Source organism: Carlito syrichta, unplaced genomic scaffold (assembly GCF_000164805.1).
Source record: "Carlito syrichta isolate Samal-C Ts95f unplaced genomic scaffold, Tarsius_syrichta-2.0.1 Scaffold314712, whole genome shotgun sequence".
NCBI lineage: Eukaryota > Metazoa > Chordata > Mammalia > Primates > Tarsiidae > Carlito > Carlito syrichta.
The window spans coordinates 138628-210716 of NW_007258808.1; the positions used below are offsets into that span (position 1 = coordinate 138628).

The following is a 72089-nucleotide window of genomic DNA, read 5'->3' on the forward strand; positions in this document are numbered from 1 at the left end:
ATTTAAATAACTATTTAGCATTATATCAATAGTATTATAGTAGTATAATATTATGTTATATAAATAGTATTGCATTATAATATTTAGTAGCAGGAAATAATACCATCATGTATTAAATACTGAATAAAACAGCAGTAATCTGCATCCTGCATGCTTCACACTATTTTGGCAAAGGGTATATTTCTTTTTCACCTGCCTGACACTCTACACTTGCAACACTTTCCTATGTTGGGTACAGAAGCCGATTTTGAGTATGATCATTAAAGCAAAGTATCATGGACCCTACCTTTCTATGGGATGAGGAGGAAACGGTATACCCCCAGAGAGATTTTTAGTTGTTTTCTCTTTTTGGCTTATAATTACAGGTTCAGGTGCTGCAAATCTTTATGATTTATTTGACTGAAGAAATATTACTCATCAAAATAAAACCCAATCATTATATTCCATGCCTTTAGACACCATTGACTAACACTGTTTTATCTGTTTATTTTTAAGAGCTTCGAGGAGGGGATTAGGAAGGGAGCAGAGGCTTCTTCAATATCAGCTGGGGGACAATATGATGGCAAACTATAAAAAGCCAGTTTATCTAATATAGGTAGGGTTAAGTGATGGATCAGCTGGAGTGTGGAAGGTGGGACACAGTCCAGTCAGAGGTTCAAGAATATCTAGACAGAATTCTGAAGCAGCTTTTAGCCAGTTGATAATTTATTAGCATCTCTTCAGCTTTTCATACACTATAAGGGAAGAAAACACTGTTGGGGACTCAGCCTCTTTGTCTATTCTCAATTTATGATTCCCTTTCCTTATCCCTCATTAATCTGAGAACTCAGAAGACATAAAGAAATGGGTGTGGGCATGCCTCTGGCACTGGGTCTTGGACATTCAAGCTCTCAGAATGGTGCTGGTATTTAAACTTAATCCGCAGCAGACTAGAAAGTAGAAAAGGTTTGTGAAACTCTATCAGGTCTACTATTTTGAAGATGAATGAGATTTTCAGCCCTACCCATTTAGTATAAATCTGTTTTCTGTACTTCTGTAACTCAAGTTATATGCTTTGCTTTTTTTCCCCCTTAAACCCCTTTGTTTTGTTTTTCTGGTTCCAGATACAATGACAATAAAAATGAGGGGTGGGAAGCGTTAAATTGGCTTGCTCTAGGTGAAAGGAGAAGGTTTAGTAGATACTTTATTCTCCAACACCTAAGATCAGCCAGCTATGCCCTTGCTTTTGCCTTTGGAAGAAGTACATTTGGTGTCTGGACAGGATATGTCATCTCTTTTGCTCAGTAAAACTCCCTCAATTTCAGGTATGTTTCTATGAGTTGTCTATAGCCAATATTTTTGTAAATGTTGTGCTCAAGTGAAAAAAATTTGACATAAAGAATAACAGCTCTGATGTTATGATAGTCCCCAGAGTAATAAGAATGCTGTGGTTTGCACAGAAAAGATAAGACATGCAAATTATTGATTTCTAAAATTTCAAGTCTGATTCAGCATGTCATTTTCATCTACTGAGCTAACTTCTTTTTCTTGTACTAAACTCACTCAGCAACCCAAGTAAGGAAATTTCCCTAAGCAAAAAATGAATGGGATGAAATGTGGGGCAAATCTCTGCTTAAAAAAAAAATAAAGATCAACAGCTTTATGAGGACTAGCATTTTTATAAGATGTTTTAGTCTTTAGGACTCCATGAGAGCAAGGACTATACACTCAATAAATGGTTGTTATTAGATAGATGGGAAAAACAGTCAATATTGATGATGGTCTTCAGTGAACTGAGAAATATCCACAGAGTTATTTTCATGGATTGATGAATATTTTAAACTTAATTATCTTGGGGTCATAAAGATGGACTCATAGGTTTTATATAACTATCATAAATGGTTTATAGACTACTAATCAGTAAGAGTCAACCAGAAGTGTATACTAAAATTGGGAGCAAGAGAACCAAGAGGTCAAAAGGACAGAAAGGCATGGCTTCTTCACAAGTCAGAGAAGATAAACATTTTAGACAAGACATCATAGTTGAAAACTCGAGAAGTAAAGTCCTCATGCAAATACAAAGGAGATATGAAAGGATCATTGGCCTTACAAGGCTGGGTGCAGTGGCTCACGCCTGTAATTCCAGCACTTTGGGAGATGGAGGTGAGATGATTGCTGGAGCCCAGGAGTTCAGCCTGAACAACAGGGCAAGACCTCATCTCTACAAGAAAAAAAAATTAGCTGGGCATGGTGGTATGAACCAGTTGTTCTAGCTATTTGGAAGACTGAGGCAGAAGGATCTCCTGAGCCCAGCAGGCCAAGGCTGCAATAGCTAGAATCATGCCACTGCACTCCAGCCTAGGCAACAGAATGAGACTCTGATTCTCAAAAAAAAAAAAAAGAAAGAAAAGGTAGTAAAGATCATTGTCCTACAGACTCCTGGGAATGAATGAGAGAATCACTTCATAGTATAATGAAAATATCATCTGAGGTATTACACCAGCATGTTGACTGAGTACTTCCTAACTGCAAAGCATGGAGCTCAGCACTTTACACTGTCTCATTTAATTCTTAGTGCAAATCCATTGCATGCATACTGTTATTGTTCCAATATTAAATATAAAGAAACCAAGCCTAGGGCATAATCATAGCACTAGTAAATAGTAGATTTTAAATTCAAACCCAGGTCTGTAAAAACTTTTTTTTGTTTTTGAGTCAGGGTCTCACTCCCATACTGGAGTGCAGTGGTACTATCACAGGTCACCGCAGCCTCAACCTCCTGGGCTCAGACAACCCTTCTGCCTCAGTCTTCTGAGTAGCTGGGACTGCAGGCCCACACAACTACGTCCAGCTAATGTTTTGATCATGTTTTTAAGCTCTAAAAATACAACGACTCCCTACATCATACTGGTTTCTGATAAATACATCAGGAGCAGATCTGTCAAGACAGGACAATAACAAAATTATGGTCAGTAGAATGGTTTGTTTCATATGTCTTACCTTTGGACAAATTGTCTTTCCTTCCTCTCCTTGCCTCCCATCCCCCAAGTTAGGTAAAATCTATAAGAGTAGGGCCTGAAATGCCCTGCTAAATATGTCAGATTTTGGGGAAAAGTTAAAATATTTGTTAAATCCCTCCTATGTCTTACACATCTTCTTTTCTCAAGAAGTTCATATCTGACAGGAGAATATAGACCTCAACTATAATTTTGTGAGCTGAGTACTAGGCCAGTGCTAAGCAAAGTGAATTATGGGAGTTTACAGAAAGAACACAGATTTTAATGTATCTGTGCTTAGAAAATTAAAAAAACTCAAATTCTTCTTGTCCATTTTAGTTTTATATATGCTTCAAGGTTATAAATTATTCTGACTAACAATGAAATAGACAGGGGGGAAGGTTTTATGCAATCTTAATTTTAAAAATGTTAAGCGCCAGTACATACTATTTTCTAAATACTTTCAAGGGCATTTTCCTAGAATCAGGTAAATGAGAGCAAGCAAGTGACCTACTTAGAGCAAAAATTGCTCTGGGTTATAAAGGATGGGAAGCCAAGTGCATCCTGGAAACCACAGCATCTGGTCTTATTTTATGCCTCATCTATCAATCTGTTGTTACAGGAATTGAGAATTAACATTTCAACTACTGTTTCTTCTATTTTAGCTAATGAATTTATATCTTTGTTCTGCTTACCCAGTCCTTCCCATTTCTTCCCCAATTTAAAAAAACATATGGAGGGGCTTTTATGAAGGTCCCAAATTAATTCTAGGAAGATCACTGTTTCATCTATGTCTTAAAACTTTTGCTAATGAGACTGTAGTAAAGTTAGACATCTTTTGGAGCAATTCTCTGTTTTTGCTCAATTCTCTGACTTTTCACAGATAGTATCATTTGAACAGTGCTGTAACAAAGCTAAAAAACAAAATATTGTTGATTTTAAGTAAATATCTAAGCCCTAGAAAATATTTTTGGTAGATGCTTAAAAAAACATACAATTGGTAGTACTGCTTAAGAAAGAGGGTTATGTAGAAATGCAAGATTATCGATTAGTGCTACCCTGATGGCATGATAAATTACATATAACTCATTTTATATACACTCATTTTAAATTATGTGTAAAGTTTAAAAATATAAAAGCATGGAAAATAGATTTACAACAATATGTTATTTGAACTTTGCTGTTGTATTTCTTTTAGCTTTTTTTTTTTTTTTTTTAAAGAAAGACAGGGTCTTGTTGTGTTGCCCAGGCTCGTCTCAAACTTCTGGCCTCAAGCTACCCTCCCACCTCAGCTTCCCAAAATGCTGGGATTGTAGGCATGAACCACCACACCTGGCCAGCTCTCTGCTTTTTATAGAATGGAGCTATCAATTCATCTTTCCACTTCTTCCAATCTGTTAACATTTTATATTTCTATTATTTTTTCTTAATTATATCTTATTCTTCTGTTGGAGTTTTTTTTTTTTTTTTTTTCCTGAGTCGGAGTCTCACTCTATTGCCCAAGCTGGAGTTCAGTGGCATGGTCACCACCACCACAGCTTCAACCTGCCGGGCTTAGGCTATCCTTCCACCTTAGTCTTCCAAGTAGCTGGAACCACAGGTGTGGGCCACCACACCCAGCTAACTTTTTGATTTATTGTAGAGACGAGGTCTCACCATGTTGCCCAGGCTGATCTCGAACCTATGGACTCAGGTAATCCTCTCGCCTCCGCCCCCAAAATGCTGGAATTACAGGCACGAGCCACCACGCCTGGCTCTGCTGGAGTTTCAAGCACTAATCCTGATCTTTCTCAGTGCTCTCATGGCTTCAGGTACAGCTTTACATTCTTGCTTTACTTTTCTTTCTCCATCTCTTCTATTTAATTTACCTTGTCAAAATAATAATTATATGATTTTAAAAATTAAAAAAATAATTAAAATGATTCTTTTCCAATGAAATGTCTTTAAAAATAACCAAAGTTACCATGTGACTATCATATTGGCATAATTATTGCTATATAATGTTATCTATTTTTTGAAGTTCTGCTCTTTCTAAATCACTGCCAAGTGAATTATTTCTAATGAGTAATGAATAAGGTCAGGTGTTCCCATGTTTACTTAACCAAAGACTTCAGATTTGTTTTTCCTTCCAAAGGGATTTTATTCTTAATCTCATCATGAGGCTTTCTTGCCTTGATTTCTGGGTGTATCCAGCTGGCTTAATGGTTCAGCTAACCAGATAGGCCTTTGGGCTGTGATGGTAAAGACTTTTTGCAAAAATACATAGCGTCTTCACTAACTAGAGCAGAGTTTCTCAAAATGTGGCCCAAAACTACCTATAGCCAAATCAACTCAGATGTGTTTATTGATTGATTTATATGCTTAAAAAACAGAAACTATTTCTCATAGTTTTGGAGGTTGGGAAGTTCAAAATCAGCATGCTGGCAAATTCTGTGCCTGGTGAGGTCACTCTTCCTGGCTTGTAGACAGATATCTTCTACAAGCATCCTCATGTAGCAAAAAGTTCAGATGCTTATTTTAAAATGCAGATTCTTAGGCCAAAACCTAGAGCAGTTCAATAGGAGCCTCCAAGGCTGGGAGCCAGGAATCTGCATTTTTCAAAGTTGTTCAATCTAAGCTATACACAATAAAATTTGAGAACACCAAATCTAAAAAATCCCTTCCTCCCATCAGGTATCCAGTGCATTAACCTGGGCTGCAGAGCAAACTAACCACACCTCAACCAATAACAAAAATGGAAAACTTTGTTACCACGAGGAAGAACTAATATGACTATTCTAAGATGTATTGATACAAAATACACACACACACACACACAAAACCCCAAAACTTTCTACAATAAACATGATCATTATTTTTAATGTCCCAACTCTAACAAAGAGGGAAGGCCCAGAAAGTCTACAAAAATGTTGCTATAATTTTCTGATTAATATTACACATAATGAATTATTTATTGAGCCCCTACTGTGGGTCAAATATGGTATTTTGTGTTGCCAGGGATTATATAAAGCTATCCTGGGATGAAAAGCATATGTTCACTCTGCTCTATTCTGGAAGAACATACTTGATTTAGTGATTGTTGAAAATGAACATGCATGGTATGTGGGAAGGCAATAATTTGATGTCTTAGGGCCCAGACACAGAAGTTTCTTAAGGATTTCCTAAGTGAAACATTAGATACTAAAGGTGTAAGTATAGCCACACAGCTGGAAAGAGAATGTGGAGGTGAACTTATTGTGGAGCTTATACAACTCTTTATGGTCAGCCTTGATGATGTTATCCAAGTTTCCTTTCCTGTGCAATCATACCTCAGGTATTAGACAGATGAATTAAGATTAGACATGACGAATTAGGAACTCCACTTCATTGTAGGATTCATTTAGAATGTCCTTAGTAAGTGAACGATTCCTCATGATTCTCCTAAGACTTTCTCTGTTTCAGCATTGACAGTTCTACATCCCAGAAGACCACTTAGTCTCATGCAAACTGGGTAGGCTGGTCACCCTGATCCTTGGAATAAGGCAGGTGAGGTTCTTAGTTGAATCAGTTTCACTCAGTAAATAAATGGAAATTCATTATCATCTTGAATTTCTCAGCTCATTTTCCTAACCAGTGGGTATGATTACCCTAGTGGGTCACAATACCTGTTTGTTTCTTTCAGTGATCCTTTTACCCCTGTTAGTCCCCATGAGCATCCCAAGCAATGCCTCAGCTTGAGATCATCCCAGGGACCCACTGGAGAACCTCTGCAAAGACTGCTGAGCACAAATGGCCTGGTTTTTTTTGTGAACATTGTCCTAGTCTTATAATCCTATTCTTCTAAAATTTGTGTCTCTATCTCTAATCAGTCTTGTACTTCCAAACCTATTTTGACATCATTAAAAAAATTATATTATGAATGTAGGCACACACATATATTAAGTCTTAAAGACAGAAAGGTATAAGGTGTAAAACATGAACCATTTACAGTACTAAATTCCATTCTGATTCTTGTCAATGAACTTAAACATAGTTTTTCAAAATTCATACATCCCTTTCATCACATCTTTACACTTTAAAGTCTTGTGATTTTGGCATTTCATGGTCTTACTTCTTTCAATTAGTTTTAAAATTTCAACTGGTATTAAATCACTGTCTTAAAGAGTACCTGTAAAGTGCAGGGTTTGAATGAGACATACCTAAGTTCCGATGAAATGTTGCCTCTTATTAGGTGCATGAACTTAGGAAAGTTCCTCTCTCTAAGCTTTAAACTTTAAACTGTGCTCCTTTATAAAAATGGAGAAAATAATGCCTATTTTAGAGGATGAGGGGAAACATTTAGATTATGAATGTAAAGCACATAGCATCTTCCCTGACCCCTAATAGACACTCACTAGACTGTACTATCTTCATGACAATATTACAAGTTTGTAACTAGCAGCGTACGCTAATTGAACGATCAGGCTGCAGAATTCTTTAGCCATCAAAGAGGATGCCTCGAGTAGAGAGGCACAAGTTGCCATGCGGGAAAGACAGGGAGGTGAACTGTCACATTACTTCACAGTTTCATCGCCTCTATCTGAAGGAAGTGATGCTTCTTATATCTGGGGACAGTATTTAATATCACCTGACCATCACACACTACATTCAGGAGGCGCCGGCTTTCATGTTTCCTCCCTTGGGATCTCTGGTGTCACGGCGCTCATTATGGAAAGGGGAAGTGTTAAGAGAAAAAGGGAAGTCACCAAAATGCAAAACCTGTCACCAGATGCCCGATTCCGTCCCAAATACCGGGCCGGCCTGCGTGAGCTGCTAAGTCGTTTCGCCGAAGGATTTTCAGGCACCACCCCCAGGTGTTTGTCAGTACAGAGATGGGGGAGGAGGGTGAGCTCACCCTAGAAACCGAACGGCAGATGGTGAGGGTGGGGGGTGGCCACGCGCGTCTGCGCTTTGGCTATAGTACAGACAGAGCCGCAGCGTGAGGGTTTGCACAGAGGGGTGGGAGAGAGGGTCAAACTGAAGACAGGTAAGAATTTCTTTGCCGGGGACGCAGAGCATTTCTGCACTCTCGAGAAGGCTCCCCGATGTGTCAAGGTTGCGCCTGGAGCCCGCGGGCATGGCTGGGGCTTTTTGGGATAAGCGCTACCCAAATCCAACCGCTGAGACTCAGCAGCCTAAACTCAGAGCCTTGGTGAGTGCTGCTTGCAGACACGCCGGCTTCACGGAAAGCCTCAGCCCAGCAGGTGTAAGGTGCAGTATCAGGTGCGCAAACTCATTCCTACCCTACCCCCCCGCCATTTCTTAACCTGGAAACGCGCCGCCTCCGTGCCGACGGTCGCAGGTCGCGCATGCTCCGTGCGGGGGGGGCGGGCCGCGTATCCCGCCGGAAGTGCTCTCTCCCAGGCTGCATTTCCTTCCTGTGCGAGGCCGGCTGAGGGCTTCTGCTCCCGCTGTTTCTGCCCCGGGGTGAGTAGCGGGTTCCCGCGGGCCTCGTGGGACCAGTGCAGGGTCCCGCTGAACTTCTTTAGGGAACAGCTCGGATCTGGGAAGCCCAGCCGGAAAGGTCACCTCCCCTCCTCCCTCGCCCCACCTCAGTGCCTCCCCTCCTCCCCCGCAGCGTCCCACAGCCCTTAGTTCCGAGAGGATTAACCTCCAAGGGCGTCCCGGGCCTCGCCTTGGCTTCCGGCCTGGCCTGGGCCCTTAGGTCTCCGTTGGCGCTGCCCCCCAAGACTTGTGCCAGTCCCGGTCACTGTGGGGGTTTGGGGTCGTCCCGGGAGACCTCAGAATCAGGCTCCTTGGTGGAGGCGGCTGAAATGAATCAGGTCTGACCGTCGCACGGCGCTGCTACCGCCTTATGCAAAAGCGATGGTGGTTCTTCAGGGCTGGGCACGCTTTCGCGGAGGATGAGGATGTTAATAATAACCTGCCCTCTGTGTGAAGGTCGGCAGGCCTTCATTGTCATAGGCTGTCTTCGTAGGGCCTTGATGTCTTCGAAACTGGGACTCTTAGAGTTTAAGAAACCGTTTGTAAAGCACTGCAGCGAACGAGGAGAGAAATAACTACAGTAGGAACGCAGTACTTGTCAATAAATTGATTATAGGGCGAGCTAGTACGATTTCAAAGTTTTCCACCCTGAATTGGAGAACTCCTTAAAATGAAACTATCTGATATACCTGCCTGACAAATAACTCTTAAATTGCAGTATGCTGCGACATTTTAGTTGCCCGTAACAGTCTTTTTTTACTTATTCATGTTGTTGAACCTAAGGCTTACACAAGATTGAGATACACGTTCTCCTGTTGTAGGCCCATACACCTTTTATTGTCTATTCGGTTGTAATGGTCTTGTTACTGTAGCGACCTTACATGGCAGGTATATCGATGCCACATGAGTGACAAATGAGTGGACGATCAAGTTTAGTACAGTTACAATCTGCGGAACAAGAAGTTTCAGTTTCAGTTCAGAATTTTGAAGTTATTTAAAAAGATGGACTACCCTTTTAGAAGTGGCCACAGTAAGTTTTTACTGTACTACCGTTAATTTCAGAATTGGAGAATAGAGAAACCGGAGTTTTGTGTCTCGGCATCTTTCATAGGATTTTTATAGAATTTATAATCTCGATGACTTTGGGATGTGCTGATAACAGCCCTAATTTGCTCAGCTAGTTCACTAATTATCCAGTAGGTGGCAGCTTTATCACTATCAACTCTAAATAAATGAAAATGTTTTACTGGAATGCCACTACCTTTCCCAAATTGAGTTAATAAAACCCTCATCTTGTCTAAATTAGACTATTTCCATTTATGCATGTGCCCCATTATGATGATGCCACACATTCTAACTGCATTTTCAACTTTACCCTGCGGAATAAAGACAAGAAAAGTCAGATTTCCGTTTCCTACGAGAAGTAAAATATTGTTTAATCCACTTTTTGGTGTCCATGCTGATGGAAGAAAACACACTTTGATTTGTTATATGAGAGATTTTAGTTAGGTAGCTTCTCCTTTCTGGCTTCTTTTTTTCCCTTTGTAGTTAATATAACTGGGCAGTAATTGTAACTTAGTCATTATTGCACGTTCAGTATGTACATTAGTAGGTGTGATATATGGATATTCAATAAGTGCTTGTGGAATGAATTAAATTATTTAACATCCCTAGGCCATAGTTTCTTCATCCAAAATGGAGATTTTCAATTACTTAGTTAAGTTTAAATTAAATAACATAATTATTATGAAGTGAGTGGTTCCTAGTAGTAGAGAAGTGGGGAACCTTGACTTTTGGAAATCTTCAGAAGTCTGGCAGTGACTCTTGGAATGATTGAATGGGAGGTTTTTCTTCGGTTGCAATTTGTCTGTTGAATAGATGCCTTTTGAATAGCCTCTGTTTTGTGTGATAATTATGAGGATTCAAAATCTAGTTGAATCGAGCTCAGTAATGATTAAAAACAAGACATTTCTTAAGATAGTGTAATAGGGCCAAATGAATAACAGAGAGGATTCATGTGATCTGAAAGGCTTTGTGGGTTCTTGATGTTTGGAATAGTATTTTACTAATCCTAAATGAGTGGGTGGAAATGACCCAACTAGAGTAGCCCTCAAATAATACTGAAGGGAAAATACAGGTGGCATCTTCAGATGCTAGTGGCTCTAGCTATTGAGAGTTTCTTTGAGTAGTGTATGAGGTAAAATACTTAAAATTGACTCTGAAGCTAGGTTAGAATAGTTTTGAATGCTTGGGAATCCTGTAAAGAGAAAGTGTGAGTCTTGATAAGGGAGAAGGAATATATAGTATTAAATGGAGGGGAGGGGTAGAAGGAATTTAAACATTATTAAAGCTATTCTGGAGGGAGAGAGGTGAAGAGGATCTTTAGTAGTAGTGAGAAGAGAAACAGTAATTTTAGAGCTAACAGGACTGTGGATATTATTCTATATAGTACCTAATTTTTACCTTTTGCTGATGCTAATGTACAAATTGTGTCTTATTCGTTGTCATGTGAATGCAAATTATATATTCTCTTTGGAGGGCAGGTCCCTTGTAGTACAGGCTTCCCCCGCTAGGTAAGTGTTCTAGGAACCCATTGGCATTCAGTGTACCACCTAGTGTTGTGAGAGGCAGTGTTTGGCTTCAGTGAAGTTTTCTTGGGAATTCTTTCCGGTTTTCATGATGGGTTATTTACAAGTGTACCTGCTCACAATGTGCTGAGTGTTAGTAGTTTTTGACCAAAAAATGCCTTGGCCCCTGTGCACTACTCTTCCTGTTCACTCGATCTTGCTCCAAACAACTTGCAGATGAAAAAAGTCCTCAAAGGGAAACATTTTGACAATGTGGAAGAGGTGAAACAAAAAACAGCAGTGCATTAAAAGGCCTCAAAATTGGCTAGTTCAAAAACTTTTGAGCAGTAGAAAAAGTGTCTTGATAGGCGAATTGCATCAAACGGAGAGTACTTTGAAAGTGACTGAGGTATAAACATGTAAGAGTAAATACGTAATTTTTATAACTAAATTCTGGGTTTTTTTGTGTCCCCACTTGTATATTCCATAGCACTCAGCACACTACTGTGCTGACAGTATAATTGCATTATTTGAAGCTGTGTTCCTATTTCCCAAAATGTCATGGTCACGTCATTCCTAACAAGCTTATTCTTCTGGGTAGTTACTGCCTTTGACAAGGGAGTGCCTGTAAACCTAGGTTTGATTAATGTAGTTGCTCAGGGATACATGTAAAAGTAGGCATATCACCTCCTTTTTTTCTCTATAAGTTGGGTGAGTACTGTATTCTTTTTTTAAACAATTAATTTATTTCAAGATGTGGGGTACAATTCAGGGTTAGGTGTACAAACATTGATCATGCAGGTACTCTTGTTGATGAGGTATGCCCCTCCCTCCCCTAGCAGTTTCCCTCAGCTGCCAGTCCCACCCTCCCCAACCCCCAGTACTGTATTCTTGTGATAGTTTTCTTGGTTCAAAATTTTTGAAAGTTCTGTTGCTTCATACTTAGCTAGGTTGTCGGGAGCAGTAGGGGGTTTCAAAAAACTTAATGTCACTTATAAATTGGGAAAATGGCATGCTTAGGCTTAAGCAGGCCTTAAAAACCTTTAAAAGTAGGTGTGAGGAAAAAGTGTCAGTTCACAGTGTGAATTTCACTTTCGAAAGTTATCTGGTATATGTTACATTTAATAGAAGTCCTTACCATCATATTAGTAAAGCATTGTTAGGTTGCCTTTCTTCAGTTGGATTAGTGTAATAGTCAATCCCTGTCTAGATTCTTTGGCATAGTTACTTATAAGTTGTTTGAAAGAGTAAATACCTTAAGATATTTATTGTATTTTTCAAATGGAATTATTCATTCTACGACTAATTAAACCTCGGTTTCTAAGCTACTTCAGAGGAGCTTGAACCCTTTGCACTTGGATATCCCCTCTGAGGGGACGTCGTAAATCTAGCAAACCACTCAGATGTCACCTCTTGGAATATAAAGAGATTGCTGGTGATTATACAGGATAAACTTATGCTAGTGCAAATTTTTCAAAAATGTATGTTTCCTTGAAGTTTTCCATTGAAATTGTTCAAAAAAGCAAATAAAAAGATGGAATATATACTGAGATAATACGTTTAAAAAAATCAGCGGACTTTATCTAGAAAGAGAATGTCCTTCCACATCATTTTTGAACAACAGACTGGACAATAAATGATATATTGTTAATGTGGGAGGAAGAAAATGAGACTGCAGTGTCTACTGGAAAAGAAAAAACCAGGTGGAAGATGGTAAACAAATTACTATGCACAACATGTGTCTGTCAGTGAACCTGCGATGTATGTTGGTGACTGTTTCACATGTTACCACAGGTTAGAGAAATATAAGATACACAATTTTGATTTCTTTCGTCATAAATATGTTCCTCAATGTCCAAAATTCCAGTATAAGTCAAATCATTCCAATAAAATAATTGATTCCAAAGCTATACTATTTAATATGAAGTGATTCATTTTTCACTATTTTGTAAAAAAAAAGTGTGGTTGAGTTGCTGGTAGGTGATCCACGAGATGTCTCCGTGTACAAAGGGTTAAATATATCTGTTTACCTAACATTTAAAAGTCTGTTTCTTCTTAACATAAAACACATTTTTTAAGGTGCGTAATGTTTGAATTTGACTAGAAATTAGTTTTCTTGCTTAGTTTAAGCTACTTTACTTGTCTCCCATTTTAATAGTTACTACCTGTTGACATTTCTGTTTGTTTTTTAAGGTTAACAATCAAGATGGTACATGCAGAAGCCTTTTCTCGTCCCTTGAGTCGGAATGAAGTTGTTGGCTTAATTTTCCGTTTGACAATATTTGGTGCAGTAACGTACTTTACCATCAAATGGATGGTAGATGCAATTGATCCAACCAGAAAGCAAAAAGTAGAAGCTCAGAAACAGGTATGATTGAAATGTTTGAAGATCATTTTTCTTGTGGCTAGCAAATATTTTTTCCTAAAACTTAAGAGTATAGTTGAATTATAGATTAATGAGAAATTCTATAAGACCCACATGAAAATGTGGTGATACACATATTTAGTTTCATTATTCCTGAAAAAAGTATTAGTTTATCAAGTCATTTTTTACTGTATAAGCAACTTATCAGAAGAACAGAAATGATTAATAAAAATACAGTATTGTGAACATCCTCACTAGAATATTTTTGTCAGCTTTTAAATGCAGGAATCTAAGTAAAAATTTTTCCACAGACTAAACAAAAATATTTATCTTCAATAATAGGCATTTTGCTTTGTATGACATTTGAAATGTGGTTAATACTGACAAGATATCATTGTTAGACTAATGAACTATACTAAAATCTAATTAAGAAATCGCTTTAAAAGGTAATTGATTGTTAATATAAGTTGTAGTTTTTAATTTTTCAGCTGATACCTTTTGTGATCATTTATTAGGATGGTGTATTTGGTTTTTGTTCGTCCTCAAAAAAATAAAATCCTTAAAGAAGGACTGTTGCAAATTTTTGTTAGTTTGCTGGTTTCTCTTGTCTGGCTTCTTTTTTTTTCTTTATAATTAATATAATGACGGAATAAGATACGTCTAATTGAATATCTTATACTAACTTACAATTTATCTTAAAATAACTGAATAAGATATTCATGAATTTTTAGATTTGTCCTGTGAGTTTTGACTCTGATTTAGTCAATAAACATTTATGGAGTTCCTAGCAAATGCTTAGTACAAAGGAAAAAGGATGAATAAATATTGTTCTTCCAAAATGTTGTTGGTTAATGTGGAAAATAAGGATGTAAATAGATGTCTGCTTTAAGGTGTTATACATAGCTCTTAAACCAGTAAAAAGTGGCAGTGAGTATATTCACTTTCAAATATATGTACTAGCCCCTCAAGCCCACCTTCTCTGGGGCTCGGCTGGCCAACCCATTGAGCTGACACTCTCAAGGCCCAGGCTGACCTGAAAAGTCTGTATCACTCCCTCATATGGGGGATTGCTGGGGTTCGATACTAAACCTTGCAGAACTATTTGACTTTCGAGTGTAAATAAACTTTAATAAAAAGATAAAGTCTGCCAGGCTTGGTGGCTCAGCCTGTAATCCCGCGCTTTGGGAGGCTGAGGTGAGTGGATTGCCTGAGCCTGTGGGTTCGAGACCCGCCTGGGCAACTTGGCGAGACCTCATCTCTACAATAAATCAAAACATCTGCCAGGCGTGGTAGTGCGTGCCTGTAGTTCCGGCTACTTGGAAGGCTGAGGCGGAAGGATCGCCGGAGCCCAGCAGGTCGAGGCTGCAGTGGCTGGGAGTGGCTACTGCACTCCAGTCTGGGTGACAGAATGAGACTCCAACTCAAAAAAAAACAAACAACAACAACAATATATATATATATTTGAGTGGATGGGTGAGATACAAAGCAATGTTTAAAGGATAATTAGTCTAATAGTAGTATATAGAAGGGATAGGACTCAGAAGAGACTAGAAGCAAGATCTGTTGGTTGTAAACTGTAACAATCCTGGCAAAGACCTAGAATAAGGAAGTGACAAAACAAATCGGAATGAGTGAAATAGACTCCAAAGAATGAAGGCAGGAAGTTGTGATGATGTGGAAAAAGAAAAAGGGCATCTTACAAGTAAAGATTTGTCTGGATTCCTCAAAGACTCATATCTTTTGTAGAGGTTTGGAAACTAGTAGATAGGGGAAGTTTATGGAAATATGCCATTTGAGTTTGTGCTGGTAGTGGGAATTTAGGGGGAAATTTCCATATATCAATTGAAGATATAGGTCTGAATCTCAGAGAAATGGTCAAGTCCTAGAGGTATGTTTCCTTATCAGATGACCATAAGTAGTTGGAGTCATTAGAGCAGTGAGCCTCACTCCCAAACCACTACTTCATCTTTCCTCTGTAACACCATCAAGACTTACACATTCAAATATTGAGAGCTCCTAATGTAATTGTCACTATGATAAATGCATATGACTGTGTTGAGAGTGATGAGTTCTCCAAAGGAGATGTTGTAAAGCAACATAAACAGTAAGCTGAAAAGTAAGCCTTGGTACATTCCCTTCATTTAGGGGGTGGAAAGATGACGTGAAGCCAGTGGAGAATGAATAGGTCAGCATGGATAACAGAGTACCGGGACTGACTCTACTGCTGAAAACAACTAAACAAGCTTGATAATTTTTTTAAGTGTTCTTAAAAGATTCTTCAAGAAAGTAAGGAATGAAGGTAAAAAACTTAACAAGAATTCAGAAAGTTAGGGTGAGCTTGATGACCAGCTTTCACTTTGAAGCAATTTGCTGAATCTACTGAACTTTAGTGTCTGTTTTATGATTCAGAGCTACTTGGGATACAAAGTACAGGGCCAAGCCAAGGTAGGAAGTCTCATAGATGATACCCCTATAAATCTAGGTCCCCAAAAAACTATATACTCTGTAGCATTTCAACTAAAGACAAAGGTGTAATGTTTTAAAGAGGAATGGTTTAATTACAGAAATTTAAGCCATGTGCTAGGTGAGGTGACTCATCTAAAATGTAGATACAGAAGGTTTGAAAGTAAGAAGATGGAAGAAACATCACACAAATAACAAGAAGAAAGCTAGCTGGGCAAAAAGAAACTGTAAGGCAAAGATATTATTAAAGGAAATGAATTTTACTGTGTAATGGTGAAAGATTGAATTCACCAAAAATATAATATTTCTGTATTTGTGTGTACCTATTAAGGTAGACTCAAAATATATAAAGCAAAATATGATAGAGCTACAAGGAGAAATAGGCATCTCCCTCATCATGGTGAGATTTTTAACATATCCTTCAATAATTGATGGATCAAACAGATTTTTTAAAATTCAGCAAGGATTTAGAAGATTTAAAAAAATGAAAAGCTTTATCTAGTAGATGTTTACAGTATATTGTATTCAAATGCAGAGTACATATCTCAAGCACACATGTAAGATTTGTGAAAATAAACCAAATACTAGATTATAAAGCAAATCTCAAGTTTCATAGTACTGGTAGCATATTCTTGGTTATAGTATAGTAGATTAAAGATGACCATAAAAATCAAATAAGTTTGGAAAGTGAGAGATACTTCTTAATAATTCATGGGTAAAATAAACAGTGATAATGAAATGAATAGAAATAATAAAATAAATAATGAATAGGGAAAATCAATAAAATCAAAAATTGTGTTTTGAAAAGAATAATAAAATTGAGACTTGAAATCTCAATTTCAGACCAACCAAGAAAAAAATGGGATCACCAGTAATATTACTGAGGACAATAAAGGAGACCTAATGACAGATGCTGTAGACATTAAAAATAGGTACTATTAATAACTATAGTTGGCCGGGTGCAATGGCTCACCCCTGTAAAACTAGTGCTTTGGGAAGCCAAGGCAAGAGGATTGCTTGACCCCAGGAGTTCGAGACCAGCCTAGACAACATAACGACCTCGTCTCTAAATCAAAATAAAACATTAGCCGGGCGTGATGGCATATGCTTGTAGTTCCAGCTGCTAGGTGAGACTGAGGTACAAGGATGCCTAAGCTCCAGAGGGCAAGGCTTCAGTGAGGCATGATTGTGCCACTGTCTCCAGCCTGGGCAACATAGTGAGACCCTAACTCAAAAATAAATAAATAAAAAATGCTATAGTTGACCCTTGAACAACATATTTGAACTGCACAGGTCCACGCATACACAGATTCTTTTCAGTAAGAGTTATACTTGTCCTTCCTGCCACGCTTTCCACTTCCACCTCTTTCACCTCTGCTTCTGAGACAATAAGACCAACCCCTCCTCTTCCTCCTCCTCTGTGTACTCAATATGAAGACAGTAAGTTGAAGACTTTTGTGACGATTCAATTTTAGTTAATAGTACATTTTCTCTAAGATTTTCTTAAATTTTTTTTTTGGTGTATTATAAGCATACAGCACGTACTACATATAACATACAAAATAGGTGTTATTGGCTACGTTATTGGCTTCTGGACAACGGAGGCTATTAATTAAGTTTTTTGGAAGTCAGAAGTTCTTGGATTTTCGACTGAGTGTGTTCAGGGCCCCTAATCCCGCTATTTTTTAAGGGTCAACTGTCAATAAGTTTGAAAACTTAAGATAATGGACAGAGTCTTAGAAAAACATGAATTACCAAAACTGGTTTAAAAAGAAATAGAATACATGAATAGTTTGTCCCATAACTATTGGAGATATTTTTTAATAACGAAAACTCCAGTCCCATAGGACTTCACAAGCAAGTTCTACCAACATTTAAGGAAAACTGTAATCATAACAAATTTATACAAACTCTTCTAGAGCATAGAAAAAGAGGAAACACTCACCAAATCTTTTTATGAGGCTAGTATAACCACAATTACAAAGTCTATAGTAGCCAGTAGTCTCTTATTTCACTTCTAAACAGATACAAAAATCTTTTTTTTTTTTGAGTCGGAGTCTCACTCTGTTGCCCAGACTGGAGTGCAGGGGCCGCTCCCGGCCACCGCAGCCTCGACGTGCTGGGCTCCGGCGGTCCTTCTGCCTCAGCCTTCCAAGTAGCCGGAATTACAGGCATGCGCTACCACGCCCGGCTGATTTTTTGATTTATTGTAGAGATGAGGTCTCGCTGTCCAGGCGGGTCTCCAACCCGCAGGCTCAGGCAATCCACTCACCTCAGCCTCCCAAAGGCGCGGGATTACAGGCTGAGCCACCGAGCCCAGCATGATACAAAAATCTTAAATAAAATATCAGCAAGTTGAATTCAGTAATGTATGAAAAATGTCATATGACCATTTGGATTTATCCCAGGAGTTTGACTGGCTTCATTTGAGAGGGGAGAAAAAAAATCAATGTAATTTGCAAACTAACACTAACAGATTAAAAACTGTATGATTAATATCAATTCATGAAGATGAGGTCTTTGTTAAAATTAAACATTCATTCATAATTTGTTGAAAAGCTCTTAGTAAAATAAGAACAGAAGATAATGTCATTAACTTGATAAAATGAGCTACTACAGGAAACATACTTTATGGTGAAAAATTGAAAACATTTCCTTTATGATTAGGAACACATCAAGGAAGCCTGTTGTTATCAATTCTGCTTAACATTTTATTGAGCTATTAGCCAATTCTTAAGTCAAGAAAGAAGATAAAAGAAAGATTGGAAAAGAAGAAACAAAACAGTCATTCACAAATATTATGATTATCTGCATAGAAAATCAAATAATTCTACAGATAAACTATCAGGATTAATGAGAGTTTAATAGGGTTGCTGGATACAAAATCAGTATATAAAAACTGTTTCGTATACCTGCCACTTTTGAAAATGTAATTTTAAAAAAGAAGCTGTTGATAGTAGCATCAAAAATACAAAACAAGTGACAAATGTAAGATGCACAACATATGAATAGGGAAAATTATACAACTGTTAAAGACTTAAGGTAAATGTAACACTAGTTTAAAAAACACTGGCAAGTTGTTTTGTTGTATTTTTTTCTAAAATTTATATGGCAGAAAAAAGTCTATAAATAGAGAAGACACTTGAAAAGCAAAGGTTTATTTCTCTGTGCTTTGGGTTTTCCTATCTATAAAATAATAATCATAATAGCACCTACCTTGTTGGGTTGCTATTGGAATTAAATGTATATTATAAAGTACTTATAATAGTGCTATATGAGTATTTTTCTCATGTTTTTATAACTTAAAAGATTTGTACTAAGCGTATATAAATAATGCATATGACTCAGTAAGAAAAAAGATCCAAAAGAAAAATGGTCAAACAACTTTAGCATCTTAAAAAAAGAAGACTCTCTAATGGTCAGTAAACATGAAACGATGCACAGCCTTTAGGACAGAGAGCTTTTCTTATATTATTTTCTTTGGAATTGCCCCTAGCTCAAAATAATCCTTATCTCAAATTGGCATATTTTGGGGTAGCAAATTATGATCTCCTTCACATGCTGGAGCATAATATTTAGCAGAAAAAAGCAGATGAATTACAGCTGCTTAACCACATGGTTGACTCGAAGAAACACAATGTTGAGGTGGGTACAGTGTCTCTTGCCTGAAATCCTTAGGCAAGGAGAATCACTTGAAGCCAGGCATTCAAGACCAACCTGGGCAAAACGGTAAGACCCATCTCTACCAAAAAAAAAAAGACTTGGCGTGATTACTTGTACCTGTAGTCCCAACTGCTCAGAAAGCTGAAATGGGATGATCCCTGGAGCTCAGGAGTCAAGGCTGTTGTGAGCCCTGATTATGCCACTGCATTCCAGCCTGGGCACGAAAGCTAGGCCCCAAATAAAAATTAAAAAAAAAAAGAAAGAAATGCGATAATATGATGTCGAATGAGAAGAAAAAGTCACAGAAGATTACATAAAGTGAGGTCTCATATATTTAAAGAAACATGTAAAATTAAACCTTAGAAAATCAAACATAAAAGGAGTGATTTAAATTTAGAGTTTTGACTACATCTGAGAGACAAGAGAAGATCTGTATTTGGAGAAGATCTTACAGAGGTACTTGTAAGATAATGACATTGTTTTTGCACTTAAACTTGGATGAGTATTGGTTATTGTGGTTCTTTATGCTTCATCTAAATATTCTAAAGATATCCTTTAATCTATGCAATAATTAATAAAAGCACTTTAAAGAGTAAAAAAAAAAAATAACAGGCATAGGAGTAAAACCAAGATAATGTACTGGTAATAGTCTTTTCCACCCGAATGCACCTGAAGTATTCAAAACACTGCAGATTCATAGCGGTTCACTGTGACAGTGATTCTCAACTGAAACATCCATGTTCTGGAAAGAAGTAATTAGAATTTGGAGAAGTTGGTGGATAGTAAATATAATTTTTAAAAGCCCCAGAAATGATTTGGCTATACCCCCTTTTCAGGTCTCTCTCACTGTCTGGGAAATCACTTGAATAAAGTCACCAAAGGAGCCAAAGGAGAAGTTTGCAAAAGATAACTGTTATGTTATATAGTGGTCAAGAAGAAAAGGAAGTCATGACTTATTTCTTTATGATATAAGAAAGCGATCAGTCAATTTAACGAAATCAGTAAGCTTGTAGAGAGTAATTTCCATTCAGTGGCAGCAGCAATAACAGTTTGCGGTAAAAGAACATCATCATTCAAGCTTTTGGAGAAAAGGGGAAAAGTTAGTGGAGCTCTAGGAGGAAGAGAAGCTACTTAAGAGGATGTGTAATGGATGGAGGTAGGTCCCAGAAGAACCAGGAGGGGTTGGGGAGGTATACATACAATAACATTTTAAGCTGGAGTTGTTTTGTATTCCATAACACAAAGACGAGAGATTGTGACTAAAAGTCAGTGGGAGTGGAAGAGGTTGGGAGCCTTCTGAGGTAAATGGTGACTAGTGTTTAATGAGAGTAAATCATAATGGATTATGCAACGTTAGAGGATGATTGAAGAAAGCAAGAGTTGATTGGGAACTCAATTGTTTTGTTTTTGTGCTTAAGCATTACTCAGCAGTTTGGCAGCAGATAGTGCATGGCAGTGCGAACCGGCATCGAAGATGGGCTAATCAATATAGTAAGAAGTGTCAGGAGTTTTGAATGAAATAATGACCCTGTGGTCCAGACCATTTAGGAAGTCAACTGATGTCAGATAAGGGATAATTTCATTGGAGAATAGAAAGAAATTAAGTGCACATGAAGAGCAAGAGCCAGGTATAAATGTGGGAAGAGTAGGGTATGACTTGTGTGGTCAGAGAGAGAGCACTAACTCTAGAAACTTAGATACTGAATTTACTAGGTTCCTGGAATCAGTGGTCCTCATGTGATTTTAAAGGCCATCAGTTTTGAGATGAAAGGTGAAAGATGACATTGCATTCAAATAAGAAACAGTATCCTGGAAGTAGTTTTATGTTAGATTAAATAGGATATTTGTAAATTTCTAGCCTGAACCCAGGGAAACCTTCAGCTTATGAGAGGTATTTATTAATGAAAGATTCAGTACACAGGGTTCTTCACACACTTGAAAGTTATATACTGTGACTGTAGCTATTTAACTTAACATCTCCCCATTTTTAGTCCTGTCATTACACTGTAGTTTTCAAAACTTTATTTCTGTTATTTTGAGAGAAATAATAGCTGAAATATTTTGTGAAAGGTGGTACATATACTGAAACCTTAAAAAAAATAACTTTTAGTTGCTGGGTATTTTTAAGAGTAGCCATCACAGAATGCCAGTTTGGAAGAGCTAACATTTGTTAGCTCAGAAAGCCACTGGGAGCTGCAGTGCAAGTAAAGTAACTTTTAAAGCTATGGTTTACTGGAGCTGAATCTTAGAAAACTGAGAAGCTAAAATAAATAAGAAAACTGAGATGGGAAGTCAGGAACAGTTAGCATTGTCTGGGTGAACAAGGGAGTAGATAGAAGTGATGGGGAAAGGAAAGCAATAGGAGAGGGAAACTAGAGGAGAAAAAATTCAGTGCATTATTGAGTTTTATCACTCACATAGTAGAAGAGCACCATAGTACAAGTCATCTTGCCCAAGAACTTTCAGAATACATACGATAAAATCAGAAAAAATGAAGTTATATTAATCCTAAAAGATAAGATTGCTGTCTCCAGGTGTCTAAAAAAAAGACGTTTACAAAGTTTTAATGCAGATTTGTGATAAACTATTATATCTAATATATAGTGATAATTCCCACTCAAATTCTTTGCTAGTTCTTGTTGAAATGCAGTTTTAAAAAGCTTTGTATCAGTGATTTCCTCTACCTACACTTAAATTGGAGCACTTCAGCTGTGACCTCAGTAAAAGAATCAGAGGTTGTCCTTGTTTCTGTCTTAAATTTAATTAATTCATTTCTGTTTTTTTCACTCCCGTTAATGACATATCTAACTTTGTACAATGATTCTTCCAAAACCATTTTTATGAATATTTTAGAAAATAAATGAAATTAGTGTTAGCTTATAGTATTTTCTGCTGCTCTCCTTCCCTTATTTCTTTCTTCCCCATTCCAGGCAAAAATATTAGTTTACTATTTCCTTCCCCTCTTGTTAATTAAAATAATAATAACAATTATAATACTTTAAATGGAGGAAAAATGAAATAGCATGAAAGAGTAAAAAAAAAATAGTATGAAAGGGTAGGAAATAGTATAAAACAGTTAAAAACATGAGTATACAGTGAAAAGTTGCCCTGCACTCAACATATTTTCGCTCCACAGACTGCACCAATTGGAGCGACTCACTTTAAATAATCAGCAAATCTTGGAGACTAGAAAATATAATTGTCATCAAGCTGCAAACAATAAAGGATATATAAATGCAGGCCATTTTTTAGAGGAGTCCAATCATAATTTAGTTTTTTGGTTAAAACATTTTAGAAATAGTGGCTAACTTGAAGGTTGCAAAACTGGGCAGTTGACAACTTGCTCCTGGGACACAGTTTGGTGTTAGTTAAGGTGTGTTTTTTGATGCTTTTTTCCCATTTATTTGTCAGCCATGTTCTGCTCTCCCAAATGAGGACTATTAGTGGAATCAGGGCTTTGCAATTAGACACATCAGGATTTGAGCTCTCATAATGCCACTTCCTAGCTGTTTAACTTTGGCAGTTCTTTTAATTTCTCTGACCTGTAAGTGCCTCATCTGAAAAATAAGTATAATAATATCTACTTCTCAGGTTAGTTTTAAGGGTGATTATCAAGTACCAGCACACTGCCAGCCATGTGGTAGGTGCTTAGTAAAACGTTAATTCCTTTTCCCTTTTCTGTCAGTGTCATATGATGAATACAGCTTGTAGGCATTGTTAATGTAGGACTGCTGTTGCAGAAGAGATCCTGCATAAACCCGACGACAATATGGCATTTTCTGTTTCTGTATAAGCTAAACAATTTCATTGGTCTTTTTTTTTTTTTTTTTTTTAGGAAAGTCCAGGTACAAATAAGGGCTATTGTTTAAGTCAAGAGACAATTGTGGCATAGAGTAAAATTTTTAGTGCAACTAGCTAAGAGGGGAAAAGGCAAGTTTCTCAACTCAGGCATTGTTGACATTTGGGGCCTGATAATTCTTTGGGTTGGGATTCAAGAGCTGTCTTATTCCTTGTAGAATGTTTAGCAGCATCCCTGCCTCTAATGACAAGATGCTCAGATCACGCTGCCCCTAAGTGTGACAACCAAAAGTATTTCTAGACTTTGCCACATGTCTTCTGAGGGGCAAAATGAGCCTCAGTTGAAAACCAGTGTTTTAGAACATTGCCTAAAAGGAACACATGTGGGACGACTTCACACTTACTGTAACATAATGAAAACAGTAAATTAATGTCATTCAGATGCTAAAAATACGATACCTTTTGTAGTCAACTTGTAAAAGATGTAAAGGCTGTGAAAGAGAAAGTACTCACGAGAGTTAAATAAACCTGCAAAAGACTACTTTATCCATTTATTGTTATTTTATTTTATTTTATTTTTTTTTTTTATTTTTTTTGAGTTGGTGTATCACTCCATTGCCCAGGTTGGAGTGCAGTGGCACGCTCACGGCATCCCAGTGTCAACCTGCTGGGCTCTGGCGATCCTTCCAAGTAGCTGGAACTATAGGCGTGCGCTACATGCCTGGCTACTTTTTTTTTTTTTTTTTAATTGTAGAGATGAGGTCTCACCAAGTTGCCTGGGCTGGTCTCGAACCCACAGGCTTAGGCAGTCCTCTCACCTCAGCCTCCCAAAGTGCTGGGATTATAGACTGAGCCCCTGAGCCTGGCCTATTCAGTGATTTTATAGGGGTTGGATAATGAGATTTATCCTAGGTGGTTATCTGATGTGTTTCATAGCACTTTACATGTGTCCTTATCTCCTAACCAGTCTATAACAGCAATGCTGTGTGATATGAATTTCCTTTTAGAGCTGCCATTCCCTTGACAAATAACAGGATTCTATATAGTCAAAAGTAATTTAAGAAATCGTAATAACAAAAATTTAGATAAATGTGTTTTACTGAAGTACCTTTTTTTCTAAAATGTTCACTTAATTGAAATGTAAATATGTTATGCATAGGTTTTTAAAGACTCTAGTTGTCACAAGCCCTCCCCTTTTAAAATTGAAGAAGCCAAGGCACATCCGTGTGGTGGCTGGAGTGTGGACTCTAGAGTTGTACTCCTTGGGTTCATATCTGGCCTCTTCCGTTTGCTGACTTTTTACCTAAAGCAAATTATTTCATCTTGCTAATAAGCTTTAGTTTCTGGGATAGAGAAAAAAATTGTACTTATCTCATAGAATTGGCTCTGAGGATTCAGTGAATTTATCCTTTTGCCATATTTTGGCATAAAACTTGGTACAGTCAGTAAATATTTACCTTTTTTATTTCAACTCAAATCCTTGTTGTAATGCTAGAACTCATAGGTGAAATGCCTGTTTTGCTCCACTTTGAGAATATATGCAAATATACTACTAAGTTTTGTTATCTCTGGTTGCCTGGCCCCAAGAATTGACTTAAAGTGAGAGGGACAGCATCTCAGAGAACAACTTAAAATTGAATGTGAGTGGGCACCTATTGTAGATACCCAGGTAATTTGAAGGAAGTTGGACATCTGCTTCAGATACTTTGTTAATTTAAGGAAAGAAACTCTAGTTGTACATTTCTTGGTATCCTTAACTCCTATGTGGTTCGTCTTGAGATTTTACCTGTATCTGTGACGATAATCCTGCTAGGGAAGAGAAACCATGCTGTATTCTGGAGTTTCTTTGAAGCAATGGGAGGCCCTATTGGGAAGTACGTGATCTCTTCACTCATGTACCCTATGTTCTCATTTTCCCTCATTTCCTAAGAAGTGGTTAAGTTGTCCTAGTTTCTGGTGGAGAGAGCCCCAAATCTTTTCTTTTACTTGAGGACTCAATGGGGAAGGATAAGGTCAAGGGGCCTAGAATATTCTTGGAAAATTTTTATATTTCTGTTCATTGCTTTTTAGTCCTCACATATGTATCTATTTTGAAGTGTCAGTATCTAAATATCAAACCAAAGAAGATTGCTTATTCTTTTCTCTCTAGGCAGAAAAACTAATGAAGCAAATTGGTGTGAAAAATGTGAAGCTCTCAGAATATGAAATGAGTATTGCTGCTCATCTAGTAGACCCTCTTAACATGCATGTACGTATTGTTAACCTTATTTAAAATTTTTTTTGTCTAGTGTTATATTCCAAGGATATTGGAGACCATGTCCAGGTTTAATGATTCTCTAGGAGAAATCCTGGGACTCAGCATATAGTTGTACTCATATATATAATGGATTACATTGAAAGGATTCAAGACAAAATGAGCAAAGGATAAAGGGTATTAGGTGAAGTCTGGAGGAGGCCAGGCAGAAGCTTCCAAGAGTCCTGTCCAAGTGGAGTCACACAGCATGTGTTTATTGTATCAACAAGTTGTGACAATACATGCTTGATGTCTACCAGGGAAGCTTACTAGAGACTCAATTTCCAGGGCTTGTGTTGGAGACTGCTTATATAGAGTCCCCTTTCCTTAAGTGTACCAAAATTTTGGATTCCCAGAAGGAAAACAAGTATTCACTATAAACCATATTGTTTGCACAAACAGTTTAAGTATGGTGATCTGTTCTTGTCAGGGAATGGTAAGAATCTAGAAATCTAAGTTCCCAAATGCCAGCCAAGGGCCAGTTGTGTAAGTAGGCCTAAGGATAGCAGTCTCAGGCCTGCTTTGTCAACGCTTTTCTGTCCACATTTGTTTAGTAAAACTTGTACTTTTATTTATTTACCTTTGTGGTATATAAAATGTATTGCTTTACGCCATGTGGATGTTTATTTCATGGGGTTTAAATCTAGATTTTCATGGTATGGTATGGTATGGTATGGTAGACAACAGGATTCTAATACCAGTTTTTCCATTTGTAGCACTGGCAAATTATTTCCTCTTTGAGTCTCAGGTTTCTTATGTATAATCCAGAGATATATAATAATACCTACTCTACCTACTTCATAAGGATTATTTTGAGGATCAGATTAATGTAATGTATAAAATTGTCTGAATATTTTGTAACAAGTATAAATATGCTAGTGTATACTTAATTACACTAATGTTATACTGATGTAAATAAGTAGAATAAAATATTACCCCATCTTCAAATCTAGAAAATAAAAATCTATAATGTCTTCAGTATTTATGTATACAGAGACATATACATACCCTATAATTGAGCCGCCATTTGAACTTGATTTACAGCGGAACCTTCTAGGGTCCCTACCTGTATTCAGCAGCACCTTCTAGGTTCCCTACCTGTATTAATCTCTGAACAAGTCTGTACTAAGAGACTCAGTTTTTTGTTGCAACTGTAATGACAGTTACAATTTTTTTTCCTTCATATTAGGCTGCTGGTTTGCACCTTGCCTTTTTATCATTTTTTTAAAAAGTTATTAAAAAAAATAAATCTGTTGTGAAGTATTGCTTCTGACTGCCCCCCGCCTTCAGTTCTGTTACCATGCCAGCATAGAGCCAGGCAGATTCTTTTAAATTTCAGTTAGTTTCTCCTTCCCAAAGTTTCCTTAAATTGAATTACAGGGTTTTCTTTGTCTATTTTGAAAATATGTATACCCTGTTTACTGTTTATAAGGATACCTCATTACGTTTTGACACCATTTTACTTTTGATAAATAAAATTCAGAAGTCCAGTGTGGTGGGTATAGACTTTATTTCTCAAATTAATTCCTGTGATGTTTGACAACATCCTATATGAAATAGATACTTTCCTGGTGAACTCTTTCCCAGCAGCCAGTACTAAATTACCTGTCTGACCTGGTTCTCTCAGTCTTGTATGGAAGAGTGTTTTCTCCTCATCAATGAAATAAATTCAACTTATTAGACTCCTACAGATTTTTGAGTACCTGACTTAGTATTTTTTCTTAGTAGTAGGTAATTGACTGTTAAATTCCTTTTTCTAGTTTTATAGTAGTTTATTTCATTATTGCCGTGAAGTTTTTACTCATGTGAACGTATCTTTTTAACCTCTTAATATTTATGTATACTTAACAGATTAAGCTTTGCCATTTGGGGGGAATTCTTTTTACTTTAGTGAGTGTACTTTTGTAGTAAAATTCGTGTTGATTTTAACTTTTACCAGGTTACTTGGAGTGATATAGCAGGGTTAGATGATGTCATTACAGATCTGAAAGACACAGTCATCTTACCTATCAAAAAGAAGCATTTGTTTGAGAATTCCCGGCTTCTGCAGCCTCCAAAAGGTGTGGTAAGAGCATAAATTTGTCTAAAGCATTAAAAACTTAAGAAACATTGAAATTTTATACCATTATAGAACTATTTTTCTTGTAAAATCAGATTCTAATGAGAATCCAGTACACTATTTTTTGAAATAATTCTCGTCCTTCTGCTTCTGAAATTTGGATAAATTTTTACCCTGTATTTACATGTCACAATTATCTTATTTTAAACTCATTTTTATTACTTCCTTGTAAATTAAGATTTAGAAAATTAAGGCTTGAAAAAAATCCAAAGCTGCAGTATAGGTTTTGTTTGTTTGTTTTGCAAACTAAGAGATCTTTTTGTTGTTTCACAACTTTTAGATTGAGTGATTCTGTACAGGAAAAATTGAGCTGCATATAAACTAGAAATTAAATGCTACTTTACTTTACATAATCACTTTTAAACATCTTTAACTCAAGAATCAAGAGTGCTTACATCTGCATCCTCAAGTATAATTTTTTTATCCTTGTTCATGCATGAACAAGATTTGTTCAAGGTGATTCAGGTGGAACATACATAACTTACAGTGAGATATACATGTGTGTCTGTTACCATGGCTTTTAGATACAATCTCTATAGGAGGTTAACTTACTTATTTCCACCTAGCAGAAGCTTCTGTTTAGTGTATTGACAAAACTAAATGGGTTTGATTTGTGTTATTAGTCAAGAATGAACTCAAAAATTATTAGTCATATTTATTTTTCAAAAATGTAGATCTTTAGTAATATTAAAATAGAACCGTGAATGTTTAAGTTGTTATTGTTTATAATCTTACTTATTTTGCAGCTATATCAGAAAGGTGTATTAATCTATATGTCAAAGGTAATTGAAACCTATTTTGTACATTTTTATGAAGTAGATAATTTTAGTTTCTGGTAAGTAGAGGATGACAATTACCAGCAAATATGACATATTCTTTTTATTACTGAAAGAACAAAACTGTTATGTATTTCTTTTTGTTTTCTGAAACAACACAGCTGCTTGTATTTTTTCCTAACAAGACACATTTAGTTTATTGTGGTTTTTTTTTCCCTAAAGAAATTTTTTGATGATCATCTGACTCCAGGTCAAAAGAGTAAGGTAAAAGTTGGATTATTTAGTTAAGTTCTTTATTACCTTCTTCCAGATTATTTGTAGTCTGAACTGAAAATAACTTTTCTACATTTCAGTTCTCAATTTCATGATGCTAGTGAATTTAGAAAAGCAAAAAATTTTTTTTATGCTATTAGAGAAAGCTCCTTTTTTCATCAGCGATGCTTTGTCCAGGTAATTGAGTGACTTTCCCAATTGGACTTGGTTTAAAGCCCGTTAGCCTAGTGCGTCCCAAATCATGGAGAGAATTCTTCAAAAGTTATGTGTAAACCTGCTTCTTATTTGAAAGCATTGTCTAAATTTAAAGTTACATGACTATTTTCTGATTATGTAATTTAAAGTTTTGCTATTTGAACTTTTTCAGCCTTGCATTTTGGAAAATTTTTAATCAAAGCAACAGTTTGAAAATCACTGATTTGCTTTTTGACTATTTACTGACTCTAATATAAAATTTGGCCAAATGGTACAAACATAAATATCTATAGAAATTAACCTTACTCAATATAAACGTTTTGAATTTAGGATTTGTTATTGTGGCACATAAGTTTTATTATATTTGTGAAGTGTATCATATCCCATGTTTCATTGCATTCTTTCAAATGTGGGTAGCCTAGGAAAGATATATTTTGGAAAGTTGATTTTCTGAGACCTACATTCATCTTAAGTACTTTATATTGAATAAGGTTAATTTCTGTAGATATTTATGTTTGTACCATTTGGTCAAATTTTATATTAGAGTCAGTAAATAGTGGTCCAAAAAATAAAAAATTGGTCACTGATAAGGTGATATATTTGTCACTACTGAGGATTATCTCAAATTTGGATCAGTTTGTCCCTGTACTTCTTTGCTTCCCTATCCTAAATATTTTATTTGCATGCAGCACCTTTTTTTTTTTTTGAGTCAGGGTCTCACTCTGTTGCCCAGGCTGGAGTACAGTTTCATGATCATGACTCACTACAGCCATGATCTCCTGGTCTCAGATGATCCTTCCACTTCAGCGTCCCAAGTAGCTGGGACTACAAGTGTGTACTACCAGACTCAGCTAATTTTTTATTTTTTTAAAGAGATCTTGCTCTGTTGCCTAGGTGTGCATCCACTAAGTAAAGCCCTTGCCGAAAACATCCATCTTAAAAGGAGGTTTGGACTTTGAAGCCTCTACAAACACAAAATAATAAACACATTTTTTATTTGTTGAAATTGGTTATAAAAGTATCAAATTCAGCTCAAGAAACTAGTTAAAAAGTTGCAAAACTAATAATTACAGTCAAATGTCTCATATTAATTTCCAGGCAGAATCATTTGCCACTGTTCATAAGTATTAACACTGTGGAAATTATTTTAGAAAAGTATATAGAAACGGTCTACTTTAATATTATTGCTAGACTCATTGATAATGTGTCAGATGAGACAAAATGAAGTTTAGCAAAACTTAATATACATACACAAATGGGGGTAAAACAGTTTACCAAATAATTGCAAAGCTAACAATCATGCAGCTACCACTCAGGTCAAGAAGAGAACATTGACAGCGCCTTGTGTGTGTACCATAATTATCACAGCTTTTTTCTCTCAAAAGTTATGACAGTCAAAAGCTTTCTTTACATATTAAGTCTTCAGACACATGTGCTCAGTTAATAACATTAATCATAATCCATGAAGAGAATTATTTGGAAAAACGAAATCCTGCTAGGAAGTTCCAAAACTAAACTACTAGAAATAAAATATTTAAAGTGATAAATGAATAATTTGAAGCAAATATGACATTCTACAAGCACTACATGAATTTTTTAAACAATAGGATAGCCGCAGAGTCATCAAAACATGGAGGCTTTTGTATTAATACTTCGTTCTGCAAACCCTGATACTTAAGTAGTATACATATAAAAGTTTGCTAGCAGTTGTCTGTACATTGCATATTATGGGATCAACATGCTGTTATGGAATAATAATTCCAAGCATCTGCAGTCATATCGCCTATATTTTTGCTTTAAATTAAATAGTTTTAGATTACCATTCTTTATTATTTTATATGAGCCATCCAAAAGAAAAGTGTCAGTACAAGGTTTATATTATAACTGATGTAACCACATCTTAAGCACCGAAATGGACTTAATTGCAAAGACTGCTTAAAAATACAGTTAACATGTACTGCCAAAACTTTAGAAAAGTTTTTTAAAAATGATTAAATTTGGGTGACTCAGCCTGTAATCCCAGCACTTTGCGAGGCTGAGGCAAGTGGATTGCCTGAGCCTGCGGGTTCGAAACCACCCCGGGCAACTTGGCGTGACCTCGTCTCTACCATAAATAAAAATTAGCTGGACGCAGTAGCACGTGCCTGTAGTTCCAGCTACTTGGAGGGCTGAGGCGGAAGGATTGCCAGAGCCAAGCAAGTCAACGATGCTGGGGTGGCCATGAGCATGCCACTGCACTCCAGCCTGGGTGACAGAGTGAGACTCCAACTCAAAAAAAAAAAAAAAAAGATTAAATTTGGGTCAGTTGGTTGTTAGAACTTGAATCTTAAAAAGTTAAAAAGACTAGCTGGGCTCGGTGGCTCAGCCTGTAATCCTGCGCCTTTGGGAGGCTGAGGTGAGTGAATTGCCTGAGCCCGCGGGTTCGAGACCCGCCTGGGCAGCGAGATCTCATCTCTACAATAAATAGAAAAAACAAAACCAGCTGGGCGTGGTAGCACATGCCTGTAATTCCGGCTACTTGGAAGGCTGAAGTGGAAGGATCGCTGGAGCCCAGCAGGTCGAGGCTGCGGTGGCCGGGAGCGGCCACTGCACTCCAGTCTGGGCGACCGAGTGAGACGCCAACTCAAAAAAAAAAAAAAAAAATCACAAAGACCAGTAGAACAATCTTTGTATGCTTGAGGGAAAGTTTGAACATTATTTTGAGGTTCCTTATGTAAAAAAAATTGCTAGGGTTATGGAATCAAGCTCAAGACTATATTTATTAAAAGAAATTGAAAAGGTATTTTTGGGAAATTTTATTCAAAGTATTTATTTTTCTTATATTTTTGAATTTTATTTTTATTATATATTAAATGTTGGACACTTCAACTCCCCTCCAGTTTATTTTAGCATGCCATCTATTTAGATGGCCATTTTTAAAGTTATTTCATGAGAAAAGTTGAGCTCTGAATTAAGCAAATATTTTGAGAAGTCTGCAGATTATAATTTTCATGAGGCCTATCTGTAGATTATGTTAGTAATCATCTGAGTAATAAATTTAGTAATTTAGTAAAATGATAAATTTAGTATTATTAATACAGTATTACTATTATATGTTTAGTATTATAAAATTTAGAAATTACTATCTCATTTTAGTTGAGAAACAGTTGTTGATTCCCAAAACGTTGAAGATCCTAACCTGTTTAGATTCCATATATGTTAGGAGTGGTACTTTAAGGCTGGGTGCAATGTCTCAAGCCTATAATTCTAGCACTTTGGGAGGAGGAGGCGAGAGAATTGCCTGAGAATGGGAGTTCGAGACCAGCCTGAGCAACATGGCAAGATCTCATCTCTACAATAAACCAAAAAAATATTAGCCGAGTGTGGTGGCACATGCCTGTAGTTCCAGCTACTTGGAAGTATCACCTGAACCCAGGTGGTCAAGGCTGTGGTGGCCATGAGCATGCCATGGCACTTCAGCCTGGGCAACAGAGTGAGACACTGACTCACACACACAAAAAAAGAGTGGTACTTTAAATTGTATTTAGCAGCAAATTGCTGTCAGTGGAAACTGTAGCAACCTAATAATAAGGTTTTATACTTTGGAAATTATAGCAAGAGTAATTGATAATTTCACATTCTTTTAAGAAAAGATCATGCCAGGCTTGGTGGCTCAGCCTGTAATCCCACACCTTTGGGAGGCTGAGGTGAGTGGATTGCCTGAGCCCGCGGGTTCGAGACCCGCCTGGGCAGCGAGACCTCATCTCTACAATAAATCAAAAAATCAGCCGGACATGGTAGCGCATGCCTGTAATTCCAGCTACTTGGAAGGCTGAGGCGGAAAGATCGCCGGAGCCCAGCAGGTCAAGGCTGCGGTGGCCGGGAGCGGCCACTGCACTCCAGTCTGGGCGACGGAGTGAGACTCCAACTCAAAAAAAAAAAAGAAAAGATCATTATCTGTTAGGGAAAAGGCACAGAGTTTTTTGGCTCAAACTTAAGTCTCTGAACAACAAGAAAGCAGTGTTTGCCACAGTCTGTTTTGAAGTTGTTTACCTTCTTTGGATAATATCAACGTTCTATAGTGCTCTGTTATCATGTGAAGGTGGAAGGTGTTAGATTATCTTATTTATCAACTGTTGATAAAGTGGTGTGTTTGGTTGTTGAGGATAGTCTTTAGTATTCTGAACTAGACCTTTTCATGAAGAGAAGGGGCACAAGGATGTCATTAATCCCCAAATATATGTTCTCACTGACACTGAACTAAGAACACGGCACCTTCCTTTTTACTGCTTTATCTACTATAAACAAGATTAATACAAGCAGAATGGAATACTGGGTAAACTTGTGTGAGCAGAATTAATATTTTACTCATTATTGCATAAACTAAAGCAAATACCTCATTTTCTTAAAGATGATAATAAAATAACATTAATTTCCAGGTGTTCTTCTCTATGGGCCTCCAGGCTGTGGTAAAACATTGATTGCCAAGGCCACAGCCAAAGAAGCAGGCTGTCGATTTATTAACCTTCAGCCTTCTACACTGACTGATAAGTGGTATGGAGAGTCTCAAAAGTTGGCTGCTGCTGTTTTCTCCCTTGCCATAAAACTCCAGCCTTCCATCATCTTTATAGATGAAATAGGTATGCTATATTTTCTATGTATTTTTGAAAGCCATTTTTAAAGGTGGTAGTTAGATAACTGGATTGAGCTTTAACATTTATTAGTCCATATTAATAAAACCAAAATATAACCAGCATCCTAATATACTATATATAATTTCTGTGTTATAGAATGAACTGTAGTCTACAAATTCCCCTGCCTGCTAGATAGGTTTTTCTGTCTTTTCTCTATTACAAGCAGTGTGCAGTGGACATCCATGTGTATGCTTTTTCATGTATATGTGTTTGTTTAGGATAGATACCTGGATGTGTTTATCTTCAGCTTTGTGTGGATTACCAGTTCTTTAGAGAGGTTTATATCTCTTTCCACTTTCACCGGTGTATGCTTTCCCATTTCCTATATACCCTTTAAGGTTTATTTTTTCAGATATTATCATTAAGTTTTGCCTGATTGCTAGTAAATTTGAGCATCTTTTAACATGTAGATTAGCCATTGAGTTTTCTTGCCTATAGATTGCAAGTTTTTCTTTGGAGTTATTTGCATTTTGGGGTTAATTCTTTGTAGGTGTTATGATTGCAAATATTTTCTAGATTGCTTATCTTTTTGATAGTTTTTTGCAGTGATAGAAGTTTGAATGTAGTCACCTTTATCAATATTTTTTCTTTATGATTTATACCTTTTATATATTTTATAAATACCTTCACTAACCCTATGAAAATTTCTTTTTAAAGATTATCTATATCATGAGGTAGGAATCTAACTTCATTATTTTCCAGAAGAACAACAAACTTATAAATTGATGCTATCCTCCCTTATGTATCATGACTTTTTTATTAGTGGACTCTTCTATATTTTATGGATCAATATTTCTATTATTTCTGATATAATTAATTATAAATATAGCAACATATATAGCTCTGTTGTATTACTATAGCTATATATCTTTATTACTATAGCTTTGAATTATATATTATATAATTATTACATGTAGTTTATGTAGTATAATAGGCACATTATTCGTAGTATAATAGGCTATGTGAAAATATATAGGTATGGTTTTGGTTATAACAGATACTCAGATTTATTTTACTGTATTATTTTGTGCTTTTTATTTACCAATCTGGTGGACTTTTTTTCTCTTTATTTATTCCCTTTTCCCTGCTTCAGGTTTAGAAGTTATGCATTCTTTATCTTTGTCTTAAAAGTCAAAGATAATGATCTCTGTCCTTCTCCCAAATAATACAGGGACCTTAGAACTCTTAGCTACTAATAATATTTCATCTCTTACATGTTGTTATTGTCCAGCATTTTATTTTTATTTTTCTATACCTTCCATGTTAGTTGTTACTTTATACTGGCATTTGGCATTGCTTGTTCTGACACCATGTTTGCCAGGTTTTTTCTCACCACTGCTTCTTGGATCCTGTCTTCTCTGGATTTAATTTTCTTCTGAAGTCTTTCAAAGTTCTTTCAGCAAAGGTTGTAAAGAGTGAACTCTTTCTGTGAAAGGGTGTTAATTCTTCCTCTCATCTTAAGTGATGTAGAGTCTTGTCCCTTGGCATCTCAAAGCTACAGTTCCATTGTCTTCCATTTATTCAATCTTTCTTGTTGCTTTTGAGAATTCTGCTTATTGCCTTATAATTCTTTCCAAGTAATCTTTATCATTAATTGCTGTTAGATTTTTATGTCATTCTGCTGTTTGACTATGGTTTTTCTAGGTCTGCATTTATTGTCATTTATCTTGCTAAGCCTTACTAATAATTTACCAAGTTTATGATGTCAGAATAATGTCTGAAAAAGCATAGTTAGCCACATTTTTTGTAATCTGTGATGAAGTTGTCAAATTTTTAAAGACTTTTTTCTTTTTTAAATTTTTTAAAATAAGCACACAATAATTGTACATTTCTGTGGAATAGATAGTGATGTTTTGATAACACTGGGGGTGCCAAAAACGTGTACACATATTAAGAGTTGTTATGTATGTATTACTTTTTGAAGTTGAGTTGAATTATGGTAGCAATGTGTAGTATGACGTTTGCTCAAAAGATGGAGTTAATCAATTGAATGCCAGCGTCACCATGCGGCAGGCAATACAGTTTAAGACAATGGCAGAAGCACAATTGTTTGAGGAGTACAAGACCATTTTGAAGCGGTATTTGAAATTCAAGAACGTTTTGGAAGTATAACAGTTGAGGCGTGAGTATGCAACAGAACCTTCAACATGCCTGTCAATTGCACACATTCTTGATAAGTTTGAGACACATGGGTACTATGTGTGACGTGCACAAGGGAAGATCTGGGAGGCCTCACACAGCAACAAGTCCTGCAGTAGTTCTCCGTAATCAGAAGTGTCTGGACGCTGATGGTAACCACTTTGAGTACCTCTTGTAATTGCAGAAGTCAAGTGTGACTTGTATTCATCTTCTATTGATATATATTGAGTATTACAATTTTCATAGTTTTTTCCTTTCTTAAAATGTATATTCTTATTTTGACACCCTCTATATAGCAATCAGATCAGAGTAAAGTAGCATATCCCTCGTCTCAAACATTTATCATTTATTTGTGTTAGAAACCTTTGAAATTCTATAAATAGTAAATAATTTATTATTGATATCTAAAGTTAAGGATCTTTGCCTTTTAGATTCCTTTCTACGAAACCGTTCAAGTTCTGACCATGAAGCTACAGCCATGATGAAAGCTCAGTTTATGAGTCTCTGGGATGGATTGGATACTGATCATAGCTGCCAGGTATTTGAGTGAAATCTGCACTCAACTTGTGCTTTGTTGTTCTTAATAGAACTTGGTGGGCTACATTTTACGCTTTTGCATAAACTCTGAATGAAATCTGTATAAACTTTTTTTCAGAATTATTAACACTTATATTGGGTGATGAAAATCTGAAAGAATATGGTTTATATACATTCATCCATTTTGAGTACTTCATCATATTAAACAAAACTTTAGTAGATTGCCTAAGTACCTGAAACAGATACAGTGTAAGAGAAAAAAACCCAGAGTAAAGCTACTCTTTGGAATTTTCAGAGCCTACAGTGCCAAAGAAGAGGAAGTAACTAGTGGCTGTGGGTATTGTGTCTATGTTTCTTTTCATTATTCTCTTTTCCTTGATTCTTACTTTTGACTCTTACCATAATTTCTTGTAGTCTTTAATCTCAGCTCTAATGTCACTTACTTTATTTTCATTTGCTAAGTTTACTAGTTGCTGAACACACGCTTTCTCACTTCCTGTCACATATGCCTATCTTTAGGATCCCAGTTTTATACAAGACAGTCTTCTGTCCTGGGCTTTGTCTCTTCCACCTGGATGGCTTTGAAAACCACAGCTATGTTCCCTTGTTATGTGAAAAAAGAGAAAGACAGCTTTATTTTTCAGTTTGCCTCTTTGGGGGTCTCAGTTTCACTTAGTTTTTGGCCTCTGAATATTCCATACTGTCTTGTCAGCTCAGTGGTATATTTTGAAAGAAAGTTTTTAAAAAACTCAGACTTGTTTGCTTTTTCAGCCATGTTGCTGGAAATGGACATCCTAGAATTATCTTTCCATTTTTTTCCTTTTGAATCACTTATATCTTATGGAAAAAACAATATTCCTTTGTTGTTTTTACTCTTATTTTTCTATTTTGCGATCTGTTTTTGCTTTTTAAAAAGACAATGTATTTAAAAAGACAATATCTTTCATTACTTCTTAAAAATGTAGTCATTGTTTCTTCAATTATTGTTTTCCATTCTCCACGTTTTATCTCCTGGAATGCCAATTGAATGTTTGTAGGACCTTATTTATATTTCTTGTCTTTTAACTTCTCTTTCATATTTTCTGTCTCTTTGTGCTCCATCTGGGTAGTTTTTTTACCTATCCAGTTTGATAATTCTAGGTTCATTTGGAGCTCTTCTGCTATCTAAACCTCTCATTGTGCTTAATTTCAATTATTATATTTTTCAGTTCTAGAAATTCTTCTAGATTTTTTTCCAAATCTATCAGTTTTGATAGACTCTTGTTGGCCAGGAACAGTGGCTCACACCTTTAATCCCAGCACTTTGGGAGGCCAAGGCAGAAAGACTGCTTTAGGCCAGGAGTTCAAGACCAGCCTGGACAACATAGTGAGACTCTGTCTATAAAAAGTAAAATAACAAAATAAAATATCTTGCCTATAACTCATATTTCCAATTGAATTAGAAAACCAGAGCCCTGGCTGGGTACAGTGGTTCATGCCTGTAATCCCAGCACTTTGGAAGGTCAAGGCATGAGGATTGCTTGAGCCTAGGAGTTTGAGACCAGCCTAGGAAACATAGTGAGATATCATCTGTACAAAAATAAAAAACCAACTCAGCATGGTGGTGCATACTTGTAGTCCCAGTTACTTGAGAAGCTGACACGGAAGATCACCTGAGCCCAGGAGGTCGAGGCTGCTATGAGCCATGATCATGCCACTGCACTCTAGCCTGAGTGACGGAGCAAGGTCCTGTCTCAAAAATAAAAAGAGACCCCTGATTCAAAAAAAAAAAAAAAAGAGAGAAGAAAGAAAAAGAAAACCAGAACCCTGGCATCAACTACCTGTGTGACCTTGGCCAAATTTTATAGTCATTCTTGGTCTTTATAGAGAGAATAATATCTATAAAAAGTAAAGAATAGTATCCACCTCAGAATTGTTGTGAGTAAAGTAGTCTTATAAGTGCCTGGCATCACCTGGTGTGGTAGTTCACACTTGTAATCCTAGCATTTTGGGAGACTGGGGTAGGAGTATTGCTTGAGGTTAGGTGTTGCAGACCAGCCTGGGCAACATAACAAGACCCCATCTCTGTAAAAAATAAAATAAAATTAGCCAGTACGGTGGTGTGCCTGTAGACCCAGCTGCTGAAGAAGCTGAGGCAGGAAGTTTGCTTGAGCCCAGGAATTCGAGGCTGCAGTGAGTTATGATTACACCACTGCACTCTGGCCTAAGTGACAGAACAAGACCCTGTCTCCAAAAAAAAAAAATGCCTGGTATATGTTTACTTCATAAGGATTTGCTATGTGTATGTGTTTTTTGTTTTGTTTTGTTTTGTTTTTGAGTTGGAGTCTCACTCGGTCGCCCAGACTGGAGTGCAGTGGCCACTCCCGGCCACCGCAGCCTCGCCTGCTGGCCTCCGGCGATCCTTCCGCCTCCACCTTCCAAGTAGCCAGAATTACAGGCATGCGCTACCACACCCGGCTGATTTTTTGATTTAATTGTAGAGATGAGGTCTCGCTGCCCAGGCGGGTCTCGAACCCGCAGGCTCAGGCAATTCACTCACCTCAGCCTCCCAAAGGCGCAGGATTACAGGCTGAGCCTGTAATCCTTGTCTATCCCTTTAAATCTGTTTGCATGCTAACTTTATAGTCTATATTCAATAAGATCTGGTTCTGTTGCTTGAATTTATAGTGATTTAGTGGGAAACTCATCTTGGGAAACTTTATATATGAATTCTTCAGAACCTAATTGAAGGTTTGTTGATCTAAGGAGATTATTCCCCTCAACACAAATAGGTAATTCAGGTCTAAGATCTATATTAGCTGGTCATGAACCATGCTGTGTGTCCATGTGAGCATGCGTCTCGACTGAAGAGCCAAAGCCTACCTCTGCTTCAGGGATTGTCTAACATTTCACCACTTTTCTCAGTATAGAGCTTCTTGAGTCCTGGCTTTGTGTAGAGTAGTCTCGCAACAGGCTCAGTGACCTGTAAGGTGTACGCATCCCACTCTAGCATCTGTGCTTGTCCAGGTGGTATGTGGTCAGCTTCTGTGCTTATCTCCCTCATACAGAAGCTCTGCTGGCTTTAGCTTAATTCCTTTGCTTCTTTGCAGATTAATTTATTTGTCTTTACTACTTTATGTATATAAAATATAATAAAATATATTTTACATATAATACATATATTTATATATGTTTTGTGGCCAGAGGGCTTAAGAATCTCTTTTTTTTTTTGGAGTTGGAGTCTTACTCTGTCGCCCAGACTGGAGTGCAGTGGCACGCTCCTGGCCACTGCAGCCTCGATCTGCTGGGCTCCGGCGATCCTTCTGCCTTAGCCTTCCAAGTAGCTGGAACTACAGGCATGCGCTACTACGCGCGGCTAATTTTTTGATTTATTGTAGAGATGAGGCCTCGCCAAGTTGCCCAGGTGGGTCATGAACCCGCAGGTTCAGGCAATCCATTCACCTCAGCCTCCTAAAGCATGGAATTACAGGCTGAGCCACAGAGCCCGACTTTAAGGACCTCTTAAATTTACCACATTCCCCATAAGTTAAAAGTCTGAACTACATCATTCTCAAGAAGAAAATTAAGCCGAAAATTAAGCCACGTGGCCTCCTTCGACATTACCTTATGAATGTTTGGTTTTATCATGATGGAAACAGCCTTTAGCTTTTGTTGACTGGTTAGAGGAGAAAGCGCAATATAGATAAATTTAGGTGACATTAATGGAAAGGTTTTTTTATTAATAATTGGTTTTGGTAATCCCACAGGGAATTTATCAATGGGAGTCATTGACAGGTTGCCAAAACTAATTATTTTCTCTTTGAAATGGTATTTAAAGCATTGAAAAAATTGGTTAGCTCATGTAAGAGAAGATATCTTCATGTAGTATACCATATCAGAGTGTTCAGTGGTTGAGAGCCGAGGATCTAGAGGCAGCTGGATGAAATATACTTCATGGCCACTTCATCCAGAGCTTGATTCTGGTGCAGCACAACTTATAAACTAGGTTTTCAGACCATAATTCCTTATTACACTAATAGCAGTTACTGTTTTCACGATGATGAGTTTTGATTTGAAGGAGCAAATAAAGATATTGCTTTTTTTAAATTAAACTCTACATCATTTTTTAACTTTTATTTTGTGATGGAAGGCTTCGATTGATACTATTAGTTTTGAGTAATAGTTTTAGACATATTCTACTTATATATGAACCAGTTAGCTTTTTTCTAGAATTATCTTTTATATGATTATGGATGGAGCTCTGTACTCTAGCTAGCTTTCTTTAAATATCATATGGTCACAAAGGAAACAAAAATGTAGACTGCCCCAGTGAAACCCATTGCTGTTGTTGGAAACCATAGTAACGGATGACATGTTCTTCACCTTGAGAGATAGGAGACATAGAAGACAGTGTTACTAAAGTATTTATTGATGAAGTTTTATGTTTTGATACATGAATTTAAATTTGATTTTTTAAAATGTGAAATGATAAAAAATTATCTTAATGTTTTATTTTAAAGGTTTGAAAATATTTTAAATATTAATAGCTAAAAGGAACATTGATTGTGTTGCTTAAGTACTAAAAAATTACTGTTGCTTTCTATTTTGAGTTTTAGCTCATTTGTTAAATAGAATTAATACGGATCTAAAGGTTCTATTTTTGACCCTTAAAATAACTCTTTGAAATTTGCTTCTTGGCTGGGCTCAGTGGCTTAGCCTGTAATCCCGCGCTTTGGGAGGCCAAGGTGAGTGGATTGCCTGAGCCTGCGGGTTCGAGACCCGCCTGGGCAACATGGCGAGACCTCATCTCTACAATAAATCAAAAAATTAGCCTGGCACAGTAGTGCGTGCCTGTAGTTCTAGCTACTTGGAAGGCTAAGCGGAAGGATCGCCAGAGCCCAGCGGGTCAAGGCTGTGGTGGCCAGGAGCGTGCCACTGCACTCCAGTCTGAGCAACAGAGTGAGATTTTCAAATCAAAAAAAAAAAAAATTTGCCTCTTGATGTGAAATTACAAGTGGTTTTGGTCACTCCTGATTTTTCATCATGAATGTTATTATCTTATACATATTCATTAGATCATATTGTACTAGATTTATTTGGATTCCTTGATTCTGTTTTCTAGCATTCCATGTTTTTTATACTGGGTTTTTTGTTTTAAGCTGCTTGTTTACCTATATTGTTTCTCAAATTTTTTTCTTCAAATATTGCCTCAACCACAATGTATTTTGTGATTCTTTACAGTCATATGTAGTCATATTTCTCTTTTAATGGTTAATATATTCTGCATCAAAATATTCTTACTCATTCATCCACTGTCCTAAGCATTTACTTCATATGATCATGTTTAAGATTTGTGTTAAATTTGGAAGAATTTCTTTATTTTTTTTATTGAATTAGAAAGTCAAAGGAAAATAGGTGTGAACATTAATAATTCGATCTTAGGACCGATTAACACAAGTACAAAATTGCATTATGCAGTTCTCAAATTTATGTTTGTATTATATTTTCTTCCTCTAGGTGGCAGACTCTTATAGTTAATTGAAAGTAATTTGTCTGAGGCTCCTGAGTGTTTTTCAGTGTAAAGAGTAGAAGTAGAATGTAAAAGTTGGTGAATATTTTAACATGTTCTGGAGTTGAATTTTGGATTATTTTGGAAATCTAAAACCTCTTAGACAGACAAAAGATAATGTTAGAGAAATATGTTTCCATAGAAAACCACTCAGTTTTATTTTGGGTAGCAGATGTGTGATATTAATGGGTTATACTGAAGTATCAACAGTAATAGTAATATTGACATCTTTCAGAAATTAATTTGTCTTGTATCTCTTCATTTTTATTTGGGGGTTTTTGGCTTTGTTTGTTTTGAGTCTGAATCTCACTCTGTCGCTTAGGCTGAAGTGCAGTGGCATGCTCATGACCACCACAACTTCGACCTGCTGGGCTCAGGTGATCATTCCACCTCAGCCTTCCAAGTAGCTGAAACTTCAGGCGTGCACCACCACACCCGGCTAATTTTTTGGTTTATTGCCGAGATGAGGTCTCGCCATGTTGCTCAGGCTGTTCTCGGACCCCTGAGCTCAGGCAATTCTCTTGCCTCGACCTCCCACCAAAGTGCTGGGATTACAGGCGTGAGCCACTGTGCCCAGCCCTGTGCTGATTTTTTAAAAAAATTCTACATCTTTTATATATAAGTGACATAGACCCAGAGAGTTGACAGGGCCACCAGTAGTTTTTTTTTAACATTCTACTCAGCATTTTCATGTTTTTTTACTCTCTTGCTTTTGTTTAAAGTTGGATTGCTTGAGAATTTTCTTTAGCATTGAGGAGATAATCATATGCAGTGCTGATAGTGCCATGAGATAATGATGTGAAATCTAGAGGAAAAGCACTTGATATCTGTTACACTTACTAGAATCTTCAGACTTAAGGGGAAATTATTACCTCTATAATATTGTTATTAAAGGACTTGAATCATCTCCCCCATACTCCCAAACTGTATCCCCATAATATAATGGCTTTCAGTCATTCATCATGTATTAATTGAGTAACCATATTTTGCAAAATACAATAGTTTTTTTTTTAAGCCAATCCTTATGATTTTTTGTTAGGTACTTGCAACTGAACATATTCTAGACTAGGAAGAAATCCAGTGAAATGTGTTAGTTTTCCAGTTTGGCTATTATTTGATCTATTTAGGATTAATCTCAATTTGTATATATAAATATTTCAGAAATACTGTATTAAAATCTATTTCTTATAAAAGATTTAGTTTGGACACCACTTAAATTTTTTTGTCTTCTAAGCCCTAGTAATAATAACCTCAAAGGAGTATAATTGGTAGGTTTAATCCTTTCTATTTTCTTTATATATTTAGGTCATAGTAATGGGAGCAACGAATCGTCCTCAAGACCTTGACTCAGCTATAATGAGAAGAATGCCTACAAGGTTTCATATCAACCAGCCGGTAGGTGGTCTTGATTGATATTATGAAGAGCTAAATATTTCACCTTATAAAAGTCTTTACCTATGAGTTTAAGGAGCGTTTTGCCTAGAACTTATTTGTCACAGGCAGGGAAGGAAGGATCTCCCACTTCTTTGAGGCCTGTAATCCTACTTCTTGAAGTCCCTTCTACTCTCTTCCTTGGTTTTTGAATTATTTTTATCCAAGGTTAGTGTTATTTGCTTCTCTTCAACATATGTAATTACCTCAAGTTTTGCCTGGCCAGATTACTGGCTTACTTGAGCATGTAGAAAGTTGTCTGTAGAGGAAGATACATAAGAGAGTTTAAGTTGTAGTTTTGGTTTAGCTTAGAATAAAATGGTGGGCATTAGGGTTAACAAATTGTTTATTCTAAATACCTGGCATGAAGGACAATGAGGATTTATTTGATTATTTGCGGATATTATTCAGTGCTTCCCTCTGAAAGGATTAATGATTCTAGTAGACATTACACTTTAACTTAAGAATACAAATATGTGTGTGAGCCAATTCTGCCTTCTTTCTAGCATTTCCTGTTAAGAAATACCCTTTAGTAGATGATTATGACTTACCGATACCCTATACTTTTTGCACAGAATCCTCAAATCTTGAAATTTGCTTGCCTTCTGATTGAAGAAGAGTGAAAAAACAGTAGAAAATATATTACATGCACTCAGCATGTTATATGTTGCCATTTACAAGAACTTATTTGTAAATGTAATTCTGTTTATAATCTTTTCTAAAAATAACTTGTCCCATTTATATGCTGTAACTTACCATATCATTTTGTGGCAGTAAACATCATCTCCTAAAGATTGATGGTTGTAGCCTCTATAAAATTAACTCTTGACCAACTATTTACTACAGCTGCAAGCTCCTGAAGATATAAACCTGCTTAACCACTTTATTACAAAATGTACTTGATAAATCAATAGAATCTTTTTTAAGTTATTGTAGGAGACTATAAAACCTATTTAGTATGACTAATATTCATTGAGCATTAATATGTGTCAGACACCTGCAAGTCTCTGGTGAGTAGGACCTGTCCCCAGTCCTCAAAAAACTCTGTTGCATGGAGGCAGACATAAATAAATAATGTAAAATGTGCTTTACAAAGGTATGTTAAAGAACTGTGAGGAACCAAGATGACGTTGGAAACTAATAACTGTGTCTGCGGAGTCAGTGGGAATTATAGAATCCAACTGGTCCTTGAAGGATGTTAGGACTTTGACAGGCAGATGAGACAAGGAAGGGCTCTCGTGCCAGAATGAACAAAGGAGAAGGTGTGGAAGCACGGGTAATGGGATATTCTAGGGTGGTTCAGTTAGCTCACAAGGAATACAGATGGAGATGAGCCTAGAAAGGTAGGCTCCTGCCAGGTTTAAATGAACTTTGCCTGCTTTGCACAAGAATTTTGATTTTATTTTATAAGCAAGACATCAGAACATTTTAAAGGAAAATTTGCTTATCTCAGTGGTTCTGAAGATGGAGATTACTGATAGAATCTCTATCAGCGATCCAATTGTAGTATAATAGATAACCATAGTTTTTGATATACAGTAGAACAGAACTTTGAATACAACATGGAAAATAGCCTTTATTAAAGTTATAAATTTAATATATCGTGTGAGCTATCAAAATGAGTTGTAACAGTTTTTACCAAATTTGTTGAAATAAAAACGAAAACTTTGTAACCCCCTTTTTCCCCATCATTAGTGAATATATACACATTATAATTTTTTTGCATATAGTTACAGTGTCAAAGTATATGACGATAACATAGCAAGTTAACCTTCCTACTTAACACACATGTATTACAGAAACAGGGATTGATTTGGTTTGATTATTTAGGTAATTTGATTTGATACTCATTGTAAGCAGTTCTGTTTTGTTGATGTTTGTGGGAATAGGGATAAGTTCAGCCATGAAAATTTTTTTAAGTGAAAAATTAAATATAATTATTAATAATTTGCTAATTTAGCATAATTCCAAAAAATTGAGTAAATAAGTATAACAACTGGATAACAAATTTCTTGCAATTTGGGTTGCTTCTAATAAAATTGAAGGGAGGGCCTGAGTTGTCAAGTGATGTATTATTATTAAAACTAGTAAAACAATTTTTGTGACATAACACTATGGGTGTGTTGGCATTAACTATAATATGAAGGAATTAAAACTAACATAATAAACCTCCTTCCCTCACCACTTATTTTATGTGAAGTTTTTACATATATCTATAAAAATGATAGGAATAGAATTGATACCACACCCTGTCTTTTTTAAGCAATAAGTAATAATCATTCTTGAGTACAAGACCTATTTGCTAAATACCCAGTCATATCATTTAGGAGATATAGTTCCAAAACTGTTTTTACATTTTATGACTAATGTCAAAATTAGACTGTTATTACGATGTTATGAGCAATAGGATACTAATAGCATATTTGTGTATTACTAATAATTATAACAGTAACTCAATCAAACGAAATTCTTAATACTTAGAGTTTATGAATACAGAATATTTAAAAATTCGATTTTAATCAGTGCATTTTTGTTTTAGAAGAACATGCTGATGCAATCAATACAGCCATGATAATTTTAAGAAGCTCCTATATTTACTGTATATGTATGGGATTCTGTAAATGGAGTTAAATGTAGTCTCTGTTGTCTGAAGTAACAATATAGGCACCACTGGGAGAAAAAAGAATGCAAATATATCATTAACACAAAATAAGTAAACAAGTGTATCATTAACACAGAATAAAAATTCACTAATATAAGCTAGTGGACATGGAAGTTATATATTGAAATGGAGAAACTGAGGGGTTACTGTGGCCATCTCTTTGAATTATCAATACATTTTATGGCAGTGGTGAGTTTTTGTGTTTCCTAAATGAAGAAAAAAATGAAGATTGCAGAGCTGTAGAGGAGAGAGATTGTGACCAAAGGAATTCACTTAATCACTCAGTAAGCATGAAAGACATGTCATTTCCCAAACATTGTGCTAGGTACTGGGGACACAGCGTAAGAAGGTACAGTTCGGTTAACAGCCACAGGTGATTACTTTAGAGTCTTGATTTTAGACCTTGTTTGACCTCATCAGAGTTTCTGATAAGTATTGACAGTTTAGAAGGGAAGAAGTATTAGGAAAAGTAATTTATCCTGATTTAAAAAAAAAAAATACTGACTGATAATTATCCTGCTTTTAGGCTTTAAAACAAAGAGAAGCAATCCTGAAACTCATCTTGAAAAATGAAAATGTAAGTAGAAAATCACAACTTTTCCTTATCCTACAAATATGATTATGTTCACAAAGTCTTTTTAGAGAAAAATGAAGACTGAGAATAATGCGCCTTTGAACTTGATCTAAATCACTACTTACCTCAGTGGTTCTGAAGGCGGAAATTACTGATAGAATCTTTATCAGTTATCCAACTGGAGTATAATAAACAGCTAAGGTTTTGATTTTTTTTTTTATAGAGGCAAGGTCTCGCTATGTTGCCTAGACTGGTCTCAAATTCCTGATCTCAGGTGATTCTTCCACCTTGACCTCCCAGAGTGCTGGGATTATAGACGTGAGCCACTGTGCCTGGCCTGTACAAAAGTTTTTTTGTTTTGCTTTTTGTTTTTTATATAATTGCAATATTTTTTGAGGTTGAAATTTAAATTTGAGAATGAATCTTTAATAACTTTTGTGTTTTAAGCTTTTTTAAATGGGCAATATAGTCACATGTTTCAAAATTAAAATATATATATTAAATGGTATACAGAGAAATGTCTTCATATTTTTCTGAATTTTTCAAGTTATCATTATGCCTATACAAACAAGTTAGAATATAATGTTCTTTCTCTCTTTTTATTATATAAATTGTATTAATAAACCTTGCATGCTGTTCTGTGCATTGCTTTTTTCACTTATCTTTGAGCTCTTGCCATATTAGCATGTAGTTTCCTTATTTTGTTCTATCCCCTCCCTCCCTCTCTCTCTTTCTCTTTCTCTTTGTCTCACTCTCTGTGTGGAATTTCATTGTATGGATATTTTATAATTTAGTTAATGCCACATTAAATGACATTGGGTTGGTTCTGGTCTTTTACTTTTATAAAAATGTTACATTTAATAACCTTGTATATACATCATTTCATACTTGTGCAGGGATATTAGTAGGGCAGATTTTCCAGAAGAGGAATTGCTAGATCAGAGGATAGAGCATTTATAATTTTGGTAGCTATTGCCTGTGCCAGTTTACTTTTACTCCAGCAATATTAGAGTCCCTCTTTTATGAATGTTAGGGAATTTTGTGCCAACATGATAGGTAGAAAATGATTATGTCATTCAAGTTTTAATTTTCATTCTTTAGGGATGCAATGCATGTTTTTAAGAACCATTTGAATTTTTTGTGTGAAATGTGTGTTCATATATTTTGCACATTTTCTGTTACAATGTTCTTTTTCTTAATAGATTTCTAGCTATCTTGGAACTCTATATGTATTTTGGAGACTTGCCCTTTGTATGATTTGAAAATATTTTTTACCAGTTTGTCTTTTGATTTTATTGGTTATCTTTTTTCTTTTTTAACCCTTTTTATGGCTTGTGGGTTTTGAATATAAATTTAGAAGGCCTTTTCCACTCCCATGTTTATAAAAGAATTTTTCAAACTGTTGCTATTTGTTTTTTCAAAACTCTATAATAATATATTTGAATAACATGGTATTCATCTCTATTCCAAATTTTATATCTAAACTCACTAAGAAATCACGGAGTCACACAGTAAGGAGAAATACTTGCATTTTGATGGTTTCCCTCATTCCTTGAACCACCATCAATCTCATGGCTAATTCTGCTCCATCCTTACCCTACTTTCACGCTTCCCATGTTTTTCTATTATACCTCATCTGTTAATATTTTAGTATCTCTACAATAGTTTTTTTTTTTTTTAACCTAGCCTTATTGCCATATTAAACCTACCAAAATATTGACAGTAATTCCTTATTTTCATTATCTGGGCTGTGTCCACATTTCTGATTATTTCATAAATGAATGGGTGTGTGTGTTTAACAATTTGTTTGACTCAGGATACATATAAATTTCATAATTTACAATTATTTATTAGCTTCTTTTTTCTTCCCTTGAATATTGAATACAATTATTTGATAGTTTTTAACTGTCTTTTAATCTAGAAGCTTTGAACTCTCTTTTAATCTATAGGCTTTGTGTTGTCCTTCATTTGTTTGCCTTTTTTTCTCCCTCCCTTTTAAATTATTGAAGAGGGCCAGGTACAATGGTTCATACCTGTAATTTCAGCACTTTGGAAGGCCCAGGTAGGAGGATTGATTGAGACCAGGAGTTTTTGAGACCAGCCTGGGTAATATAGCTAGACCACATTGCTACAAAAAAATTTTAAAAATTAACCAGGCATGGTAGCTCATGCATAGTGCTAGCTACTCAGGGAGATTCTTTGAGCCCCGAAGTTTGCGGTTATAGTGAGCTGTGATCACTCCACTTACTCCACCTGAGTGACAGAATGAGACCCTGTCTCTCGGGGAGGGGAAAAGTGTGTGTGTGTGTGTGTGTGTGTGTGTGTGTGTGTGTGTGTGAAAGAAAGTTGGGTTTGTCCAGATTTTTCCACAGTGTGAATTTTACTGATTGCACAAGGAGTGCAGATTCCTCCAAAATTGATAGTTGGATCAAGAGACTAGATGAGATTCAGACTAGTGGAGAAAAAAGGGCACGCAGCACGGGGCAAGGTAGAATTATATATTCTTCCATCAGGAGAAATATAATATCTGGGTGGCCTTCATGTTTTATGTTAAATCTTTGATACATTTGGGATTTATCTGGATAGATGATGTGCAGTATGAATTCAACTTGGCATTTGTTTTCCCAGATGGATACCCTATTGTCCCAATACCATTTTTTGAATAGGTCATCTTTTCCTCACTAGAGATGCTGCTTTTATCAAATTCTCACCTGTATTGACTGTGTTTCTGGACTTCGAATTCAGGCATTGGCCTTTTGTCTTTATGCATTTTAAATTATTGAAGCTTTGTAAGTTGTACTATTTACTTGGTCTATACAGCCCTTGTTGTCCTCTGGCCCTAAGGTTATTTTTACTCCTTATTCTGCATGAATTTTATCATCTATATGTCTTGCATAGGCAAAAACAAATTTTAATACTTTTTTAGCCAGGCATGGTGGCTCATGACTGTAAACTCAGCACTTTGGGAGGCCAAAACTGGAGGATCTCTTGAGCCTAGGAGTTCAAGACCAGCCTGGGCAACATAGCGAGACCTTATCTCTACAAAAAAAATTAAAAAAAAAAATGTTTGGTGGATCATCATTCAAGAAAATTAAGATTTTTTTTTTATATTGACTCTGCTCAAAAGCACATCTTTCTGGTTTTTAATCTTTTTGTCTTTCAGTAGTATTGTAATAATTTATTTTTTAAAAATATGTCAAGATATGTAAAAGTTTAAAGAAATTAGCAAATTACAAAGATTAGATGAGTGATTATTAACTAATTAGGGTCATAAAGCCCTTTATGAGGCTTTATGAGAATAAGATATAAGCTATGTAGCCTTTCCTAAGAAAAGTGTGTTTATGCATGAAATGTGTGCAATTAGGGAAGCTCCTAAAATCTTCCATGCATTCTAGGTAAGGAATTCTGGTCCTAGATGAGAAATCAGTGGAATTATATTTTGCCTTTTAGTTAAAAATTTGATAACTGCTTTCAAATAAACATTGTGGACCAGACGCAGTGATTCAGGCTATAATCCCAGTGCTTTAGGAGGCTGAGGCAGGAGAATCGCTTAAGGCCAGGAGTTGAAGACCAGCCCGGGCAACATAACGAGACCCTGTATCTGCAAAATAAAAAATATAAAAAGTTAACAAGGCATAGTGGTACATGCCTGTAGTCCCAGTTGTTCTGCAGACTGAGGTCAGAGGAGCGCTTGAGCCCAGGAGTTTGAGCTATGATTGTGCCACTGCCCTCCAGCAAGGGTAAGCAAGACCCTATCTCTAAAAAGAAATTATGTAATTATACTGCTGTTTATATAAAACACACTTAATTGGTAAATCTTTAACAAGAATAGGTTGAAAAGTTTAGAAAAGAAAACAAGGGGAATAGTTAGCAAGTTCTTTTGAATTAGGATGGCTATCATTTGGCTAGAAATTTAAGATATTAGAAGATAGTTATGGTTTTGTAGACTTCAAGTTACTTAATACAGTTACTTAATTTGAAAATTTTAGTGAAAGATTGTATTGCATGCCTGGAAGTTTATTACATTTTTTACCCACATATATATGGTCTAGTACAGATACAGATGATGCGGATAGTTTACACTCAGCTGATGGGTATGAATATAAATTATGACATCTAAGCTGTTTGCCTCATAAGATAGTCATACGTTACCTAGGCTATTAGGTTTTCACATTTGAACTTAAGAAATTGCACATGTCAGAGCCAGGCACGGTGGCTCACGCCTGTGATTCCAGCACTTGGGCAGGCTGAGGTGGGAGGATTGCTTGAGGTCAGGAATTTGAGACCAGTCTGGACAACATGGTGGGACCACATCTAACAATAATTTAAACTTTGGTTTAAGTATTCTGCTTCTTTAAACAGCAGTGTCTTTGAGAATTATATTTGTCTTGGGAACAGGGAATTTTTAGCATTGCTTTTTATTCATGAAAGCACAAAGCATCAGTCTCTAATCAGTTTTATGATGCAAAAACGAATGCTCTCTGGATAAGTGCTGACATGGGAACATCTTATTTCCCACTAGCTGATATTTTTATGCTGAAGGCATATTGCTACTTCAATAACATCTGAAATAAATTAATTTTGTTGAAAGATGCATTCAGTCAGTAGCACATGCATTTATTTAATGAACTGAGCACCATAATTCTTACATATAGCGAGCAGAATCAGGGTTTTTGTGGTACAAATGAACTACCAGGCTTTTATGAGTTTTTCTGAAGCTTCTGTGTTCCACTCTTTTACAATGTTTTTTTGATGGGTCCTTCTTAACATGCTTTGCTTATTTTAAAAAGATCCTATATTGATTTGGGCTTAGAGATTTAAATATAAAAAGAATAAACTAAAAATTTATACCCTATAAAAGTATTATGTCTGACATTAAGGAGGTAGCTTTTTCTCTCTATAAATTTATCTGAATTAGTATAATTTATTTATTTATTTATTTTTATTTTTAATTTTTTTTTGAGTTGGAGTCTCACTCTGTTGCCCAGACTGGAGTGCAGTGGCCGCTCCCGGCCACCACAGCCTCGACCTGCTGGGCACCTGCGATCCTTCCGCTTCAGCTTTCCAAGTAGCTGGAACTACAGGCGCACGCTGCCACATCTGGCTAATTTTTTGATTTATTGTAGAGATGAGGTCTCGCCAAGTTGCCCAGGCGGGTCTCGAACCCACAGGCTCAGGCAATTCACTCACCTCAGCCTCCCAAGGCGTGGGATTACAGGCTGAGCCACTGAGCCCGGCTGAATTGGTATATTTTATATAACATAGCAACAGTAGTTAACAAGCGTGGACTTCAGAGGCAGACCTGAGAGTCTCCCACATTCTGGCTTGGCCATTCCATGCTGTGTGAATTTGGGCAAATACTGTTTAGTTTCTCTGTGTCTCATTTCTCTCACTCAGAAGTTGAATACCAACAATCTCAGAATCATTTTGAGGATTTAAGTAAAATTGTATATGTAAAATGCTTAAGAGCATTATGCATATTTGTATAATAATCAACTGCACATAAATAAGGGCTCTTCTTTCAAGCTGTTTAAAAATCTTTTAGCTTGTTGCAGTATTGCTTCCTGTCAAAATCTTTTTTAACTTGGGAATTGCTCTCAGTGTTGCTTAATGAAAATAATTCTGATTATTTCATGGTTTATCTAATAGCTTTTATCTTACAATAAAAGGGGCCACTTTTAAAGAGCTTGCTGTGTGCTAAGCATTTCCGTGAGATATACATTGCTTTATTCTCAATTCTCTAAGGGGTATATATTAGTCCTATTTTATAGTTGAGGAAACTGAAACCCAGAAGTTATATAATAACTTGTACATGAAGAAGTGGTAGAACCTGTCTCTTAACCATGAGGGAATGGTACCTTATCTTGCTCCCCCAGTGACTGGAATCTTCTCTTCGTTGTTCTCTTATGCTTGGTTTGGTCACCTTCGTAACTTTATCACCTTGTCATGCAAAAGTTCTGTGAGTAGCTGGAACATAGCGGGCCCAGTGATGGAGTGGTCAACAGATAGAATGGAGTTGTTAGTTGTTTAATTCTTACCGTGTTCTAGTACACTTTGGAAGGTTTTAAAGTAGCTTTAAGGATCTTTAAACTTAAAAGTCTTTAGATGTATGAAATATTTAAACATGTAAACAAATAGCCTTAAATCTTCCACCCAGATGTAACAGGCAACTTTAACATATTACCACATTTGGTTCTTTTCTTTTCTTTTTTTTTTTTTTGAGTTGTAGTCTCACTCTGTCGCCCAGACTGGAGTGCAGTGGCCGCTCCCGGCCACCGCAGCCTCGACCTGCTGGGCTCCGGCGATCCTTCCACCTCAGCCTTCCGAGTAGCCAAAATTACAGGGATGCGCTACCACGCCGGGCTGATTTTTTGATTTATTGTAGAGATGAGGTCTCGCTGCCCAGGCGGGTCTCGAACCAGCGGGCTCAGGCAATCCACTCACCTCAGCCTCCCAAAGGCGCGGGATTACAGGCTGAGCCACCGAGCCCGGCTTTCTTTTCTTTTAAAATTAAGCACAACCTTACAGATGAAACTAAGCAACCTCTCTCCACACTACCCTGCATCACCATCATCAGTAGCCTGCTGTCCAGGAGTTGATAAGAGTATATCAGTTCCATGAATGCATGTGTACAGATACCTAATACATGTGTATTGGCATAGGTTATTTCTACTCTTTCACTATTACAGTTGAGAAGTTAGATCCTTGTGTTTGTCTCCTGATTGAACCACATGTAAGAAGAGTTTCTCAGTCCCAAAAAAGCAAAAGTTACAAAGGAAAGAGAATAGACAAATCTGACTATAATCAGACTTTATGCTTCTGTATCACAAAATAACCTGAACAAAGTGAAAAAAAGAAGCCACAGGAAAACATTTACAACCCGAAAGCCAATTAAGGACTGATAGCCAAATTATATACAGAATTCCGATAATGAGTTTGTCAGGTTTTATGTATGTACATTAGATCACTGTGCTGTCATTAGCCCTAAGAACTTACTGTTTGATGTGTCTGAATATGAAACATTTCTTAAAAATCTGTTATTGTAGATTTGTCTATTTCTCTATATAATTATATTAATTTTTGCTGAATATGTTTTGATGCCATGCTGTTATACGTATGTATGTAGGTACAGCATTGTTACATTTTTCTGATGAATTACCTTTATCATTATGTAATAGCTTCTATGCCCGATTATGTATTTGAGTAAAAATCTGATCTGATGTAACTAAAACTATATTTGCTTTCTTTTCACTAATACTTGCCTTATACATCTTTTTCCAATCTTTTACTTTCACCTTTTCCTTTTTTTTCTTTCAAATGTAACACAAAGTCTGCCCCCCCCCAGCACAGGTGTAACTATCACAAACCTAAAATAGATCCGTTCTGAGTTTTTCTTTTTGGGGGAATGAGGGGTATAACCTAATTTTATCTTTTGCCAGCCTAATTTTCGTCTATTTTGCATGTGTGGTGATGTCTAAATGTAGAAGTTTTCTCCGTCTTACATGTTCTTATTGTCTAGCATTTTAGTTCCACTTTTGTTCATTCTTACTGTCTAGCATTTTAGTTGTGCTTTGTTTCTCTACCCCAAGTTAAATGATTACTGTTACTGTTCTTATAGCTAAAGCTTACTTCGATTTATCTATATGTTGACCATTTTCTTTGCTTCTCTTTGTTGCTTGCACCACTCCTACCTTCTGGGCTCAGTTTTCTTTTTCTCAAAGAACGTATGATTTGTCTTCATTTAACCTTCACATTTAGGAGTGAGAACGTTGTCATGTAAGGTCACAGTTGCAGAGCTGGCAAGAGACACCATGTTGTCTACCTTTAAGTCTCTTGTCCTTGTTGGAGTTGCTGTTCTTAAACACTGAGTCTTCCACAAATACAAATGGGAATTTAGTAACTAATAAAGGCAGCATTTCAAATCAGTGGAGAAAGTAAATGTTGCTGTGACATGTGGTTAACTGGAGGAAGATATAGCTAGACCTTTACTATATTGTGTTCACATCCTGACTCTGACCTTGTTAACCTCTCCAGGTCTCAAGTTCCTTATCTGAAAATGATACTTACCTGAGAGAACTCAATGAGAATAATACATATACATTGCTTAGTGCAAGTAAACGAGACACTAGAATCATTTAATAGATGATAGTCATACATTTTTCTCCTGCTCATTTTCTCTTTTCAATCTGTACGTAAGTTTAGTGTAATTATTATATTATTCCAAGTCTATTATGTGACCAGGACAATCACTTGATTGGCTTGACTAAGCTTAGGTTGGGGAGCAAAACTGTAGGGGCTTAATTCATGTTGAGGTAGTAGAATACCAAAGCCTTACAGTTAAAAAATGTTAAGTCGCGTATGTTTTGTTACGGATTCTGGCCTTGATGTAGGTGATTTGCCAAATGCTGTATGTTGTGTGTATTACAGAAAAGTGTCACCTGGTACCTTGTTGAGAAATACCACAGTGAATCCAACAGTGTTTGAATATTCGTCTATTCTTCCCCATTACTCCACAGTGTATCGAGTAACACTTATTTCTGCCTCAATCATAATGACAAAAATGAAAATTAGATTTCAAATTTCTAAGCTTTTATGGTTAAAAGAACTTCTAGAAACTTAAAATAGTTTTTAATGTATTTCCTCCCATGCTGTTATAATAAGTTTAGCTTTCTTTAACTCTAAGATAAATCCTTTACAATATATTTGTATTTGCTTTTTAAGCATGTTTCGTATTTGTTTCAGGTGGATAGGCACGTAGATCTGCTAGAAGTTGCCCAGGAAACTGATGGGTTTTCAGGAAGTGACCTAAAAGAGATGTGTCGCGATGCTGCCCTCCTCTGTGTCAGAGAATATGTTAATTCTGCATCAGAAGAAAGGTATGTGTATTTTGACTTGATGTCTAATCTTTTTCAAAACCGTTTAAGCTTTTAGGTTAGTTTATTTTGCTTTATAATAGCAACTCTGCTTATGGAATAAAAGATTATTTTGAATTAGCAGATTTGAATTCACAATTCCCCCTTCTCCAACTTTATTGCCATTTTTTTCTAATGGGGAGTTCTGAAAATGAATGAAGAAGGAATTTTGGGAAGGATCTACAATGAAGGGGTGGAAAAGCTGAATTTCTGCTGATAATGCATGAAATGGGTCATGGAAAGCTGACAGAAACCTCGGCTTGCCATCTTTATTAGGAAACAGGGTTCTCTGGCAGCCCTTGATTGCTTCTGCATCTTAAATTTCATTTCATATAGAAGCGAGTGCCCTATCTTCCATAAATTTCACATGTAAGTACAGGAGATATGAGGGTGTTGAGGACTAGACTTCAACTTATTAACAAGAATGTATTTACTGAAGAAATAAATTGCACTGCTGCAAATTTTACTTGAAATCAGTTCCAAAGTAGGTGAGCTGGAGAAACCAATTTTATATCAGTCTTATTCCAATAAAAATAGTAGTGAACTGGAATAATTCTGCCCTGGTGAACTGTGTCCTTTAAGGAAGTTTCCTAAAAGTCCACGTGCCCTGAACCAGTACTATACTGCATTTCTTTTCAGAATATCACCCTTCTAAGGAAGAATTTCTGTAATGCTTGTTGTAGTCCCCAGTGTCCTTTGGGGATTGTGTTGAATGCATTCTCCAGCTCTTGCTCCTTTGTGTTTCTTGGTCCCCCTTCTCATCATCTTGGAGTTTTCACTCCAGGTGACCCTGAATACCTTGTGGTATTCCTGTGTTTAATTACAGTGTGTTGTCATAGCAAGCTTCACCAAAAACCAGTTTTCTTTTGCGGGGGAAGGGAGGGGTAGATAGGTAGAAAGGTATTCATGAAAGTTTCTCTGTTCACTATGAGCTGTGTATGCACTGCTTCTGGACCTATCAGTGCGTCCTCGGAAACTACCTTCTGAAGGACTTGTCCTTGTATATAAGATTAAGAGGAGAAATAACAAGCCTATAAATAAATGTTGTTTAAGTAAATAGTGAAAGAACTGATTTTCTGCCTCAAAACCCTGAAAACTTTATATTTCATTATGACAGATCTGGCTAATTTTATATTTCATACTGAATTTCATATTTTATAATTTTGTATTTCAGTATGAAAAATCTGGATAGACCTGAGTTGTAATAACTTTTTTCCAGACTGTTTTTCCCTTAGTGACTATAAATTATAAAGCAGTCACATTGGATTTTGTTTTTCTCATTGTTGAAGTGGATTTGGATTATTAGTTTTTATTGCTCGTGAAGAATTTTTATATTCAGTTTGTAAAAAGCAAACCATACATATGAGTATATACTTAGGAATGCTGCTTTTTAATTTCAGTTTTATGGGAATGATTTTAATTGGAATTATGTTGCCATTTGGATAAACTAGCATACCTTTATATAACATTTTCACCTTACAGTAATATCCTGTACTTATATTCTTAGTGTGAATTCTTAGTTTTTAGCCCACCATTTTAGCATCCTACCTCTTAGTAATTAATGCTTTTACGAGCTCTCTCGACATCCAGCACAGTCAGGCTGCCACTGCTGTGAACAATTAATGCTTTAAAAAAGTCTCGTGTGCTTGTATATGCATAGATAATTCTAGAAGAATTTACATGAAGCTTGTGATTGTGGTTGTCTTTGGGGTCTTGAATGGTAGAGACCTCATCATTTATACCCCTTCGTAGAGTTGAAAACAAATTTTTTTTTTTTACCATATGCATCTTTTTTTAATCTTGGGTACTATGTTTTAGGGAGGTGTGTTCCAAAGTTATTTGATTATATGGTGATTGTGTTTGCATTTTAGCCACGATGAAGATGAAATTCGGCCTGTGCAACAGCAGGATCTGCATCGGGCAATTGAAAAGATGAAGAAATCAAAGGATGCAGCATTTCAGAATGTCTTGACACATGTTTGTTTAGATTAAGAGTAAAGATCATTTGTACAGTTCAGTGATCTAGTTTGTTGTGCCCTCTTATCAGCTAGTGCAAAGAGAATGAAAGGAGTGGTCTTTAAACAAGGAGGGAGTTCAACGTTTATGGTTTTATACTCTGAATTCTAAGTTATTGAGATATAGTTGTTATATAAACGGTATTACTACTTGTCACAAATCATGAGGAGGAACAATTTAATCTAGCCTGAATGTGGGTGCTTGTGTTTGACCTCTTTAGCCATATGTTGTTACAGCCTTATAGAATCTAAGCTGATCTTAAAGTCGTAAATGATTCATTGGGTCGTTAGGGAGAAATGGGGATGTGGTTAGGTGCTGGTTCCTAGACGTGTGAGTATGTGTTTGTGTGTATATGTGTATATTAAATGTATATATCCACACATTTTATATTGATGTTCTGTAGATATGTTTGAATACAGAAACTTTTTTTTACCCTATCTACTGAATCCAAAAGTACCAACTATTACATGGCAAAACTGAGATTTAAGGTTGTGTCAAAAAGGTACAGTGATTCAGCCATTTCCATTTGTCATTTGTTTCAGTCTTTTTTAAGTTGAACCTTTCTCTGTCTGCATTTAATTAGTTGGATCATCCACATCTGAATATATACATGGGCTCAATTATTATGGTCGTCAGGATGATCAAATAAAAATACTTGTTCAGTGAGCTGCATTGAATGGTCAGTAGGCAGTAAGATGCTCAACACTGAGTTCACCTCTTTCTGCAGGCACATTAGTAGAGACTTTTTTTTGATAATTTTAAATTGAGTTACGTGAATGACGGTGAATTAAAAGCCTTTCAGAAGAATGGGTTTGAAAAACCTCAGTGCCCTTCAATACATGTACATAACTTTTCTTTCTTCATTTAATGTAATTGATATTTCTGTTGTAACCATGTTTTTAAATATTAAAGTTTTATGTTCTTTAATTATGGTCAAATATAGTTTGGTCAACCACAAATGAAATGGTAGTTTAAAACTGTTACTAAATGTGCTAAACATACTCATTTTGTAACTAATTTTTAAAGTTTTCTTTGTATGTTATAAATTGTGCCCTGGTTAAATGCAAATATACACAAAATTCTCATATATTCATCCATCTGTAGTCATTGGATGTGAACTACATATGAACATTTTTTTGTTTAAAATTTTACTAGTCAGAATTCTGTTATAGGCACCTGAACGCACAGCATGAGGAAAACTGCACAACACAATCTTGAGCTGCCTTCTGAATACTCAGAAAGATTAAATTATGCTCCATATGTTTTTGTTTTTATTGTATTTCTTTGAAAAACTCTTAATCTTTATTCATGAGTTGTTGGGCTCATTTGCTTGATAATGTCTCACAAGAATCTTTAGGTAGTTTCTTCTTCAGTTGCACTTGGAATGGTGGGGTGAGAGATTCAGGAGAACCCTTTGGATAACAAAAAGCGAGTTATGGAAGATCGTGAGCATGATGGAAAAATTGAACGCCAGTTACCAAAAATAAAAAAAGTTGTCCCATTTTTAATAACTATATTATATTGTTATTTTATAAATGTGTAATAAAGGGAGTCCCTCTTTATTGGTTTTCCTCACTTAATCAAACTTGGTCTTTTTCAGTTATTTTTAATTTTCTAGGGGTTTTTGTTTTGTTTTTTGTTTGTTTTTGTTTTGTTTTTTTAGTTTATAAAACTTGCATTTGGATTTTATCTTGCTATGGAGTGTTTACACTGTATATCCTATATCCTAGTATCTAATCATTCTGTTTTATTATGAATTTCAGTAATCATTTAATTTTAATCTGATGGCATATTGATAGAAAATAAGGGGTGATGTATGCCCTCTGCATGTCCTTTCCTTTTTATCTTCTCTTAAATTCACAATATCAAATAGTAGTAGTAATTAAAATTTTCATGGTTTTAATCATCAAATGAAGTTAGAGAAATACACTAATCCCACCAACCATGACTCTTCTAGCATGTCATGGCCATAAAGTAGTTGAGAATACTTTATTTTCCTGATTTTAAATAACCTTTAGCTTATTTTATTTTTTTAGTCAGGGTTTCACTCTGTCACCCAGGTTGGAGTGCAGTGGCACAATCATGGCTCACCACCGCCTCAACCTCCTGGACTTAGGTGATCCTTCCACCTCAGCCTCCCCAGTAGCTGGGACTATAGATGTGCACCATCATACCTGGCTAATTTTTAATTTTTTTATAGAGACAAGGTCTCGCTTTGTTGCCCAGGCTGGTCTTGAACTCCTCAAGCAGTCCTTTAGCCTTGGCCTCCCAAAGTACGGAGATTTCAGGCATGAGTCACTGCACCTGACCTGCTTTTAAAGAACATTTAATGTTGTATAATGCCTATATTTCTGCTTTAGACATTCACTTCACATATTTAGTTGGATTCTAGATTCTAGGATAATTCATTATGGGTGACACTTAAGAGTACTATATCTGCCAGTTAAGTGCAGGCTTCCCCCATTAACTAGCTGTGTTTCCTTAAACTAGTTAACTCTTTGAGCCTCAGTTTCTCATCTATAAAATGGCACAACTGTGGCACCCACCTCGAAGGTTTGAATAATGAGATAATGCATGTAAGGCTATCAGCACAATGCCTGCCACAGAGTAACTCAGGTGGTACTATTGTATTGTCCCTTTTACACACTAATTACATAACCTGTTGACCAGACTCAATCTTCAAGTATTCTCCGTGCTTATCCAGTTCCATAATCCCTAGGCCTGTACTACTAGGATTGAAGGGATCATCTGTATAATGTTTCTCTAAAAGCTTCATTTCTGAAAGACTTGTGATAAGTCTGATGTGTCTCAAGCTCACAGGCCTTTTTTTTTGGGTAGAGTTTAGAAACTCAATTTAGTATTTCTTTCACTATTTCTGTCTCATCCAACTCCCTACCTGCAGGTGCACCCAGCTCTCATAAGAACTGGGCTGGCAAGCTAACACAAATTTTGAAAAGTCTGGAGTGGTTATGTTAATATCAAAGCAGATTTCAGAGCAAAGGATATCCCTGGGATATTTTAAAATTTATTTTGTTTTATTAAAGGATCAATGTAAGAGGACAGACTAATCTTAAAAATTAATGTATCAAAAAAGAGACTCAAAATGCAGGAGGTAAAAACAGAACCACAAGAGGATATAGACAAAGCAACAATTATAGCTGGAGGTCTGAGTACTTTTCTCTTGATAAATGACAGATCGGTAAATAGAAAATCAATAAGAATATAAACGATCTTGACAACATCCCACAAATAAGACCTACTTAATATTTATAGAGTACCACACACAACCACAAGAAAACATACTTTTATTTTTCAAGATCACATAGAACATTTACCAAGCAAGACCTTATTCTGGATCATCAAACATTTCTCAATATATTTAAAAGGAGTTACATTATATGAATCATGTTCTCTGGCTACAGTGGAATAAAATTATAAATAAAAGACAAATATATTTTTTTAAATATCCAATTATTTGGAAACAAAATGATGCATTTAAATAACTCATTAATGAAAGAAGAAATAAAAATCAAATTATTTTGAATGAAAAAAAAAACTGGGTTGGAGTGATCTATTCAGTGTGAACCATAATAACCTAGCATGTAGTAGCTGTAACCTACAGGTTTAGTGCTAGTAGGTGAAGGTGTCTCACGCCTTGAGTGTGCTTGTGTAAAAACGGCAGCAGCAACAGCAGCAACATCTCATTCGCATGAGTTTTTTACTGGAATTGTGTTGATCATGGACAAATGTTACAGGTTTCTTCTGGATAAAGAAAAATTGGATGATGTGTATTTTATAACTTTCTTTTTAGCTTCTCTTAAGATCAGAATAGAATTTTTTTTGAGTTGGAGTCTCACTCTTGTCGCCCAGGCTGGAGTGCAGTGGCGTGCTCACGGCCACCACAGCCTCGACCTGCTGAACTTAAGTGATCCTTCCGCCTCAGCCTTCCAAGTAGCTGGAACAACAGACACGTGCCACCACACCCAGCTAGTTTTTGTGATTTATTGTCTCACCAAGTTTCCCAGGCTGGTCTTGAACCCCTGAGCTCCCAAAGTGCTGGGATTACAGATTGAACCACCATGCCTGACCTTGAATAGAATTTCCTATGTGCTCAGCATATATACTACATTACTAAAACTTCAGCAGTAATATTGGCATAAACTTTTTACTATTCATTAATGGCCCATAAGGGTTTCATTACTATTAAACACTTAAGTGGAAGTATATTTTTGTAACTGTCTAATATTAAGTTAATAAACTTGCTTGAGAACATTTTGAGATACTTTTTTGCTTTTAAATAGGCAACAATGAATATTAGTGTTGCATGTGGAATGCTTCAAAGGCATGGGTTTGTAAACAGCTCAGTCTTAACACTAATGCCAAAACATTGAAATTATGACTGACGTGCACATTTGGAACTATGAATAGAATACAATGGTGTATGCCCTACTGAAGCTGCTTGGCTTTCAGAAATATCTAAGAATGACCAAGGTAAGTAAGGGGATGGCTATGTCATCCAGAAAACTAATGTCCTTCACTGGCATGTCTGAGGTAGATGAGGGTCATCTATTGGGCCATAGTCATAGACTTATAAAGGATACCAGTTAGGATTCTGTTGGGAGCAACCAGCTCTAGCTAAGTTAAGCAATAAAGGATATATTTGAAGGATAAGGGGAGTTCTTAAGACCAAAGGAAGCTAAAGAACCAGACAGGATAGAAACTTAGCCCCAGAAAGTTGGTTGGCTTGGTTTTTGTTTTTTGTTTAGCAGAAATAGCTCGATAATCTTGCTTTTCTTCCTCCTGGGTTAAATGAACTCCAGCTGTTTAAATTGCCCATTCAAGATTCAAGTGCCTGTAAGTGAGTGTGCAAATGCAGGTCAAAAGTCATCCCTAGCTGTCTTGGAGCTTTGAGAGAAGGCCCTGTGGGAACTCCTGTGGCTTAAATGGTTTGAGACAGAGTATCTGAATGTGCTGATCAAGACTAAATGCAAAAGCAGAGGTAATTTATATGTAAAGGAAATTGTAGGAAAGGGTGCTGGACCAGCAAAATATGGCAAATGGTCAGGTGATCACATGAAGCCATAGAGACGTGCTACATGAAGGGCAATATAACAAGTGGGCATGCTGAGGGTATGAGCAACGTACACGTGTGGTTTGTGCAATGGCCCTCTCGGGACTGCTTCGATGATGGATATCTCTGCCTAGATGGATGGTGAATGACCACATGGTGAGCAAAGGCTCACTTGTGCAAATCAAATCTCTTAGGTGACAGCCACCAGAAGAGTAGGGGGACTCCCTGTTTTGGGGAGGTGTCAGAACTTTATTTGTCTTTAGGCAGACAAAGGAGCTCAGAGATGAACCTCTGCTTGCATTCTCTGATTGCTAAATTTCCTTTATAAAAGGACAGCTTTTCAGAGCTGTTGTGGTCTGCAGTTCTCAGAATAAGCAACTCCAAATATGCCAAAGAAGTGTGTTCTAGGGTGGCATATTCTGGCCTCCCACAGTTCCATCAAACCTTTAGACATATGAGCAGTTGACTGTCCTGGTGCCTGTCAAATTTCCTGATTTTCCTACCTGTAAGGAGAGTGGTGTTGAGGGTTAGTGCTAGACCTAAAAGTCGCATGACAGAAAAGAGGGGGATTAAGAAAACAAACTTACTGTTGTCAAGTAACCAAGACTTGTTTCTTCTTACAGGGAAAATGGTTTGGAGACTATGGTGGCCTGATAAAAGTACTGAGATCTATTTATACAGTCCGCCATCATCTGACCAAATGATGTATGTATAGCTTTCCAGGAAGTCACGCAGCTTGGCATACTCACATCTTCATGTATCGACACATGCATTTTCTGCCTGCCTTTGTCCAACCGATTGGCACTAGGAGTCACCAAGTAACATCTGGGAGAAAGAAGGAGGGGCTACAAACGGCAGCTTTGAATTGGCTATTAAACCGGTTTTATTTGGGCTGATGATGAGTAGCAAAAAACTGTATGAAGCCTTCGGGACTGAAGGAAAGCAGGGACCGAAGGAGAAAAAAAGCCAAAGGTCACCGGAAGTATGGGTGGAAACAGGTACCCCCTTTCTTTCTGCATTCGTGGAGGTTGCTGAAAAAAAGAAACCCAACTGCTTCCATCCCTGCTGGTGAAACTCCTTGGGGGCACTTTGAGAACAAGATCTTTTTTTAATTTAATTTTTTTGAGTTAGAGTCTCACTCGGTTGCCCCGACTGGAGTGCAGTGGCATGACTCCGGCAACGACAGCCTCAATTTGCTGGGCTAAGGCAATCTTTCTGCCTCAGCCTTCCTAGTAGCTAAGACTACAGGCGTGCACTACCTGTAATGCAGTGGCATGACTCTGGCAACGACAGCCCAATTTGCTGGGCTAAGGCAATCTTTCTGCCTCAGCCTTCCTAGTAGCTAAGACTACAGGCGTGCACTACCCGTAATCATACTACCACACCTAGCTAATTTTTTTCTTTATTGTAGAGATGAGGTCTGTTGCCCCGGCTGGTCTTGAACTTGTGGGCTCAGGCAGTCCTCTCGCCTTGGCCTCCTAAAGTGCTGGGATTACAGGTGTGAGCCCCGACGCCCAGCCTGTAATTATGGTCTTAAAGACAGTTGCTGTTGTCTCTCCAGTTCCCCAAAGACATAGGATTCTCAACAGTCAAGTACAGACAGAAAGGACTCAGCCTTCATTCTGAGAAATTTATTAAAATCAGAACAAGCATCAGGTGTACATACAAATAATCATTTGCACTAAGTATAGGTCTAGGGCAGAAGAGCAGTCTTAAATATATTTTTAAATCACAAAATACATTTGGTTAAGGCGCTACAATCCTGTCTCATGGTTTCAATAAATACGTTGTTTCTTTAAAAAAAAAAAAAAGGTGTAGAGAGTGCCTCTGATTAAATGAAAATAGATACTATGAAAGACAAACTTTGCTATGGCCACTGTATATCATTTATTCTCAAAATTATTAGCTAAAATTAGCATTTAAAAAAATTTGAGAATATGAAAAAAATCACAGTTTTCTCTTTCCAGTTTAGGTTTCTTCCAGAGAGACCTATGTGTAAAAAGGTGCTGTTTCTTCATATATTCCTTGGCAACAATGAGTTATGCATGAAATACAAAGATCGCCTCTCAGGAAAGAAAGCCATCAGAGGATGGTCTCAAAACAGCTTGAGTCTTTGGAAAAGTTTTCTTTCAACTTTAATAAAATCAGCAGAGTTTAGAAAACTCTGGACCTTTCAGTACTTGAAGAAGGCAGCTTTGTAAGCAGCCTCTGTTCAAGAAGCTTTGTTGAACAGCTGAGGGGAATCCAACCCAGCCCCTGTGTCGTCCGTTGTAGACAGAGCACCAGACTGGGAGTCACGCAGCCTGGGTGCCCATTCAGTGCCACCAGGCCTTCCTAATAATGGCAGTTTCGCATCTTTGTTACAGTGCTCAGCAGCTTGCAAAGCACCAAGTACATCATCTATGTCCATGTGCTTACGTGTAAGATGAAAGGGTTGGATTCTGTGTTTGCCATAGTCTTTTCCAAGTCTAGAACCTCGCTAGCCTGATGGTGTGGATGATTTCTGGCTACAGCTGGTGCTGCAGTCAGATAGGTCCAGCCTCTCTTTAGAACACAATGACCACAGCAAAGAGGACAAAAGTGAACTTTCTACAACATTGCCAGAGTGTTTGACCCCTCAGTACAAATTATTTATCAAAGCACTGGACACTATTAAAAGTCACTGTTTAACTGGAGTTACATGATTCACAGATGGCCGTTCAGACTTACTAAACTACAACTTTTGTGGCAGAAAGGTTGCATAGATCCCTAAGATTAAATTCACATTATCACACATTGGGGTTTCTCCTGCCAGGTTTTCAACACATACGACACTGGGCAGTAGGGCTGTAAACAGGTATGAGGTAAAATACCAGCAAGAATCTTGATAAGCCACACCTCTTTTAGGGTGAGAACTTTTTTATTTTTTAGGTTTTTGCTCAGTTGTTCCGAAGAGGCTGCTCACCTGATTTATTTTACTTGTGGTATATGACATTGGGAGAGTGCAGATTGGCATGACTTATGCTAGAAAATACACTTCACTTTTTGGCAAGTAACTAGACACACAGTCAAAGCCTTGGGAAATCTGGGACATACTTGCACAGATGCAGTCAAGAATACAGGTAATTTTATTCTGAAATGTTTAACAATATTGCTTTCACCTGCTAAAATTTGGTCTTCAGTTTGACATATATATATGGTTACATAATATATATATATTATGTTGACTTTTTAAATTATAGACCATTTTTACTTCATTATAAAATATTCACTTTAAAATCAGTCATTGAGAAGCAATTGGATACAAAGCATCTAATCACAAAAATAGAAAAGGTATTCAAAGAGCACTTCAGAAAGAAAGTCCAGAGCCAAAGACATTTACTTGTTCTTCTCCAGGGACCTGTAATAATCTGTCAGGACCTTCCATGCTTTAGGGGCCATGAAGCCATCTGGGGGATTTTCTCCTTCCCGAGCGAGCTTCCTCATACGAGTTCCTGAGATGAAGTCAAACTCGTTGTGCCTGTCACAGGGTAGCAACAAAGAACACAATGTAAATAAGTAATGTATGCCTTGAAGATTCCTGGAGTATGTTATGATTTTTTAGACCCACATTTTTTTCTTTCTGCAAAATGCTGCATCTTCAAAAGCAGGCAGTTTACTAAATCTTCTCTCCAAAAAGTTGCAGGAAGAAAAGGAAAGAACAGCAGCTATCCATTCAATATTTACTGTGTATCTACTCTATCCATAGGAAGTGTTTTGAGGCCAGAGACTGTCTTCTGTTTCTCTGCCGACTTCTGTGAGCCCTCAGCATGAATGAGTGCACCACAAATGCTCACTGCGATCTTTTTCTACATTGCTTGCTTCCACTTAATGTGTCAGGTCCTCAGTCCATGCTCAGGGCATGCACGTTGAAGGAGAAATACTTAAGGACTGTCTACTATATACCAGGGACTGTGCTACATCTTTAGTGGACACAGAATGTCTAAGACTAGGTCTTGACTCACCAGAGAGATGCATTCCAATTGGGATGTGGCAATGCACTGCAAAGATTTCCCAAGGGCCCACATTTCGCCTCTTCCTTCACTTGTACAGATGCTGATTCAAGAATTTTCCTTTGAAAACCTACCTTGCTGGATCATAGAAGTCCATGGCTTTTTTGGCTTTGTTGTAGGCAGCCACTCGGAATGGAATGATTTCCACAGAGGTGAGGCCAGGGGCCATGCTCAAGACCTTGCCCCCATGAGTGGGTTCATACAGGTCCTTCTTGGTTTCAGGGTGGGGCATTCCTGCAGGGTCCCTGCCCACGATGTAGAAATTGGCCCCCGCAATCATCCGAGACCTGCAGTGCCACTGGACCTAGAAAATTATTAAGGGACATGCTGGTCATCGTGGGCCAACTCTGTGGGTCCCTGTTTACAGAAACACCTTTTTTTGCTTTAAAACTAATTCAGTGATGTGGGTAAGAGTTGCAAAAAAATTGGTGACATTCTAAGACTCTAGGCTGTCTTCTTCATGCTTGGTTACAATGGGTAGGATAGGAGAGTTAAAAATATACGAACGCTCCCTCTTCTCAGACAGGATCAGACACCTTCAGCGTGGTATGGCCATAGGCTGAAAACTCCTCCTATACCCCGAGATTATATTTCCTCATCTTTCTCCAACTAGGCCAGGAGACCAGCTCTTACAGTTCTACAGAACTATGTGAATTTTACTTTTCGGTGCCTCCCTACTCAGAATAAATTGCAGTTTAAAGGAAGTCACAGACTCCAATAGCTCATTGTTTGACTGCTGTTAATGAGCTAATTACTTTTTACATGCAGATTTGATTCCAGCCCAACACAACACTGCCCTCTTTGAAGCTCAGACAGAAATACAAAGGATGGAGAGGAGAGCCAGGGGCCTGGGCTTTGATCTGATTGAAGAGAATTAATTTATTAAACTCGGTGTGGGGCATTCCAAAGGGTTGAGACCCTTTCAATTCATCATGCTTGCCACAAACGCGTTCAAATCCACTACACTGGTTGGTGGTGCAGTGGGACAAAGGAAATCTCTGAAAGGCTCACTGTGTCATGATGAAAGGAACACAGTTATGTTTTAAAGACATCCTCTCCCTTTTTTTTTTGAGTTGGAGTCTCAGTCTGTTGCCAAGGCTGGAGTGCAGTGGCACTATCACAGCGACCACAGCCTCTACTTGCTGGGCTCAGAGGATCCTTCTGCCTCAACCTTCCAAGTAGCTGGAACTACAGGCGTGCCACCACTCCCAGCTAACTTTCTGATTTATTGTAGAGATGAGGTCTCGCCAAGTTGCCCAGGCTGGTCTCGAACCCCTGACCTCAGGCAATCCTCTCACCTCAGCCTCTCACTGTGCCCAGCTCTCCCTTCTAATGAAGCTCACAGGGCATGGCAAATCACTTAGAGTGATTAGAATTCTGAAATTGAATATTAGGTTAGATACAACTTGCCCTACAGCCCAGTTTAAGCTTCATTATATCTCTCATTCACATGCCAACCTTCATATCCTCAAAGGCAATTTATAATAGGTTTGATTTGATGTTTCTAGCACTTTTCAAATACTAAATGGAAACGTAGTTAAGTTGGATAAAAAAGAGAGACCAGAACATTCCCAGAATCCACTTGTAAGGAAGAAGACAAGATCCCAGAGATTCATTTGTTCTTGTAAGCAGAGTTTGAGCCCACATTCCTGAGGCCCAGAGCCTCCCTGCTCAGGTAATTGCTCACCTCCGTGGGGCCAGCATATAACATGGGAGATGGAAAGATGGCAACAATGGTTGACTTGGGGTCCAGGACCCCTTCCTCAAGCACAGCTGCGTGCTGCTTCATCCGCCAGTCCAGAGGCACATCGTCATCCTTGGTCCAGCCACCCAGAGGATGTAGCAGGAGGACTGGGTGCTTGTATCCCCTCTCAAGGAGCCTACGGCGGGGGTCTTGCATCAACAGAGCATGGCCATTGTGGACAGGATTGCGCAGCTGGAATGCAAACACTGCATCTGGGAAAGGAATGCAGAAAGCCAAGGTCAAAGAAACGCACAGTGTAACTTGTCCACAAAAATAGACAGGAAAGATGCAGCTGTGTTTATTGTTCAGTGCATTCATTAAATCCTTTGCTTGTGATAATCAGCTAGAGAATATACTGGGGTTTTTAGGGTGTTAATCCAACAGCACTGACCAACACCAGATTGCTCAGACAGAGTTGAGATGCACAGGCAGAAAGCTGTGTAGGGAGAGGCTGACTTGGGAATGAATGAAAACATTTGTCGCCAAGACCTTGCCTGCAAACCAAGGCACAGGCAGGACCAGCAGTAAATAGTCCTCTTGTACCCTGCTTTCCCATGGGGATTGAGGATAATTATGAGGACTGTTTTGGGGGGCCCATGTAAAGAACAACAATCTACAAATATTAAAAAGATTTCACCTTCACTTTAAAAAATCTTCAAAACTGCTCCACTTACTGATGGTCTCTTGAAAGCCTTAATTTTTTTTCTGATTATAAGCCAGGGTACCAAAAAAAAATGTGTATACATTTTAAGAGATGTTGAGATGTTTGCCATAATCAGAAGTTTCTCGATGCTGATGGTAACCACTTTGAGCACCTCTTGTAATTGCAGAAGCCAAACATGACTTGTATTCATCTTTTGTTACTGGTATATATTGAGTATTACAATTTTAGTACAGTATTTTTCCTTTCTTAGAATGTGTATACTTTTTTTGACACCCTATATATAATAGGCCAGACAGTGGCTCACACCTATAATCCTAGTGCTTTGGGAGGCTGAGGTGGGAGGATAGCTTGAGATCAGGAGTTGGAGACCAGCCTGGGCAACATAGTGAGACCACCCTCTCTACAAAAAAAAAATTTTTTTAATTAGCTGGGAATGGTAGCATGTGCCTATAGTCCCAGCTACTCAGAAAGCTGAGGCAGGAGGATCACTTGAGGCCAGAGTTAGAGGCTTCAGTGAGCTATATGATCACACCAATGCACTCACACCTGGGTCTCAGAGAGGGAGACCCTCTCTCAAATATACATATATATATATACATATATATATATATCCATTATGGAAAACTTGGGAGGTACAGAAAATATATATATATATATATATATATCCGTTACGGAAAACTTGGGAGGTACAGAAAAACTCAAAATAGAATATGAAAATCACCAATAACCCATCATGACCTTTTCTCCCTTTAAAAAAAAAATGTATACCATACAGGGTAAAAAATCTTCCTTCTCTTTGGTCCAACCCTAAAAGTTAGCCACTGTCACCTGCAGTTTGGGGCACGTGCTACCTGAGACTATTCTGCTTCTATACACAGAAGTAGGTTCGGGTATTTAAAATTATAAATATATATTTTTTTGTTTTTCAAAATATGTTCATGTTTCAAAAAGGATTATTCTATACAAATTATTCCACAATTTACTTTTTCACCTAATAAATATATCTTAGGTATCTTAGGTATTTTTCTGTGTCAGTGCATATTTTAACTGTTGTGTATAACAGTTAAAGTGTTTGACAAATGGATAGACAACTTTATAACTGTTTCTATACCATAGACATACCCATAGAAGATGTTTTTAGGTTTTGTAAACTATAAAATTGCTGACGTCTGATAGCCTTAATTCCTTTTTTTTTTTTTTTTATTCTTTGGGTTGGAGTCTCACTCTGTCGCCCAGGCTGGAGTGCCATGGCACACTCACAGCCATCCCAGCATCAACCTGCTGGGCTTCGGCGATCCTTCCACCTCAGCCTTCCAAGTAACCAGAACTACAGGCATGTGCTACCATGCCTAGTTAATTTTTGACTTATTGTAAAGATGAGGTCTCACCAAGTTGCCCGGGCTGGCCTCGAACCCAGGCTCAGGCAATCCTCTCACCTTGTCCTCCCAAAGTGCTGGGATTACAGGCTGAGCCACCACGCCCAGCCAGCCTTAATTCTTTAATCAGAAGGTAGTAAGAAGCATTAACAAGTGCACTAGGGCCCGCCCTACATACCAGCACTCATTTCTTTGCATTTCTGTTTGAGTTCCAGGGGCGTCAGGCGATATTGGTCCAGCCCATCATTCCACATTATTCTCTCCAGCACCTGAAGGTCTCCACCAACCAGCCAATCTCCACTTTCCATCACCATCTAAAAAGATCATTATTAAGTTTGTTAACAATATTGATCTCTATTTTATCCAAAAACTTTTGTCCTTCTGGACCAATTTTTGGGGTACTATTGAACTGCCTTCAGTTCCTCAGCATCTCTAGCATAGTATTTCTCAAATTCTTTAGTCTCTTGATGCAATATTACTGAGACTGAGTGTTGTGGCTCATGCTGTAATTCTAGCACCTTGGGAGACTGAAGCAAGAGAATTGCTTGAGCCTAGGAGTGTAAGACCAGTCTTGGAAAGTTGGCAAGAGCTTGTCTCTACAAAACATAAAAAAATTAGCTGGGCATGGTGGCATGCACCTTAGTCTCAGTTAGTTGGGAGATTGAGGCAGAAGGATGGGCTGAGCCAAGGAGATCAAGGTTGTGGTCATCCAGCCTGGGTGACAGAGTGAGACCATGATTCAAAAAAAAAAAAAGTTATTGAGGATACTCTCTGGCAAGAACTTTTACTTATGTGGGTTCTATCTATCATTACTTTTCATTTTAGAAATTAAAACTAAGAAACTTTAAAAATATTTATTAATCCATTTAAAACAAACATTGATGAACCTGTTACATATGATCATAAATTCATAAATAACATTTTTAGAGAAAAATAAATAGTATTTCCCCTCTAAAAAATAGGAAGTATGACATTGTTTTACATATTTGCAGTCTCTTTAATGTTTGAATAGAAGACTTAATACCTACATCCGCATTTAATCTGTAGTAATATATTGTTTTGCTGAAGTATAAAAAGAAAATTCAACCACAGGTAGGTAGTTGGAAAAGGGAAGAGGATGTGAATAGCCTTTTTATGTAAGTGCGAATGGTCTTCTTTGATACTACACCAAAACTCAACAAATGCTACTTTATTCAATGTAAGTTGCTCTGTGAAATCTGAAGTCACATCAGTGTACTTTTCGTGCTCTGTTACATTAAAAATCCTTTGTGCTTTGAATGAATCTTTTACCCATGAAGGATCTTATACCATTCTATATTGGTCAATTAGAAAATATTGGTGCATAGTGATGAAAAGTGCCATCACTACAGGTATAGCTAGTTGTCACAGTCTCAAGTTGACCAGTCACTGTTTTTGTACCAGCAGTTCAAATGTCAACACAGTGAAAAAGGCAAATTAGTATTATGAACATAGTTTTAAGCTGGGGGATATTCTGGAAAGGTCTTGGGGATTCCTAGGGTTTTATGAACTATACTTTGAGAACCACAGCTAGCACATTCCTAATACAGTTTGATGTATCTTAGACCATTTCAACAAGGACTCAAATTAGAAGCAGACAAGTTGTTTTATACCAGTTAATTATTGAGTACAATTTCTATGGAAATTCTCAAAAGATACAGCCTTCTTCAGTTATCTCAGTTTTAATCTGTAGTAACTAAATGAAATGAAAGCAACGAATGAAAATTTTCAAAGAGCAGTAAA

At 36.9% G+C, this 72089-nt stretch overlaps 2 protein-coding genes across 4 annotated transcripts in view; one reads left to right on the forward strand and one right to left on the reverse strand.

Moving 5' to 3' along the window:
* Positions 1 to 8065: 8065 nt before the first annotated feature.
* ATAD1 (ATPase family, AAA domain containing 1) lies at positions 8066 to 59022 on the forward strand. 3 transcript variants are annotated; one of them, XM_008071755.2, is made up of 10 exons: positions 8066 to 8145; positions 13199 to 13373; positions 25444 to 25542; positions 27527 to 27647; positions 33369 to 33569; positions 36194 to 36300; positions 43153 to 43242; positions 46467 to 46517; positions 55257 to 55390; positions 57298 to 59004. In XM_008071755.2, exons 2-10 carry the CDS (start codon positions 13212 to 13214, stop codon positions 57416 to 57418), a joined length of 1086 nt encoding a protein of 361 aa, XP_008069946.1. In that variant the 5' UTR covers positions 8066 to 8145; positions 13199 to 13211; the 3' UTR covers positions 57419 to 59004. The 3 variants fall into 3 exon arrangements, with proteins under 3 accessions (XP_008069946.1, XP_008069947.1, XP_008069945.1); XM_008071756.2 differs by lacking the exon at positions 8066 to 8145 and adding an exon at positions 8146 to 8216; XM_008071754.1 differs by lacking the exon at positions 8066 to 8145 and adding an exon at positions 8309 to 8420 and having other exon boundaries at positions 57298 to 59022.
* Positions 59023 to 65431: 6409 nt separating this feature from the next.
* PAPSS2 (3'-phosphoadenosine 5'-phosphosulfate synthase 2) overlaps positions 65432 to 72089 on the reverse strand; it is a 55555-nt gene continuing 48897 nt past the window's right edge. Inside the window, exons 14-17 of the mRNA XM_021719431.1 lie at positions 70507 to 70642; positions 68232 to 68500; positions 66619 to 66848; positions 65432 to 66012 (exon numbers count right to left, since the gene is read on the reverse strand). Coding sequence (XP_021575106.1) covers positions 65871 to 66012; positions 66619 to 66848; positions 68232 to 68500; positions 70507 to 70642 — 777 coding nt within the window. The 3' untranslated portion in view covers positions 65432 to 65870. The remainder of the gene's footprint in view (positions 66013 to 66618; positions 66849 to 68231; positions 68501 to 70506; positions 70643 to 72089) is intronic.

Bases quoted from the DNA above. Each gene is read 5' to 3' on its own strand.
- ATAD1 (XM_008071755.2), top strand. From the start codon at position 13,212: ATGGTACATGCAGAAGCCTTTTCTCGTCCCTTGAGTCGGAATGAAGTT. The intron at 25,543-27,526 runs GTACGTATTGTT...AACTTTTACCAG, and splicing joins TAGACCCTCTTAACATGCAT to GTTACTTGGAGTGATATAGC. The intron at 33,570-36,193 runs GTATGCTATATT...TTTGCCTTTTAG, and splicing joins CATCTTTATAGATGAAATAG to ATTCCTTTCTACGAAACCGT.